This window comes from Moschus berezovskii, chromosome Y, assembly GCF_049115385.1.
Source record: "Moschus berezovskii isolate FMDL1 chromosome Y, NW_MosBer_1.0, whole genome shotgun sequence".
In the NCBI taxonomy this organism is placed as follows: Eukaryota; Metazoa; Chordata; class Mammalia; order Artiodactyla; family Moschidae; genus Moschus; species Moschus berezovskii.
In genome coordinates, this window is record NC_142489.1 from 82,836,736 (window position 1) to 82,901,062 (window position 64,327).

A 64,327-nucleotide genomic window follows, 5' to 3' on the forward strand; every position below is an offset into this window, starting at 1 on the left:
CACATGACTGGCAAAGAGGAAGGGTGACCGTGAGAATGCTTCTGTACAGCTTTCTTTTTGAGGGTGTGGAGGCGGGAGGAGAGTGTGAGAAAGCAAACCACACTGCTGAGAACTAGGAGTGAACCTGAGGGGCCCAGACTGGTCCTTGCATGTTCAAATAAGGAGCTCCCACCAGCCAACCTGAGCTGGAGCCCCTCAAGCCACTGTCCCATCACTTCTGGGTTGCAAGACCAGGTGACTGTGATAAACAAGGCCTCAGCCCCAGTGGGGACAGAGACTCACTCCAACTCCACCACCTCTGTCTCTGCATTCCCATCCCTGGGGCCCCCTCTCCAGTTCTCAGTTCCTCCCTCTGAAAATGGCATCACAGGACAAGATGAGCCCAGAGGGCACTGACCACCAGAGTCTGTGTCTTCAGGCTGGAAGATCACTCCACACTAGTGGCTTCCTGTCCCTCCATAAAACCTGGTATATTCAAAGGGCTCCGGATAGCACACCCCAAGTATTTCTTCTCTGCTTGTCTCCTGCTCCTTTCTCAGCCTCCTCTGCTCACTCTTCCTAATGCCTACATTCACAGTGGGCTTCCCTGATGGCAAAGAACCCGCCTGCCAAAGCAAGAGACACAGGTTCGATCCCTGGGTTGGGAAGGTCCCCTGGAGAAGGAAATGGCAACCCACTCCAGTATTCTTGCCTGGAAAGTCCCATGGACAGAGGAGCCTGGGGGCTACAGTCCATGGGGTTGCAAAGAGTCAGACAGGACTAAGCAACAACAACACGGGCAAGTGGATCAGGCCTCTCACTCTTTCTTTATGCTCCTGGCCAGGGTCTCTGAACGTTCGCACTACTGCCATCGCGGCTGCATAATTCTCTGTCGTGGGGATTGTTCTGTGCACTGCAGAAGATTTAGCAGCATCCCTGGTCAGCAATCACTTGCCAGCAGCTTCCCTCGTTCCCCACTTCGCCTAACTTATGAGACCTACTGCTTTGAATCCAATCCCATGAATACATCTATATTCTCAGAATTGCACGTTCTGCCCTGACCTGGCCTGATTCAAGCCTCCAACTACCCTCATGTTCTCTCCACCTAGGAATCTAGCAGGCATCTCAAACTTGCGAAATTGAGACCTGAACCCAGTGGCTCTTGTTTCTCCTGCTGTATCCAAACCTGTCAACCCAGGCAAGACCCAGCAAATCTCTGCTGCAGGGCCTGCTCCAGAGGAGCAGGCTGTAGCAACAGCCTCCTAACCAAGCTGCAACAATGACTCCAGCAATCATAAAGTGGCTGGACGAAAACAGAAATGAAGTTCAGCTAGGGATGTGTCTGGAGATGAAAGTAAAGATCTGATGCTGTAAAGAATGTCACTGCATAGGAACCTGGAATGCTATGTCCGTGAATCAAGGTAAGTTGGATGGGGTCAAGCAGGACAGAGCAAGAGTAAACCTCAGTGTCTTAGGATTCAGGGAACTAAAATGGAGTGGGATGAGCAAATTTAACTGGGATGGTCATTATATCTACTACAGTGGGAAAGAATCCCATAGGAGAAATGGAGGAGCCCTCGTAATCCACTAAAGAGTCCAAAATGCAGTACTTGGGTGCAACCTCCAAAATGACAGAATGAACTCAGTTCATTTCCAAGGCAAACCATTCACTTTACTGAAGTCTCTGCCCCAAATGCTGATGCTGAAGAAGCTGAAATTAATCAGTTCTATGAAGACCTACACGACCTTGTAGAACTAACACCAAATGAAAGATGTCCTTATCATCTCAGGGGACTGGAATGCAAAAGCAGGAAGTCAAGAGGTACCTGGAGCGACAGGCAAGTTGGACCTTGGAGTACAAAATGAAGCAGGGCCCAGACTAATCAAATTCTGCCAAGAGAATGCTCTGGTCATACCAAATATCCTTTTACAATAGCACGAGAGACGACTTTACAGGAGGATGTCACCAAATGGTCTATGCTGATGTCAGATTGATAATATTCTTGGGAGCAATCAAGGGGGAGAAGCTGTATACGGTCTGCAAAAACAAGACCCGGAGTTGACTGTGGATCATCATCAGATCATCAGCTTCTCATGGAAAAAATGCAGGCTTAAACTAAACGGGGCAGAGTGGGGTGTGGGTAGAGGGCAGAACCACTAGGCCAGCCAGGTACAACTTGAATCAAATCCCCTCTGAATATGCGGTGGAGGGGACAAATCGTTTCAAGGGTTTAGATCTAGTAAACAGAGTGCCTCAAGTACTGTGGAAGGAGATCCAAAATATTGTACAGCGAACAAACCCATCCCAAAGAAAAATAAAAGCACGAAGGCAAAGTGATTGAGGAGGGTTTACACATAGCTGTGGAAAGGAGAGAAGCAAAAAGCTTGACGAAAAGGCAAAGGTACCCCAACTAAGTGCAGAGTTCCAGAGAATAGCAAGGAGAGACAAGCAGGGCTTCTTCAATAAACAATGCAAAGGAATAGAAGAAAACAACAGAAGGGGAAAGACTAGAGCTCTCTTCAAGAAAACTGGAAATATCCAAAGAACATTTCATCCAAAGATATGCACAAAAAGGACAGAAACCGTAAAGGCCGAAAAGAAGCAGAAGAGATCAAGATGCGATGGAAAGAATATATAGAGGTGTAGAAAAAAAAAGGCCTAAACGACCCAGATAAGCACCCTTCACCTTCCCAGAGCCAGACATTCAGGAGTGTGAAATCAAGTAAGATGATGGAATTCCAGCAGATCTACTTAAAATCCTAAAAGACAATGGTATCAAGGTGCTGCATTCAAGACGTCAGCAAATATGGAAAACCTAATAACAGCCACGGGCCTGGAAAAGGTCAATCCTTTTCCCAATTTCCAAGAAGGGTAGGACGAAAGAACGTTCAAACCACGGCACAATTGTGCTCATCTCCCACGCTAATAAAGTTATGCTCAAAATCCTTCATGCTAGGCTTCAGCATTACATGAACTGAGAAATTCCAGATGTTCAAGGTGGGCTTAGGAACATCAGAGGAACCAGATCTCAAGTTGTCACCATTGGCTGGATCACAGAAATAGCAAGTTAACTCCAGAGAAACCTCTACCTCTTTTTCACTGACCACTCTATAAAGTCTTTGGTTGTGTTGATCATAACAGATTGTGGAAAACTCTTAAAGAGGTGGCAATACAGGACCATCTTTACCTGGATCCTGAGAGACCTGTAGGCAGGTTAGGAAGCAACAGTTAGAACCAGGTATGGAACAATTGCTTGGTTCAGGATTGAGAAAGGATGACAAGGCTGTTGATTGTCACCTTGCTTATTGAACTTAAGTGCATAGCACATCATGAGAAATGCCAGGCTGGATGAGTTGCAACCCCAAATCATGATTGCTGGGAGAAATGTCAACCACCTAAGATATGCATATGAATACCCCTCTAATGACAGAAAATGAACAGGGACTAAAGAACCTCTTCATGGGGGTGAAGGAGGACAGTTCAAACGCAGGCATAAAACTCATTATAAAAACTCAGATCACAGTATCCGATTCCATCACTTCATGGCAAATAGAAGGGGGAAAGGGGAAAGCTGTGCCAGATTTCCTCTTCTTGAGCTCTAAAATCACTGCAGATGGTGACTGAAGCCATGAAATTAGAAAACACGTATTGGCAGGAAAGCTATGACAAACCTAGACAGTGTGTAAAAAGGCAAAGCTATCATTTTTCTGACAAAGGTCCAAAGAGTCGAGGCTATGGTCTTTCTAGTACTCACATATGGTTTTCAGAGATGGACCAAAAAGGAGGCAGAACACCAAAGAACCGATGCTTTCTGAACTGTGGGCCTGGAGAACTCCTGACAGTCCCTTGGACAGCAAGGAGACCAAGCCAGTCAATGTTCAAGGAAATCAACCCTAAATACTAATCGGAAGGACTGCTGCTGAAGCTGAAGCTCTAATACTTTGGCCACCCGATGTGAAGAGCCAACTCACTGGAAAAGCCCCTGATGCTGGGAAAGACTGAAGGCAGAAGGTGAAGCCGGAGACAAGGATGAGATGGTTGGGTGGCATCACCGATGCAGTGGATATGAACCTGGACAAACTCCGGGAGATGGTGGAGGACAGGGAGACCTGGCGTGCTGCCATCCACAGCTTCACAAAGTGTCAGACACATCTTGGCCACTGAGCCACCACAAGGGTGTGTCCTAATTTCATTCTTTTACTTTTAGCTGTCAAGATTTTCCAGTATCACTTTTAAAAGAAATGATCTTTTCTCCCTTGCATATTGCTGCCTCCTTTGTTGTAGATTAGGGGACCATTTGGGCATGAGTCTATCTCCGGGTTTTCTATCGTGTTCCATTGGCCTATATTCCTGTTTCTGTCTCAGTTCCATGCCGCACTGATTACTATCAGTTCAGTTCAGTTTAGTCGCTCAGTCGTGTCCGACTCTCCGCGACTCCATGAATCACAGCAGGCCAGGCCTCCCTGTCCACCACCAACTCCCGGAGTTCACTCAAACTCACGTCCACAGAGTCGGTGATGCCATCCAGCTATCCCATTCTCTGTCGTCCGCTTTTCCTTCTGCTCCCACCCTTTCCCAGCCTGAGACTTTCCCAGTGAGTCAACCTGTCACATGAGGCGGCCAAAGTACTGCAGTTTCAGCTTTAGCATCAGTCCTTCCAATGAACACCCAGGATTGATCTCCTTTTGTAGTAAAGGCTGAAGTCAGGGAGTCTGAATCCTACAGCTCTTCTTTTTCTCTCTCAAGACAGCATGGCTCTTTAAGGGCTTCTCTATTTCCATACAAGTTTGAAAAAAATTTTTTTCTATTATCTGTGAAAAATGCCATTGGTAGTTTCATACGAATGGCACTGAATCTGTAAATTGCATTTTGCGGTGTAGCTCTTTTCACAATATCGATTCTTCCAGTACACGAGAATGGTATATCTCTCCATATCTTTGTGTCACCTTTGTTTCATCCATGCCTTATTATTTTCTGTGCACCAGTCTCTTCCCAGCCTAGGCAGGTTTATTCCCAGGAATTTTACTCTTCTTGTGGCCATGGTGAATGGGATTGCTTCCTTAGTTTCTATTTTTGATGTTTTGTTGTTATTGTATAGGAAAGCAAGAGTTTTCCGTGTGTTAATTTTGTATCCAGCAACTTCCCTAAAGTCCTTAATTAGTTCTAGTCATTTCCTGGTGGCATCTTTGGTTTCTCTGGGCATGGTATCACATCATGGGCAAACAGTGGCAGTTTCACCTCTTCTTTTTCAGTTTGTTTGGAAATGGTTTTCTTCTTTTCCTCTGATTGCTGTCACTCGGAGTCCCAAGACTATACTGAATAACAATGGTGGGAGTGGGCATCTTTGTCTTATTCTAAACCTTAGGGGACATGCTTTTACCATTGGGGATCATGTTTGCAGTGGATTTATCCATATGTGGTAGCCGTTATTAGCATGAAGAAGATTCCCTCTGATCCCACTGCCTGAACAGGTTTTCCCGTACACCCATCATAAATGGGTGTTGGATTTTGTCAAAAGTGTTTTTTGCGTTTTTATCCTAAATAGTTTCAAGAGCTCTCCTTGGAAAACTCAGTTATCTTTCAGTGTTCTTTCTTCCTTTTGCCCCCTGATGCAAACAGCTGACTCATTAGGAAATGCCCTGATGCTGGGAAAGATTGAAGGTAAAAGGAGAAGTGGTCAGCAGATGATGAGATGGTTCAGTAACATCACCAAACCCAAGGACATGAATCTGAACAAATTCTGGGAGACAGGGAAGGGAAGTCTGGCAGGCTAGAGTCCATGGGGTTCCAAAGAGTTGGGTATGGCTTACTGACTGAACAACAACACAAAGTCTCTCCTTCTGTGATTCACTCTTGACTACTTCCTTTCCTAACGCACTTCACCCTATCCATATCTCAGTTATGCTAATTTCACTCCTTATCATGCTTTAGATTCAGCCACATATCACTGTCTTTTTTGCCACCCACCTGGCACCAAATGTGGGATTTCTCAACTTCAGATGACTCAGTGGTCTCCTATCCATCCTCTCAGTTCAGTTCAGTTCAGTTCAGTCGCTCAGTCGTGTCCGACTCTCCGCGACCCCATGAATCACAGCACGCCAGGCCTCCCTGTCCATCACCAACTCCCGGAGTACACTCAAACTCATGTCCACAGAGTCGGTGATGCCATCCAGCCATCTCATTCTCCGTCGTCCCCTTCTCCTCCCGCCCCCAACCTTTCCCAGCATTAGAGTCTTTTCCAGTGAGTCAACTCGTCTCATGAGATGGCCAAAGTATTGGAGTTTCAGCTTTAGCATCAGTCCCTCCAATGAACATCCAGGATTGATCTCCTTTAGAATGGACTGGTTGGATCTCCTTGCAGTATAAGGGACTCTCAAGAGTCTTCTCCAACACCACAGTTCAAAAGCATCGATTCTTCGGCGATCAGCCTTCTTCACAGTCCAACTCTCACATCCATACATGACCACAGGAAAAACCATTGCCTTGACTAGACGGACCTTGGTCGGCAAAGTAATGTCTCTGCTTTTTACTATACTATCAAGGTTGGTCATAACTTTCCTTCCAAGGAGCAAGCGTCTTTTAATTTCATGGCTGCAATCAGCATCTGCAGTGATTTTGGAGCCCAAAAAAACAAAGTCTGACACTGTTTCCATTGTTTTTCCATCTATTTCCCATGAAGTGATGGGACCAGATGCCATGATCTTTGTTTTCTGAATGTTGAGCTTCAAGCCAACCTTTTCACTCTCCTCTTTCACTTTCATCAAGAGGCTTTTGAGTTCCTCTTCACTTTCTGCCATAAGGGTAGTGTCATCTGCATATCTGAGGTTATTGATATTTCTCCCAGCAATCTTGATTCCAGCTTGTGCTTCTTCCAGCCCAGCGTTCCTCATGATGTACACTGCATATAAGTTAAATAAGCAAGGTGACAATATACAACCTTGACGTACACCTTTTCCTATTTGGAACCAGTCTGTTGTTCCATGACCGGTTCTAACTGTTGCTTCCTGACCTGCATACAGGTTTCTCAAGAGGCAGGTCAGGTGGTCTGGGATTCCCATCTCTTTCAGAATGTTCCACAGTTTATTGTGATCCACACAGTCAAAGGCTTTGGCATAGTCAATGAAGCAGAAATAGATGGTTTTCTGAAACTCTCTTGCTTTCTCCATGATCCAGCGGATGTTGGCAATTTGATCTCTGGTGCCTCTGCCTTTTCTAAAACCTGCTTGAACATCTGGGAGTTCACGGTTTACATACTGCTGAAGCCTGGCTTGGAGAATTTTGAGCATGACTTTACTAGCGTGTGAGATGAGTGCAATTGTGCGGTAGTTTGAGCAAAGAAATAGAGGAAAACAACAGAATAGGAAAAACAAGAGACCTCTTCAAGAAAATTAGAGATTCCAAGGGATCTTTTCACGCAAAGATGGGCTCGATAAAGGACAGAAATGGTATGGACCTAACAGAAGCTGAAGATATTAAGAAGAGGTGGCAGGAATACACAGAAGAACTGTACAAAAAAGATCTTCACGACCAAGATAGTCACGATAATGTGATCACTGACCTAGAGCCAGACATCTTGGAATGTGAAGTCAAGTGGGCCTTAGAAAGCATCACTACGAACAAAGCTAGTGGAGGTGATGGAATTCCAGTTGAGCTATTTCAAGTCTTGAAAGATGATGCTGTGAAAGTGCTGCACTCAATATGCCAGCAGATTTGGAAAACTCAGCAGTGGCCACAGGACTGGAAGAGGTCAGTCTTCATTCCAATCCATCCTCTAGCATGCACATATTTCAATCGGACACTGTCTACCTTGCTACAGTCAGAGAAAATTGTCACTCACCAGCTAAGCCAAGTGACAGGAAGCAAGATATTGAGAAGAGCCTACGAGGACTCTGGATTCTAACTTATTCTCGATCTTCACGTTGTTCCTTTAACTCTATTCCTCAGTCACACTGAACTTTCAGTCTGTGCTCAGTTCTCCTCGGTCTCACCGTCTGTGCCTATGCCATTCCTTCTGCATCCATTGCTTTTTCCTTGTTGTTAATGCCTATGAGACCTTATTTTAACTTCCTCACGCAGCTGTTTCTGACTTTACAGATTGTTAAATAGATCACTACTTCAGATTGACCTGCTCGATGTGCTTTGATAGTCTTCGCTGACTGGAACAGACGGTCATCTCCCAAGTCTATTTCGCTTGGGATTTTATTCGATTCTCTTCTGGAGTAGAGGCCTGTTTTTGAAACATATAACCTAAATAATGGAATCGATAAGAAACATGGTTTTTTTAAACTTACTAATCTTAATAAACTTAATAAACTCTGGACTCAAAGACAGATTATTGAGATCCTGTCCCTCCAAAAAAGAAGTATATTGTTTACAAGTTAAAACCAACACCTTTGGGAGGATAGAAGATGGCGGAGGAATCGGACGGGGCGACCACTTTCTCCCCCACAAATTCAGCGAAAGAACATTCGAACGCTGAGTAGATCCCACAAAACAACTTCTGAATGTCCGCAGAGGACATCAGGCACCCAGAAAAGCAGCCCATTGTCTTCTAAAGGAGGTAGGAAAGAGTATAAAAGAAATAAAGAGAGCAAAAGAGGGAGGGATGGAACTCCATTCCAGGAAGGGAGGCTAAAAAAAAAGAGAGAGAGAGACAGAGAGACAGAGAAGTTTCCAAACACCTGGAAACACTCATGGGCGAGTCTGTGGCGAGCCTTGGAACCTCAGAGGGCCACATAACCAGGAGAAAAAAAAAATAAAAAATTAAAACCCACAGACTAAATGCCCAGAGGAAACTCTCAGCGGAGAAGCGGCGCACCTGCCCCGCAACTCCCACTAGCAAGCGGGGGCTGGGCAGAAGGCAGCGCTTAGAGAGAGGACCGAACCTAAACGCCCCGAGGGCAATCTGAGGGCATTAATGGGGAGATAGCTAAGCAGACTGTGGGATAGTGACCCTGCGGAAAGGCGAAAAGCCTGTGAAAAGGTGAAAAGCCTGTGAAAAGGCGAAAAGTCCCAACCTAAGACTCTGCCAGCCCCGCTCACAGAACAAAGGACTGAGCAGAGTGAGCCAGTTGCGGCTGACCCATCCCCCATCCCCCGCCGACACAGGCAGGGAATGCAGCCAGCGCCAGAAGGGGCAAATGCGGCCCCAGGGAGGCCTCCAATACCAAGTGGCAGGCAGGCTTCGTCGCTGACCAAGACTTCTTGGTTTCGGGCTGGTCAATATCCGACTGAGAAGGTGCACCCGTTGTACACCCAGAAAACCGAGCGGCAGGGAGCAGGGAGGCAATAAGTCGCAGTGACTGCACTTGGCAAACGCCTGGTCACCTGAGCTGCTCGGACCGGGGAAGGTACAAAATGCAGGCCCAGCCAAGTCGCGCCTTTGTGGAGTTCCTGAGGACCTGAACCTGAGCCACTCAAACCTGGGAGGTGCATACACCAGCGCCAGCCACAGACAGTGCCCGGCAGAGCAACCTAGAGCCTGAGCAGCATAAACAGGGAGAGCACACATGCCACCAGCGGGGGCAATCCCAGTGTAGCCGAGACACTGCACGAACTCCCCACAGACGCCAGGGATATTTGCTAGCAGCCTCCCTCACTCCCCACAGCAGAGAGAAGAAATCCAGCCCCACACACAGAGAGGAGACTACATAATTAAGAAAACTCCACAAACTGTCAGAAGACGGAAAGGCCACCCCAAGCACAGCAGTGTAAGTAAGATGAAGTGGCAGAATAATACCCAGCAAGCAAAGGAACAGGATAAATGCCCACCAACACAAACAAAAGAGGAAGATATAGGGAACCTACCTGATAAAGAATTTCGAATTTTAATAGTGAAAATGATTCAAAATCTGGAAAGCAAAACGGAGATACAGATTAATAACTTGGAGAAAAGGATTGAGAAGATGCGAGAAAGTTTTAATAAGGATTTAGAGGAAATAAAAAAGAGTCAGTATACAATGAATAATGCAATAGATGAGATCAGAAACACTCTGGAGGGAACAAACAGTAGAAAAATGGAGGCAGAAGACACGATAAGTGAGCTAGAAGACAGAATTGTAGAAATTAATAAAACAGAGAGGGGAAAAAGAAAAACGAATTAAAAGACATGAGGACAATATTAGAGACCTCTGGGACAATGTTAAACGCCCCAACATTCGAATCATAGGAGTCCCAGAAGAAGAAAACAAAAAGAAGGTCCATGAGAGAATACTTGAGGAGATAATAGTTGAAAACTTCCCTAAAATGGGGAAGGAAATAGTCACTCAAGTCCAAGAAACACAGAGAGTCCCTAACAGGATAAACCCAAGGAGAAATACTCCAAGGCACATATTAATCAAATTAACAAAGATCAAACACAAACAACAAATATTAAAAGCAGCAAGGGAAAAGCAACAAAAAACACACAAGGGGATTCCCATAAGGATAACAGCTGATCTTTCAACAGAAACCCTTCAGGCCAGGAGGGAATGTCAGGACATACTTAAAGTGATGAAAGAAAGTAACCTACAGCCCAGATTATCATACCCAGCAAAGATCTCGTTCAAATATGAAGGAGAAGTCAAAAGCTTTACAGCCAAGCAAAAGCTGAGAGAATTCAGCATCAACAAACCAGTTCTCCAACAAATACTAAAGGATCGTCTCTAGACAGGAAACACAGAAAGGGTGTATAAACTCGAACACAGAGCAATAAAGAAAATGGCTACAGGATCATACTTATCAATAATCACCTTAAATGTAAACGTGTTGAATGCCCCAACCAAAAGACAAAGGCTGGCTGAATGGATACAAAAACAAGACCCCCAAATATGTTGTCTACAGGAGACCCACCTCAAAACGAGGGACACATACAGGCTGAAAATGAAGGACTGGAAAAAGGTATTCCACGCAAATAGAGACCAAAAGAAAGCAGGAGCAGCAATACTCATATCAGATAAAATAGATTTTAAAACAAAGGCTGTGGAAAGAGACAAAGATGGAAACTACATAATGATCAAAGGCTCAATGCAGGAAGAAGATATAACAATTCTAAATATTCATGCACCCAACATAGGAGCACCGCAATATGTAAGACAATTACTAACAAGTATGAAAGGGGAAATTAACAACAACACAATAATAGTGGGAGACTTCAATACCCACTCACACCTATGAATAGATCAACTAAACAGAAAATTGACAAGGAAACACAAACTTTAATAGATACAATAGACCAGCTAGACCTAATAGATCTCTATAGGACATTTCAGCCAAAAACAATGAATTTCATCGTTTTATCAAGCGCACGCAGAACCTTTTCCAGGATAGATCACATCCTGGGCCATAAATCTAGCCTTGGTAAATTCAAAAAAAATTGAAATCATTCCAAGCATCTTTTCTGACCACAATGCAGTAAGATTAGATCTCAATTACAGGAGAAAAACTATTAAAAATGCCAACATATGGAGGCTGAACAACACTCTGCTGAATAACCAACAAATCATAGAAGAAATCAAAAGAGAAATAAAAATAGGCATAGAAATGAATGAAAATGAAAACACAACAACCCAAAACCTCTGGGACACTGTAAAAGCAGTGCTAAGGGGAAGGTTCATGGCAATACAGGCACACCTCAAGAAACAAGAAAAAAGTCAATTAATTAACCTAACTCTACATCTAAAAAAAAATAGAAAAGGAAGAAATGAAGAACCCCAGGGTAAGTAGAAGGAAAGAAATCTTAAAAATTAGGGCAGAAATAAATGCAAAAGAAACAAAAGAGACCATAGCAAAAATCAACAAAGCCAAAAGCTGGTTCTTTGAGGAGGTAAATAAAACTGACAAAACACTAGTCAAGAAACAAAGGGAGAAAAAACAAATCAATAAAATTAGAAATGATAATAGAGAGATCACAACCGACAACACAGAAATACAAAGGATTATTAGAGAATACTATCAGCAATTATATGGCAATAAAATGGATAACTTGGAAGAATAGAAAATTTTAACAGACCCATCACAAGCATGGAAATTGAAACTGTAATCAGAAGTCTTCCAGCAAACAAAAGCCCAGGACCAGACGGCATCACAGCCGAATTCTTCCAAAAATTTAGAGAAGAACTAACACCTATTCTACTCAAACTCTTCCAGAAAATTTCTGAGGAAGGGAAACTTCCAAACTCATTCTATGAGGCCATCATCACCCTAATCCCAAAACCTGGTGAAGATACCACAAAAAAAGAAAACTACAGGCCAGTATCAATGATGAACATAGATACAAAAATCCTTAACAAAACTCTAGCAATCACAATCCAACAACACATTAAGAAGATCACACATCATTACCAAGTGGGCTTTGCCCCAGGAATGCAAGGATTCTTCAATATCTGCAAATCAATCAATGTAATACACCATATTAACAAACTGATAAATAAAAATTATATGATTATCTCAATAGATGAAGAGAAAGCCTTCAACAAAATCCAACATCCATTTATTATAAAGCCCTCCAGAAGATGGGAATAGAAGGGACAAACCTCAACATAATAAAAGCTATATATGACAAATCCACAGCAAACATTATCGTCAATGGTGAAAAACTGAAAGCATTTCCCCTAAAGTCAGGAACAAGACAAGGGTGCCCACTCTCACCACTACTGTTCAACATAGTTCTGGAAGTTTTGGCCACAGCAATCAGAGCAGAAAAAGACATAAAAGAATCCATATTGGAGAAGAAGAAGTACAACTTTCACTGTTCACTGAGGACATGATCCTATACACAGAAAACCCTAAAGACTATACCAGAAAACTACTAGAGCTAATCAATGAACAGAGTAAAGTTGCAGGATATAAAATCAACACACAGAAATCCCTTGCATTCCTACACACTAATAATGAGAAAATAGAGAAATTAAGGAAATGATACCATTCACTGTTGCAATGAAAAGGATTAAATACTTAGGAATATATCTACCTAAGGAAACAAAAGACCTGTACATAGAAAACTATAAAACACTGCTGAAAGTAGTCAAAGAGGACACTGATAGATGGAGAAATATACCATGTTCGTGGATTGGGAGGATAAATATTGTGAAAATGAGTATACTACCCATAGTAATTTATACATTGAATGCAATCCCTATCAAGCTACCAATGGTATTTTCACAGAGCTAGAACAAATAATCTCACAATTTGTATGGAAATACAAAAAACCTCGAATAGCCAAAGCAATCTTGAGGAAGAAGAACGGAACTGGGGGAATCAACCCTTCAGACCTCAGGCTCTACTACAAAGCCACAGTCATCAAGACGGTATGGTACTGGCATAAAGACAGAAATATAGATCAATGGAACAAAATAGAAAGCCCAGAGATAAATCCACGCATCTATGGACACCTTATCTTCGACAAAGGAGGCAAAAATATAAAACGGAGAAAAGACAGTCTCTTTAAAAAGTGGTGCTGGGAAAACTGGTCAGTCACTTGTAAAAGAATGAAAATAGATCACTTCCTAACACCATACACAAAAATAAACTCAAAATGGATTAGAGAGCTAAATGGAAGACCAGAAACTATTAAACTCCTACAGGAGAACATAGGCACAACACTCTCTGACATAAATCACATCTGAATCCTCCATGACCCACCTCGCATTATACTGGAAATAAAAGCAGAAATTAAAAAAAAAAAAATGGGACGTAATTAAAAATAAAAGCTTCTGCACAGCAAAGGAAACTATAAGCAAGGTGAAAAGACAGTCTGCAGAAAGGGAGAAAATAATAGCAAATGAAGAAACTGACAAAGAAAGAAACTCCAAAATATACAAGCAGCTCCTAGAGCTCATTTCCACAAAAATAAACAACGCAATCAAAAAATGGGCCAAAGATAAACAGACATTTCTCCAAAGAAGACCTACAGATGGCTAACAAACACATGAAAAAATGCTCAACATCCCTCATAATCAGAGAAATGCAAATCAAAACCACAATGAGATACCATTTCACACCAGTCAGAATGGCTGCTATCCAACAGTCTACACGCAATAAATGCTGGAGAGGGTGTGGAGGAAAGGGAACCCTCTTACACTGTTGGTGGGAATGCAAACTAGTACAGCCACTATGGAGAACAGTGTGGAGGTTCCTTGAAAAACTGGATATAGTACTGCAATATGATCCAGCAATCGCACTCCTGGGCATACACACCGGGGATACCAGAATTGAAAGAGACACATGTACTCCAATGTTCATTGCAGCACTGTTTAGATTAGCAAGGAAATGGAAGCAACCTAGATGTCCATCTGCCGATGAATGGATAAGAAAGCTTTGGTAGATATATACAATGGAGTATTATTCAGCCATTAAAAAGAATATATTTGAATCAGTTCTAATGAGGTTAATGAAACTGGAGCCTATTATACAGAGTGAAGTAAGCCAGAAAGAAAAACAACAATACAGTATACTAACGCATAGAGACGCCGGCCCTGGCAGCGCAGATGCGATGCGAGAGACGCCAGCCCCGGCGGCGCAGACGCGATGCGAGAGACGCCGGCCCCGGTGCAACGAACCACGCAAAGAGGTGCGGCCGTGAGGAGCTACCCTACACCTGGGGCCAGGGCCGGCAGCCGAGAGGAGCTAACCCACGTCCAACAGGCGGTGGCTGAGCGGGCCAGGAGGGCCGAGAGGAGCTACTCCGTGTTCAAGGTCAGGAGGGGCGGCCTTGAAGAGATATCCCTCGTCCAAGGTAAGGTACAGCGGCTGCACTTTGCTGGAGCGCCTGTGAAGAGATTTTCCACGACCAAGGTAAGAGAAACCCAAATAAGATGGTAGGTATTGCTAGGGGGCACCAGAGGGCAGACACACTGAATTCATAATCACAGCAAACTAGCCGATCTGATCACATGGACCACAGCCGAATGAGGTCCACTGGAGAAGGGAATGGCAAACCACTTCAGTATACTTGCCTTGAGAACCCCATGAACAGTAACAAAGGGAAAAATGATAGGAAAATGAATGAGGAATTCCCCAGGTCGGTAGGTGCCCAGTATGCTACTGGAGCTCAGTGGAGAAATAACTATAGAAGGAATAAAGGGATGGAGAAAAGCAAGACCAGTACCCAGTTGTGGATGTGACCAGTGATAGAAGCAAGGTCTGGTGCTGTAAAGAGAAATATTGCATAGGAACCTGGAATGTTAGGCCCATGAATCAAGGCAAATTGGAAGTGGTCAAACAGGAGATGGCAAGAGTGAACGTCGACATTCTAGGAATCAGTGAATTAAAATGGACTGGAATGGGTGAATTTAACTCGGATGACCATTATATCTACTACTGTGGGCAGGAATCCCTTAGAAGAAATGGAGTAGCCATCATGGTCCACAAAAGAGTCCGAAATGCAGTACTTGGATGCAATCTTAAAAATGACAGAATGATTTCTGTTCGTTTCCAAGGCAAACCATTCAATATTACAGTAATCCAGGCCTATGCCCCAACCAGTAATGCTGAAGAAGCCGAAGTTAAACGGTTCTATGAAGACCTACAAGACCTTTTAGAACTAACACCCAAAAAAGATGTCCTTTTCATTATAGGGGACTGGAATGCAAAAGTAGGAAGTCAAGAAACACCTGGAGTAACTGGCAAATTTGGCCTTGGAGCACGGAATGAAGCAGGGCAAAGGCTAATAGAGTTTTGTCAAGAGAATGCACTGGTCATAGCAAACACCCTCTTGCAACAACACAAGAGAAGACTCTACACATGGACATCACCAGATGGTCAACACCGAAATCAGATTGATTATATTCTTTGCAACCAAAGATGGAGAAGCTGTATACAGTTAGCGAAAACAAGACCAGGAGCTGACTGTGGCTCAGATCATGAACTCCTTATTGCGAAATTCAGACTTACATTGAAGAAAGTAGGGGAAACCACTAGACCATTCAGATATGACCTCAATCAAATCCCTTATGATTATACAGTGGAAGTGAGAAATTAAGGGACTAGATCTGATAGATAGAGTGCCTGATGAACTCTGGACAGAGGTTCGTGACATTGTAAAGGAGACAGGGACCAAGACCATCCCCATGGAAAAGAAATACAAAAGAGTGAAATGGCTGTCTGAGGAGGCCTTACAAATAGCTGTGAAAAGAAGAGAGGCGAAAAGCAAAGGAGAAAAGGAAAGTTATAAGCATCTGAATGCAGAGTTCCAAAGAATAGCAATGAGAGATAAGAAAGACTTCCTCAGTGATCAATGCAAAGAAATAGAGGAAAACAACAGATTAGGAAAAACAAGAGACCTCAAGAAAATTAGAGATTCCAAGGGAATATTTCATGCAAAGATGGGCTCGATAAAGGACAGAAATGGTATGGACCTAACAGAAGCAGAAGATATTAAGAAGAGGTGGCAAGAATACACAGAAGAACTGTACAAAAAAGATCTTCACGACCAAGATAGTCATGATAACGTGATCACTGACCTAGAGCCAGACATCTTGGAATGTGAAGTCAAGTGGGCCTTAGAAAGCATCACTACTAACAAAGCTAGTGGAGGTGATGGAATTCCAGTGGAGCTATTTCAAGTCTTGAAAGATGATGCTGTGAAAGTGCTGCACTCAATATGCCAGCAGATTTGGAAAACTAAGCAGTGGCCACAGGACTGGAAGAGGTCAGTCTTCATTCCAATCCCAAAGAAATGCAATGCCAAAGAATGCTCAAACTACCGCACAATTCCACTCATCTCACACGCTAGTAAAGTTATGCTCAAGATTCTCCAAGCCAGGCTTCAGCAGTATGTAAACCGTGAACTCCCAGATATTCAAGCAGGTTTTAGAAAAGGCAGAGGCACCAGAGATCAAATTGCCAACATCCGCTGGATCATGGAGAAAGCAAGAGAGTTCCAGAAAAACATCTATTTCTGCTTCATTGACTATGCCAAAGCCTTTGACTGTGTGGATCACAATAAACTGTGGAACATTCTGAAAGAGATGGGGATCCCAGACCACCTGACCTGCCTCTTGAGAAACCTGTATGCAGGTCAGGAAGTAACAGTTAGAACTGGATATGGAACAACAGACTGGTTCCAAATAGGAAAAGGTGTACGTCAAGGTTGTATATTGTCACCTTGCTTATTTAACTTATATGCAGAGTACATCATGAGGAACGCTGGGCTGGAAGAAGCACAAGCTGGAATCAAGATTGCTGGGAGAAATATCAATAACCTCAGATATGCAGATGACACTACCCTTATGGCAGAAAGTGAAGAGGAACTCGAAAGCCTCTTGATGAAAGTGAAAGAGGAGAGTGAAAAGGTTGGCTTGAAGCTCAACATTCAGAAAACAAAGATCATGGCATCTGGTCCCATCACTTCATGGGAAATAGATGGAAAAACAGTGGAAACAGTGTCAGACTTTATTTTTGGGGGCCCCAAAATCACTGCAGATGCTGATTGCAGCCATGAAATTAAAAGACGCTTGCTCCTTGGAAGGAAAGTTATGACCAACCTTGATAGTATATTAAAAAGCAGAGCTATGACTTTGCCAACCAAGGTCTGTCTAGTCAAGGCTATGGGTTTTCCTTTGACCATGTATGGATGTGAGAGTTGGACTCTGAAGAAAGCTGATCACCGAAGAATCATGCGTTTGAACTGTGGTGTTGGAGAAGATTCTTGAGAGTCCCTTGGACTGAAAGGAGATCCAAACAGTCCATTCGAAAGGAGATCAGTCCTGGGTATTCATTGGAAAGACAGACGCTAAACCTGAAGCTCCAATACTTTGGCCAACTCATGCGGCGGGTTGACACACTGGAAACGACTCTGATGCTGGGAGGGATTGCGGGCAAGCGGAGAAGGGGACGACAGAGAATGAGATGGTTGGATGGCATCACCGACTCGATGGACATGAGTTTGAGTGAACTCCGGGAGTTGGTGATGGACAGGGAGGCCTGGCGTATTGTGATTCATGGGTTTGTAAAGAGTCGGATATGACTGAGAGACTGAACTGAACTGAACTGATGAATAAATGTGCTCAAGTGCTGTTCACACTGTTTTACACCTTAGTCTAAATAGAAGTGATAGTGAAAACCGATTGTAATGGGCATATGTACTACATATTAATGTATGCACAGACACCAGCCAGACTACAGGTCCTGATACTTTTGTTGAAGCTTCTAGATGTTTCTGGAAGCTTCTGAAGATGAAATGACATGTGATTTAGACCTGTAAATATGATCAGGACTTGGTAGCCGAGACCGGAAAAGAAGGGAAGGGAAATTCAGCCACAAGGAAGAACAATGATGAGGCACACAATGCTGCTGCTGCTGCTGCTAAGTCGCTTCAGTCGTGTCCGACTCTGTGCGACCCCATAGACGGCAGCCCACCAGGTTCCCCCGTCCCTGGGATTCTCCAGGCAAGAACACTGGAGTGGGTTGCCATTTCCTTCTCCAATGCGTGAAAGTGAAAAGTGAAAGTGAGGTCTCTCAGTCGTGTCCGACTGAGTGACCCCATGGACTCAGCCTACCAGGCTCCTCTATCCATGGGATTTTCTAGGCAAGAGTACTGGAGTGGCTTGCCATTGCCTTCTCCGTGTGGCACACAATAGGGAACGAATAAACAATGGAGTCTAAGGGCACCTGAAGGACAGGTTACGTGTGGACATGTGCCGTGGGCAGAGATGACAGAAAAGATTAAGAAACATCATCATATGTAGGTAGTGAAACTCATCAGATATGCCTAAGTGGAGGAGTGATAGGTTCTGAGGTCTCTTCTGTATCGATAATAATAAACAGACTTTTGAGGACCTTCTGCCCTTTAGTCTCAGAATGCTGTACCTTCAACTTGCCTGAATTTAGCAGTACGAATGGAAGAGACTGATGTTTGGCCTAGTCCCGACTCCAGGACATAAGCATAGCTCCAGCTTCAGGGCAGCAGACTAGTGGTATTTTCTCCTCCCGGAACATTTCTTGAAGGGATAGGATACGAGATGGAATAGGTGTTAGGACCTAGTGAGGGAACATGTTGCAGCCATCCTTGAAATTCAGCATCAGCAGCCATAATTCCGCATAGTTCCAGCAGCATGATTAAAACCCCGTTTATTTTCCTCAGCTCTTCATTACTGGAATTTGACATCAACCAGCCCCAGTAAGACTTCCTCATGGGCACCGGGGCTTCTAGATACACACCAGCATCTCTTCAACACAGCACCAAGCTGTACTTCTTATTTTAACTGTAGGTACAAAGACGACCACTGTGCCTCATACCTATTGACTGTTGCAGACCATCTCCAGGAGGGATAAATTGTAAGAACTTCTTAATCTGCAATTGGTTCTGCATGCCTACAGGTTCTGTGTCCACTTGGGACTTGCCAATACCTGGGCTCTAGAATCTTTTACAAAGAACATAAACACTAAACGTATTGACTTATTCCTGGAGCCCTAAGGGAAGATCAGTGCCACTCGCTCATGGGCCCATTACAACCATCCCCAAGGCAACACGAGATCTGAAGCATCATTACCATTATGAGGAAGTTCTGGGAGACGAGGTCTAGAAAAAAGAAACGGGAAAACCTAAAAGTTGAATTATGTTGGACACAGAGATTCACATTCCTCTTCTCTGCACTCTACTCCATCTATCTGCCTATTTCTCCTGCTTCAGGTATTGAATGGCAGTAAAGAATGGATCTTTGTTTTTTTTTTTATTTATTATTTATTTTAATTTTATTTTGTTTTAATTTTTGTGGTTTAGATAAATGGGACTCAATGAATTGTGATTTAGGCCAGATTTCCAGAGTATAAGCTTTTTTTTTTTTTTTTCAATCTGTTCCTCTATGCCTTGACTCACCCCAGTCCACAATATCACAAACCTGTCTCATTCACCAGTGTACGTGTGGAATTTCAGAAAGACTCTCTGGAGCAAAGAGCTTGTACAGGTTGCTTAGTCTTGAAAGAAATGCAGGATAATACATGGTTAATTGTTTTCTTCAGCTTTAAGTATCTAACTTAATGGAGTAGGAAATAGTAACCCACTCCTGTTTTCTTGCCTGGAAAATCGCACGGACAGAGGAGCCAAGCAGCCTACATTCCATGGGGCTGCAGAGTCAGACATGACTGAGCAAACACACACACACGCACACACACGCATACACATCTAACTTACATTCAGATACAAATTTGTTCTCCCTCTTTTTTTGATAGTGTTACATTCAGTTCACACTGAAGGATGAAGCCTTCATTCTAAATTATCTCTCTGCCTTTTTTTGAACTGCTGGCTGTTTCTTTTCCTTAACAAGAAAGAAAAACAAAACAAACAAAAAAAAAAAAATCCAGCTTCCTCCTATGTGGAGAGAGTTTTGCTTCCTTTCCTCCATCAGTACTTTGGAATTTCTCTCCTGTTACCTGAAACAAGGATTTCCATCTTGTCTTGGCTTTAGGGGTCTGGTCCATTGGTATATTTCTTTTCCAATCTGGGAATCATAACCTCTAATTTAATGTTTCCCTTGTCTAGAACAATAGGGCGTGCAATGGAAGGCTCTGGGACTGAGACGCAATGATAAACTTGAGAACCCCATACATCTCTTCCTTATCTAGGAGCTGCATGCTACTTTACAACTTGAGCAGATTTCTCAAAGCTCTAGAGAGCCACAAGAACTCATCTCCCAAGTGTATGTCACTCTGCTTCCTGTGTCTGCCATGCTGTCATGCCTAATTTTATGTTAAAAGTCAAAGAAGTTTTCGATTCCACTGTATTCCACAATTATTTCCATAGCAAGAATGTGATCTCCCACATATTCAATTCTCCAAGCTAACAGACCCTGTCCAAGAGTGTATCAAGAGGTCTGAAAGTCCATTTTCTGAAGAAGTTCTCGGGTATTAGTGAAGTTTTCACAGGCTTTTCACATATTTGCCTATTTCATACTGTAATAAGATTGATAAGAGGTTGGTCACAACTGTCTCCATGAGAAACACATACGAAGTACTGATAGAGGTAGCTGGGTGCTCAGCGGAAGATGATGTTAGGAAGATAAAAGGATGGGCTCCACAGTGACATATTTGAAGGTGTCAGAAGCAATGGGTTAGACTGATTGATTGTTACACTAAAACAGAAAGGAATGGCCAGTAAGGTCATAAGTGATCCTGTCATGAGTCTACGCAAGAGGTTGAAATCTGGGGTTTACCTTCAAGAGCAAGCAGGACCGTCATATGCAGGCAGTGTATGTGGTGAGGGGAAAGACTTAATGAGAACTACCTGGGAGAAATAGGGACTTATCGATATCTATGACAAATGAACTACTCACAACGGTTGCTGATTTCTCCTCAGAGCTTCCCCGACACTGTTATGTCAGTCAGCCAACTCACAGCCCACTTTCCCATGGCCTTTCTTTATTTCCAACAGTCCTCAGAAGCTTGGCATGTCTGGGCTTCTGCATTTTATCTCCCTTACATTCACTTGCGCACGTCTGGTATGGTATGAGGAGTTACTATAAAATGGGCCATATTTAGTGGCAGGAAGTCATTCAGCACAATCGGCACAACTGGAGAAGTGAGAGAAATGTCCTAAGACAAAAATGTGGCTTCCAAGTTAGTGCTATCTTTCTTTTGTGTACGCAGAGATGTACTCAAAGATAAAGACAGAGAAATTCCAGATATGTGGTTATATGATCTCGTAAATGAAATACTGTAAGGACGCTCCCACAAACCTCTCATCCTTACCCACTGGGAAACAGATGGAATGGAAGCCACAGTTACAGAAAACTAACCATACTGAGCACTTGGAACATAGCCTCTTCTAACTCAGTGAAACTATGAGCCAGGCCGTGTAGAACCATTCAAGAGGGGCTGGTCGTCGTGGAGAGTTCTGACAAAATGTGGTCCACTGGAGAAGGGAATGGCAAACCACTTCAGTATTCTTGCCTTGAGAACCCCCTGAATAGTATGAAGAGGCAAAAAGATAGGACACTGAAAGATGAACTCCCCAGGTCAGTAGGTGCCAAATATGCTTGGAACTACGGACAGAGGTTCGTAACATGGTACAGGAAGCCATGATGAAAACCATCCCCAAGAAGAACTACATAAAGGCAAATGGTTGTCTGAGAAGACCTTTCAAAAAGCTGAGTAAAGAAGAGAAGTGAAAAGCAATGGAGAAAAGGAAAGATATATCCACCTGAATGCAGAGTTCCGAAGCATAGCAAGGAGAGAGATGATAGCCTTCCTAAGCATTCAATGCAAAGAAATAGTGGGAAACAATAGACTGAGAAAGACTAGAGATCTCTTCAAGAAAATTAGACATACCAACGGAACATTTCATGCAAAGAGGGTCACAATAAAGGACAGAGACGGTACGGACCTAATGGAAGCAGAAGACATTAAGAAGAGGGAGTAAGAATACACAGAAGAACTATTGTTCATTAGACCAAGATGACCACGATGGTGTGTCCACTCACCTAGAGCCAGACTTCCTGGAGTGAGAAGTCAACTGGGCCTGAGGAACCACCACTATGAACAAAACTAATGGAGGTGATGGAATTCCGGCCAAACTATTTCAGATCCTAAATGGTGAGGCTGTGAAAGTGCTGTACTCAATATGCCAGCAAACTTGGAAAACTCAGCAGTGGCCACAGTACTGGAAAAGGTCAGTTTTCATTCCTATCCCAAATAAACAGCATGTCAAAGAATGTTCAAACTACCAACAATTGCACTCATCTCACACACTAGGCAAAGGAATGCTCAAAGTCTCCAAGACTTCAAAAGTAAGTGAACCTAGAACTTCTAGATGCCCAAGTGGGATCTAGAAAAGGCAGAAGAACCAACGAGCAAATTGCCAACATCTGCTGGATTACAGAAAAAAACAAGATGATTCAAGAAAAACATGCATTTCTGCTTCACTGAGTATGCTAGAGCCTTGGACTGTGTGGATCACAACAAACTGGAAAATTCTTAAGGAAATGCCAACACCAGAACACCTTACCTACTGCCTGAGAATCCTGTATGCAGGTCAAGAAGCAACAGTTAGAATCAGACGTGGAACAACAGGCTGGCCCCAAGTTGGGGGAAAGGAGTACGTCAAGGCTGTATATTGCCACTTGGCTTATTAACTTATATGCAGAATATATCATACGAAAGGCTGGATTCGATGAACCACAACCTGGAATCAAGATAGCCGGGAGAAATATCAACCTCAGATACAGCAGATAACCTCAGATAGGCAGATGACACCACCCTTTGTCAGAAAGCAAGGCGGAACTGAAGAGTCTGTACTGATGAAAGTGAAAGTGGACAGTGAAAAAGCTGGCTTAGAACTCAACATTCAAAAAAATGAGATCATGACATCCGGTCCCATCACTTCATGGTGAATAGAAAGGCAAATGGTGGAAACATTTTCCTCAACTCCAAAATCACTCCAGATGCTGAATGCAGACATGGAATTCAAACACGCTTGCTTCTTGGAAGAAAAGCTATGACAAACCTAGACAGCATATTAAAAATCAGAGACATTAATCTACCGACAAAGGTCTGTCCAGTCAAAGCTATGGCTTTTCCTGTAGTCATGGATGGATGTGAGAAGTGGACCACAAAGAAAGCTGAATGCCAAAGAATTGATGCCTTTGAACTGCGGTGTTGGAGAAGACTCTTGAGAGTCCCCTGGACTGAAAGAAGATCAGCCAGTCAATCCTAAAGAAAATCAGTCCTGAATATTCGTTGGAAGGACTCATGTTGAAGCTCCAACAGTGTGGCTACCTGATGCGAAGAACGGACTCACTGGAAAAGACGCTAAGCCTGGGAAAGACTGAAAGCAGGAGGAGAAGGGGATGACAGAGGATGAGATGGTTGGATGGCATCATTGACTCAATGCACCCAAGTCTGAGCAAGCTAGGGGGAGTTGGTGATGAATTAGGGAAGCTTGGTGTGCTGTAATCCATGGGGTCACAAAGAGTCGGACCCAACTGAGGGACTCAACTGAACTGAACAGTCCACTACAGCTGAGTCCTGGCTCCAGCTCTATGAAATATTCGAAGAACAAGTCTGACACAGCAAGTCTCCCTCAAGTTCCACACAATCCCCCAAATATCTCCTGAATTTAGAAGTGGTGACACTGCACTTGGTCTAGTCTAGTATGCTGAGGCATAAGGACTGTAAAAGCTCGGAGGCCAGCGGCCACGTTTCCTTATTATATTTGGAAATATGTCCCCAAGGCCCGCAGGCATGTCTGAAGCAGCTCCCACCACCTCAGAAAGCCAGATCGTAGCTCAGAAACCTCCCCTTCATCTTCTTTCTGACTCCCTTCATCATATCACCAACCTGTAGCATTCTCTGTCCCTGGCCCCGGAAAGATTCTCTGTTCTTGCAGTCTTCACTGAATTCCATGAGTGCCCATCCATTGTCCATACTTTGAGCTGCATGCTGACTAACTGGAAACACTTGAGGAAGGGAAATGAGAGGCTGAAGACAGGCCTGTACTGAAATGTATTAAGTTCCATAGAGGGAACCTGCACATCCTTTTAGCTAAGCTAAGTGTTATTAGTGATTTGAATCCTATTGACCTGATCATCTGGGAGATGAGTGTTTTCTCTCCCAAACTGGCACTAAAGGCTTCTATATGGCTTCACTTTGGGTGCCCATCTTCTCCAAGGCCTACTGTACCTGCGCTGTTACCTCCAAACATTCTCAGTTGAGCATGCCTTGGGTCTGACATGCCGCAGTAGAGTCTTCTAGGCATGGCTAAGATGGACAGCGGAGAGGTCTTGCTAGCACAGTTTCTTGAGCTGGTAGAGGACTTGAAGTCTATACTCCCTATCAATACTGGGGATGTGTCCCTGGCATGGCTAAAGGTGTAAATGATGAGCTTGCCTGGAGCTGTGGTTTTGCTGCTCATAGCAGCCCTTGCTTGGGTTGAGGACCATGTACCTCTCCATGGGTTGGGGCCCTTCAGTCTGGACTGTATTGTATTCCTGTTTTGTTTTGCTTTTTTCTTTCAGATATGTAGTTAGGAAGCTAGAACGGTGGCCTCTTTGGGGTCTCAGGAATCCAGAGGACTGGAGACAAGAGTGGCGGTCACAGACAACAAACTCTGACATGCAGAAGGTGACACCAACATGCCCACCTGGCCAACTGTGTGGGGGGTAGGCCCAGTGGCCCCAACGGTTTGAGAGGCCTTGTGATCCTCCAGGCTGCCTCATGGCTACTGAAGCCTAGCGTCTTGGTGAGAAGAGGTTTAGGGAGGCATGGGGACTATGACATCACAACTTTGGGATTTCACTAAAGCGATAGGCAGCAATGCCTTGGTCACTACCATTTGCCTCCTAGTATTTAGAAATCGATGTACGGGAAGGATAAAAGGAGAGGACTGTATCTTTTTCACGAGGTCAGACTGCCTTCCTCCTGTGCTTCTTTTCTTCTACCACTTCCTGTGTATTATGCTCATTCTAATATTTCCGAGGTTAACTTGACCCGTGAAATAGGATTACGTTCTAGCCCAGCTGAATCTCTATAGAGATAGTGAAAGCTATTAGGGAGCATTAGCAATCTGTGAGGATTATCAGTTAATGGGAAAGACAGCTCTTTGCCATTTTCCATTCCCTGAAAATACATGTAAGAAAAGGACGCCTCTTTTGGAGCTGACAGCTTCTTTTCAAGAGAAAGGGCGTGTACCGGTTTGCAAGGGTTGCCATTACAAAGTGCCCCATGCCAGGTAGCTTCAATAAATTTTTCCTCAAACTCCTGGGAATCAAGTCAATAATCAAAGGGTCAGCAGATATGGCTTCTTCTGGTGACTCTTTTGGATTGTGCCTGGCCATTGTTTGCCTTTATCTTCACATAGTAATGTCTGTGTTGTTTGTGACTGATCTCCTGTTCCTGTAAAGTGCCAGTCGTATTAACCCAACTACCTATGCTGCTGCTGCTGCTGCTAAGTCACTTCAGTCGTGTCCGACTCTGTGTGACCCCACAGATGTAAGCCTACCAGGCTCCCCCGTCCCTGGGATTCTCCAGGTAAGAACACTGGCATGGGTTGCCATTTCCTTCTCCAATGTGTGAAAGTGAAAAGTGAAAGTGACGCCGCTCAGTTGTGTCTGACCCTTAGCGACCCCACGGAATGCAGCCTACCAGGATCCTCCAACCATGGGAGTTTCTAGGCAAGAGTACCACCTATATAGAGGCCCAATTTCCAAAAAGGGTCAGAAAGAAATTATAACTTATGCAGTTTGACTACATATAAAGTACAGAGAGTTAGAGTGTCAACATCCACATGTTGAGAGAATACGGTTTATTCCATAATATCGATTTTCGTCTTTCCACTTGGTCCAGCTGTATCTGTCTGCCAGAATTCACCCTCCGAAGTAGGTCTCCACGACACAGAAAACAAATGTTTAAGAAAAACGGATTGTCCAGGGGTAACAGAGATGAAGACAATATTCAGAATTTATAACCTATGTAGAAATCCTATCCTCAAAGACATAAGGGAAGGAAAGCATTTCTAATTTTTAGTAAGTAGTAAGCCATGTGACGGCACATGATAAGCAAACTACTAAAAAAGATTGACAAGACAAAAGATATACTCTATATATGTATTCCAGCAAATCAGTTCATTACAAAATTATAAAAATACTAAGTAGTCCTCAAGTAAAACCTGATGACAAACTTTGTTGCACTTTGTCCTAAATTCACCTGGTAATTGGGGGAGCTATCAGTGTTGCTGATTTGCTTTACACAGAAAGAAAAACTGTTCATACTTTTCTGAGTGTATGTGACTTTGAAATGAGGCATTCTCTCAGAGTCTGTTACCCTCCATAGACTTGCAAGATAAGGTGCTACTGTAACCAAATAGACATTTACCCAACATCCTTAGGCCAAGCAATACTGAAACATTGGAGATTAAAGCAGAGATATGCTTAATGCAGAGCCATGCAAGGAGATGGGTGGCTTATGCCTTTAAAAATCGCAATCTACCTACAGAAACAAAAGACCTACATATAGAAAATTATCAAACACCGATGAATGACAAAAAGAGATGGAGAAATATACTGTGTTCATGGACCGGAAGGATCAATATAGTGAAAATGAGTATACTCCCCAAAGTAATCTATAGTCAATGCAATCCCTATTAAGCTACCAACGGTATTTTTCAGAGAACTAGAACAAATGATTTCACCATTAGTATGCAAATACAAGAAAAAACCTTGAATAGCCAAAGCAATCTTGAGAAAGAAGCACGGAACTGGAGAAATCATCCTGCCTCACGTCAGGCTATACTACAAAGCAGCAGTCATCAAGACAGTATGGTCCTGGCACAAAGACAGAAACATAGATCAGTGGAACAAAACAGAAAGCCCAGAGATAAATCCACGAACCTCTGGACAACTTTTCTTTGACAAAGGAGGCAAGAATGTACAATGGAGAAAAGACAATCTCTTCAACAAGTGGTGCTGGGAAAACTGGTCAGCCACTCATAAAAGAATGACACTAGAACACTTTCTAACACCATACACACACAAAAGAATACTCAAAATGGATTGAAGTTCCAAACGTAAGACCACACACGATAACACTTCTAGAGGAAAACATAGGCAAAACATCATCTGATGTAAATCACAGCAGGATCTTCTATGGCCCACCTCCCAAAATAATGGGAATAAAAGCAAAAATAAAACACAATGGGACCTAATTAAACTTAAAAGCTTTTGCACAATGAAGGAAACTATCAGCAAGGTGAAAAGACAGCATTCAGAATGGGAGAGCATAATAGCAAATGAAGCAACTGACAAAGACTTAATCTCCAAAATATATAAGCAACTCCTGCGGCTCAATTCCAGAAAAACAAGTAAACCAATCAAAATATGGGCCAAAGAACTAAACAGACATTTCTCCAAAGAAGACATACAAATGGCTAACAGACACATGAAAAGATGCTCAACATCACTTATTATCAGAGAAATGCAAATCAAAACCAAAACGAGGTACCACCTCACTTCGCCGGTCAGAACAGCCGCTATCCAAAAGTCTACAAACAATAAATGCTGGAGAGGGTGTGGAGAAAAAGGAACCCTCTCACACAGTCAGTGTGAATGCAAACTAGTACAGCCACTATGGAGATCAACATAAAGATTCCTTACAAACCTGGAAATAGGACTGCCATACGACCCAGCAATCCCTCTGCTGGGCATACACACCGAGAAAACCCGTAGTAAAAGACACGTGTATCCCAACGTTCATCGCAGCACTGTTTACAATAGCTAGGACATGGAAGCAACCTAGATGTCCATCGGCAGATGAATGGAGAAGAAATTTGTGGTACATATACACAATGGAATATTACTCAGCTATTAAAACGAATGCATTTGTATCAGTTCTAATGAGGTGGATGAAACTGGAGGCTATTATACTGAGCAAAGTAAGTCAGAAAGAAAAACTAACGCATATATATGGAATTTAGAAAGATAGTAACAATGACCCTGTATGCGAGACAGCAAAAGAGACACCGATGTAAAGAACAGACTTTGGGACTCTGTGGGAGAAGGCAAGGGTTCCATACTTTGAGAGAATAGCATTGAAACATGTATCTTATGATATATGAAACAGATCGCCAGTCCAGATTCCATGCATGAGACAGGGTGCTCAGGGCTGGGGCACTGGGATGACCCTGTCGGATGGAATGGGGACGGAGGTAGGAGGGAGGGTCAGGATGGGGAGCGCATGTACACCCATGGCTGATTCATGTGAATGTATGGCAAAAATCACCACAATACTGTAAATTAATTAGCCTCCAATTTAAACAAAATTTTTTAAAAGGAGGTACAAAATTAAAAGATTAGACAATATTTTACCTGAGTGATAATAAAAACACAGCATGTCAGAATTCATGAGATGCATGTCTAGAAGTGCTTATAATTTTAAATGCTTGTATTAAAGAAGAATAAACGCCTAAGCCGATGGGAAAAAAAAAATCGCAAACTCCCTCAAAGCTTTCAGCAAAGGCCACATATAGGAAACATGAGGGAGGGGTGTGATTAGCTGTTGCAAACTTCTTGCTGTCAGATCTCGTGTTTTTGAGCTAAGGTGGTGGTCAGCTAACTGTGTTCTTGTAATCATCGAGGGAAAGAAAGATTATTCCCTAGTCCCTGAAAGGAAAGGTCCCAAGCTTGACTTTCACCTTCCAAGGTCCTGATTGCAAGGAGCGGGTCCCTGTGTAGGCCAGTTATCCTGTCTGGGAGCATTCATCTAGCACCCAGTCTTGGCACTTCCAGCAGTGCCCAGTCCCAGTTGGAAGAGGCAGTTCTCAGTTCTCTGTGCCCTCCTCTTACCAAGGCCCCATACCCTGCCCAGCAGCCTTCAATGAGTGAGCCAGGTACCCAGCATGCAGCTGGCCCTCAGCCTCCTCAGTCTACCCAAATGGGGAGCAGGGTCCTGTAGACTGTGACCCACGGAGATTGCCACAACCATTCGGACATCGAGGTGGGGATGGGACACGTTGGCCATTGCTTTGAAACCTGGGCCAGGTCAGTGAGTGGCTCCAGCAAGGGCCCTGGGACTCTGTAAGACACAGCCTGTCCCCAAGCTCCACAGTTCATTACCCAGCCCAAGGCCCAAGGGCCTGGAGGGCCCTGTGGGAAGGCTGTAATGTATCTTTCACTACATTATGCTGAGAGGCATTCTGTTGGTGGTGTTTGGTTTTCTAACTTCACTAATGGTCTTGGGCTGAGGCCTGCAGCTCCGTTTTCCATCCTGCCTCTATTACAGTGTCTTCCTTGATAAGCTTATTCAACCTGTGACCAAAAGTTGGTAACTTGGACCATCATGGGCCATTTCCACTAGCCCGATGACCACATTCTACTCTGTTTCTATAACATAGGGATTTCAACTTAACAATGCCATGTGATATAAAAGCTTTCGTCTTCTTCTAACTGAAGTAATTAACTTAGCATAATGACCCCGAAGACATATATTGCAAAGGGGGCTACCATTTATTTATTCACTGCTGGAGTTATAGTTCCAGCATGTAATATATTTCCAGAAACTATTTTTGGACTATTGTCGCATTACAGTGTTGCTCTAGCTTCTGCTATATGTATGTCAAAGTGAATCAATTTTAGGTGTACATACATCCCATCATTTTTGGATTTCCTTCCCATTTAGGTCACCAGAGAGCAGAGTCGGATCGCCTTGTTCTTTTACTTTTCTCAAAACATAGTAGTATTTTTTTAATTAAGTTAACTGGGGGTTAATTACTGTACAATATTGTGATGGTTTCTGCCACGCATCAACATTAATAAGCCATAAATATACAGGTGTCCCACCCACCCTGGAGCCGCTCCCACATGCCCTCCTATGCTATTCTTCTGGGTTGTTCCAGAGTACTTGCTTTGCATCCCCTGCTGCATGCAGATGAAAACACAAAGATGATTTTTCTGCATGAAATATGTACTTATCTCTATTTCACATGTGAGAACATGGGTGCAGATGTTTCACGTGAAATAGGAAATCTGTATTTCATGTTTGAAAATCTACTTGTATCGTTTTCTTCATCATACATGGAACCTTGTCTGTTTCACACATAGATATCTGTGCACACATTTTCTATATGAGTGGGGAATTCTATATATTTCAGATATGAAAAGTTGGGCATATACTTCCCTGCTTGAATTGTGAAATTGTATACATTTCCTATACGAAAATCTCAAGGAACTTTTACTGACATGAAGTATGTAATTAAGATCTGGGGAGCCAATATGGAATTGGAATTATCCCTATTTCACGAATGAAATTCTGGGCACCACTGTTTCTTGGTGAAATACTTAATTCTTTGTATTTCTCATAGATAAAACAATGACTGTCGACCATGAAGTATGGAGTTCTCTGTAATGCCTGTATCAAAAAGTAGGCTTTCATTCTGTTTCAGGAAAGTTGGACTTCTCTACATTTCACATCTCAAGATCAGAATGAACATTTTCCTGGGAGAAATAAGGAAATCTATGCATTTCACACGAACCACTGGTTCTTCAGTCTCTGAAACACCTGTTTGCATTAGTGTCCCTGTGCATTGCACATGTGTGTGTACATGTGTGTGCTTGGGTCACCTGATTGTGTGTGTGTGCGTCCTAAGGTAGGTGCTCAGTGTGAAAGAGCAGACATCCTAGGCGACAGAGCGTGAGCAGCTCTGTTCCTCTGGGAAGTGCATCCGCAGGCGCCCATCCTTAGCCACCCGGGTGCCTGCTCTAAGCCAGGGGCTGGCGGAAAGGGCAAGAGCTGACAGACCATAGGCCAGGGGCTCCACGGTGGTTTGGCCTGGGGCTGCGTTGTGGGGCCCAAACAGCGAGCCGAGGAAAGTGCTCTGCTTCTTCCTCAGATGACGGCTGCATTCCTAACACTGCTCAAGCCTAAGACCCAAGTTTAGGGATGGACTCTGCAGCAGGTGCACCACGGTGAGGTCTGTGTGAGCCCACCGCATCCCCGCCACCCAACTCGCCCCCACCCCACGCCCTGCCATGGCTTGCAGTATGGATTCGAGGCGAGCACCTCTGTCCCTGAGGTACCCAGGAACCCTGTCTCACCTCTGTGGATCTCTGAGCATATGGAGTCGCCCGCTGCTCCAGAGGCAATTTCAAGCTCGAGGATGGTCGCGGCGTCAGGTTCAGGGTCCCTTCCTTCGCCTCCAACTGGCCTGGCTCTCCCAGTCTCTGGTCAGGCACATCTGCACTGTTGAGCAGGCAAAAGGCTTGCGTGGACCGGTGCACAGAGCGCTGGGCTGACTTTGGCCCAGGGGTCACCTGGGGCCAGAGTGGCCAGAATTCCAAGGGGCGTGGCCCAGGAGCCAACGCCTTTAGACTCCATTTGATTGGTTCTGTCGTGAGGTCTGGAGGTCAGGGTGTAGAGTTCAGCCCCTTCCCACTGCCATACTACGCGTGCGTGGTGGCTCACGGTTCTGCGCATGCGTGTCTCCCTTTCCCTGCTCATTGGCTGCGCACGAGTATCCTGTTGGTGGTACCGCGTTGAGTGCGGCTGCCCGGTGGGCGCGCTGTGCCGGCGTCTGCTGTGCTCTGGTGGCTACCTTCTTCGCAGCTCCGGGCTCCGGCCAGAACACCATGGCGAGTGAGACGGGGCCAGAGGAAGGCGGCAGCACCCCCGGATCCTGGATCTTGGTTGTGAGTCCGGGTCTTCAGGAGGGAGGGGCCCTGGGGCCTGTCAGCCCAGTGGGGGCGGCAGAGGCCTTGCAGGCCCCAGGTGGTGCGCCAGGCGAGGAGGTCGCCCTCTTCTGGGTGGAGGCAGCGGAGGAAGGTGCGGTCCTGGAGGAGGGAGAGCTGGCGGGAATCGGGCAGGAGTTGCAGCTGCTGGTGTTAGACGTCATGGAGGAGGTGGAGGTGGTGGCGTACGAGGAGCAGGAGCAGGTGTCCTCGGAGGAGCAGGGCCAGAAACATCCACGGCCTGGAGGCCCGAGCGACCAGCCTGCACTGGAGGCGCTGGCGGCCCTGCAGGTGGAGCTGGAGCCGGTGAATAAGAGAGCGCAAAGGGCGCACGCTCGCCTGAAACATAAGAACTGTCAGAGGCGAAAGCTGCATCTAGAACACAGAAGCACCATCATCCAGGGAATCTGTGGCTTCTGGGTCGAAGTTGTATCCCTTGGTGTGGTGGTTGTGAATTTTTTTTTTCTTTTTTTGTTTTCTTTAAACCTGGGATATTGCAGGAGCAGTTTTACAGATCTGGCAGTTCTGGTAGAAAGTTGTTTTTTTTTTTTTGGATGATGGGTATTGGTTACCGTCCTGCATATCTGTTCCTGATATTAGATGTGATGTTCTTGCTGTCCTGACTAGCACAAATTGATACTTGGGCTTTACTTGCAGAGGTCCCAGTCAGAATCGTCATTAGCATTAGGGACTCCTCAGAGAAAAAGCTTGTCTGGAATCCAGGTCTTCTCCAAAATGTTGAGTGAATTTGGGAGTGGGTTTGGGATGTGTAAGTGCTCATACTGGTTGTAGCTAGGAATGCTTGTTTTCCAGAAGTAAGCTACCTTGAAGGAGGCTGAGATGGAGCTTAGGGCCTTCCTGTTAGGAACAGAAGCTCCTTCTGGTAGTGCACTCATAGGCACAGCCTTGGGCCTTGTTCCGGGTTCATACAGTCTGCATCCACGGAAATGTGGCGAGTTCACTAGTAGCACGTTGAAGTCAGACAATGCCATTCTACTCTTTAGGCTAGCTTTGTTCTTCCAGCACATTTACCTCTAGCATCTAGAGGCTCCTTGACCTAAAGCAGTTTATGAACCACCCCCAGATGTCAGTTATGATGAGCAACCAGGATGAAGAGATGCTTCACTACATGACCAACTTGGAGGTCAGGCAGGGGACCCCGCTAACTGTGGAGGGGAGATGACTGTGGAGGGGAGAGGGCATGGTTTATCCCTGAATACGGGAAAGGACAGCTCTTCTGTAAAGAGGTTTCATACCCACTCCCCCTACCCCCAACACTTTGTCCTGGCAGGTGGAGGAATTCAGGCATCCCACTCATCACTGCAAGATCACATTGTCCTTTCGGAGGAATAGGTATTTCCAGAATGAAGTGATTGTTAAGGAGTATCTCATTAACGTTCCTGGTAAGAGGCAGCTCCCTGGATTTGGGGAGTGGGGGCAGAAGAGTGTAGGTTGAGTGGGAAAGTGAGCTAGGTCTTTCTCCCATACTCCTTTTCCTGCAGGATACCAAGCCTCTCATTCCACTCCGATTCAGTGGTCCCAGGGGTTTGAACGTAAGGCATACAGCCTCAGGCACCACGACAGCAGCATTAACTTCTTCAATTGGTTCTTTGACCACAACTTCACAGGATCTGGCCGGATTGCTGAGGTGGGGTCCCACGTGGCCACTGGGCCGAAATTGGTGATTTATGTTGGAGTTCTTGGCGGTGCACAGGAATGCTCAGTGTCTGGCCAGCCCTGTGCCGACCTTGCTCATTTCCCTGGCAGATCATCATAAAGGATCTATGGCCCAATCCTTTGCAGTACTGTGTGAGGAGGAAGGCTCCACCGCGAGAGGTAGCGGGAGGACGAGAGGTGAGGCGCCCAGGGGCTGAGCACTGGCATAAGGGTTGTCCAGGAACTTGGGTCGTTTATTTCACTTGTGGAGAAAGTGAGACTCTGTGGAATCCAGCGTGACACCGTGCACGGGGAAATCAGCAAGAGACAGCAAGTGTGGAGAACTGTAGTGAAAGACAGGTTCTAACCAGAGAAGCCTGAGGTAGATGAAGTGGCCTGGTCAGGCCAAAGTCACTCTAATTTATATCTGAGTCAGCTGCACACATCTCTGAACTGTCATTCCTTGGCCAACAAGTCCAGCCTCAGGCTTCTCTTAAATTGGGGTCCACCTACTATTCCTCATGAAGTCCCCTTTCCATCAGGTCTGTGAGTCTCCTTTGTACAAGGCTATTCCCCCACTGACCCATCACTTGATTCCATTTTGGTCATCACGGTTTTTTTTTTTTTTTTTTTCCGTTGCATCTTTTTCACCTGCCACCCTCACTGTGAGAAACTGACCACTGTGAAGGATTATGGAGAATAGTTTTTTATTTATTTTAACTGGAGCATAATTACTTTATAATGCGGTGACCGGTTTGGCCGTACATTGGCCAACATGAATTACCCAGAGGTATACACGTGTCCCCCGAATGGTGAACCCACCACTCACCGCCATCCCCTCCCTGTCTTTCTGGGTTGTCCCACAACATGACTTTAGTTGCCTTGCTTCACGCATCAAACTCACACTGGTCATCTATTGTTCAGAAGGTAATGTACATGTCTCAGGGCTGTTTTCTCACATTAACCCACCCTCCCCTTCTCCCACTGAGTCCCATGTCTGTTCTTTATATGTCTGTGTCTTATTTGATGCCCTGCGTGTTGCATGTTCAGTATCACCTACATGGTGCTCAAATCCAGATATTTGTGTTAACATACAGTGTTTGTTTTTCTCTTTCTGACCCACTTCACTCCCTGTAATAGGCTCCACGTGCATTGCATCTCACTAGAACTGACTTTGATGCATTCCTTTTTAGAGCTGAGTCACAACACCATTGTGTATCGGTACCCCAACTTCCCTATCCCTTCATCTGCCGATGGGTCATATAGGTTGCTTCCATGTCCTAGGTATTGTAATAGTTCTACGGGGAAGAATGGGGTACATGTCTTTTAGTATGTGCTTAGAGGACATGTAAAAATTCACAGACTCTGTCTCCTGGGAACTGACTTGAAAGAGTAAAGTTGTCTTTAGTGTTCTCAGAGAGGGTAGGTTTTCATATCTGTGTCTCTGTCTTTTTTGAAAGGAACCGCCGCTGCTCGACTTTGAGACGTTTATGAGGCAGTGTCCCCCTTTCCCTAAAATAGAAAACCTAAGAAGCTGCTTCATGTGAAGATCAATGGCCAGCAGAGTTCTCTTGGACGGGAAAGTAGTGAAGAGTGGTCTGGTGGTGAAACGGATCGAGAGGGAGACACAAGTAAACCTGAAATAATGCCGAAGGACAAATAAAAAGCGTCAGCTGTATGCGTCTGCGTATTGTTTGGGGAGGGCCTCAGGACAAAAACTTCAGCGGCATGTAGGATTCTCAGTTTACCGTGTGGGAAGTACCAGTCCATGGAGAGTTGTAGAGGTGGTTAAGTCGTATGTGGGGGTTGTGTCAGGAGACACAGTTCTTCCTGTGGGGTGGGGCTTGGGGAGGATGGAGAAAGAAGATGAGGGGCCCATTAACTGTGGGTCTGGCAGTTTTACAAGGGAAATGTGGATGTCCACGCACAGGGTCTGGTGAACAAGGGCCAGAGAGTGAAAAGCTGGAACGCAATTTTGTTGGAAGGTGGTGCCCCAGGTATCTTCTCTGTTGCACAGCATCAGACATTTTAAGAGTACAGAACAAGGAAAAAGCCTTAACATTCGACTCACTATGAAGCAAGAAGGCATTGCAAAGAACTTACAGACAAGAAAAGTTTAGGACAGGGTCCCCCAGTGCCTAATATTTCCTGCCAGTGCTTCAGTACCAGGGGTGGCTTTAGCTCTAACTTGTGCTGGAGTGAAGAGTGCAGAGATAGTCACAGGTCGGTGAGTAAAAGTGAACTGTGGATGGTTGACTTGCTGGTCAGTCTCTGGAAACTTGCCATGACTTGTGTCCCAGTCTCTTCAGGGCTTTCACTTAGGCCCTAGGGTCTAGGTGCTATTAGATTTGACTGCACACTTGGATGTGTTGTGTAAGGTTTTCTTCCACTGAATATCAATGTGTGTGAGACTTGGCGGGTTTCTGATGAATTCATGAGCATTCTGTCTCAGTCACCCTGAGCTGCATTTGCTTCCTGTTCCCTGGATGTGTTCATGTTTTCCTCTGTTTAGAATGAAGACCGGGCGTCTCCATTGTGTCTGCCCATGAATGTGAGTTGATGTTCCTTCCTGCGGGTCTGCCTTTGCCTCCTTCTTCTTTCGTGATGCACCCATGCTTGTGCTGTTAGGCACAGCTCTGCTGCCATAGCTCTCTGAGTTCTTACACTGCCCTGTTCAACACTCCTGCATTGTGTTGCTCGTATGCCCTCTTTTTTTAAATTTTTTAAATTTGTGTATCTTGTTAGATTGCATGTGAATTTGACCCTTTCTTTCACTCCTGGATCAAATGCTTCCAGCATCTTGAATTGTGACTTTTTTAAAGAGTTCCGTGATATCTGTGCTCAACAAGAAATGCGTTATCGCAGGAATAGTTAACAGTGACCCACATTTGGAAACAAGAATGCCTACACACTTAGAGTTATGCCCAACGGGCAAGAATATCACTCGCTGAAGTGAGAGTATTAGTTAGGATCACAGAGGGCAAAGATGTTGCAGGAATGCCTCTGTCAGGTAAGATTTAGGGTTGACTGGTTAAGTGTTCTAAAAAACACTAGTGCAGGATTGAAATACGTTGACTTTTACCCCCATCCATGTATTCTGGCGTTGACCATTACAGTTATGATGAAACTGACATTACCCATGCAGAATTTCTTCATGACTTTAAGTGAATTATCACCCAGGTGATAAGAATTGAGGCTTGCCTTTCTGTAAAGAGAAAGTTGTTAAAGAATTGTTGTCCTCAGTGACCCAGGGAAAAGGGGTGCATGATCAATTTCCAGTTCAAAACCCGTTGCTATTTCTGTGTTGTTTCTGGAAGTAAAGCACAGGGAATGGAATCACGCCAACCTGATTGGCACTGTGAGCCGGTCCAAGGCGATAGGATTAGGGAACGCAGGCACACGTCACTCAACTGTCCACAGTGAGGACTTCCAACCCTGCCAGCCTCTTTGCATGTCAGTCCCCCTCATGAGCAAATCCCATTCACCTTCCAGGATATACCGTGGAAGCAGACGAGGACACTGACTTGATCAACTAGCGAGTGAAGCAGATAACTGGGACTAAAAAAGAGGGGTGCTTACCAAAGTCCATTATACTGCACAAGTAAGCCAAGAGTCGCACATGTGTGCAAGTTTCTTTTCAGACTTAGGAGTGTGTGTGTATGTGTGCGTGCACACGCATGTGCGCTGGCAAAAATGGGTGTGTGAGCTCTCTGAACTGGCCTGGCTGGGGGATGGAAGAATGGACACTGGAAGCGTGAAAGAGCTTGTGTAAGGTACAAAGACCTTCGGGCATCAGAAGCACTGACGTGATGGAAAAAAGCCCAGGGATCTCTCCGACAGAGCAAGATGTAAGTGTAAACGTGGATCCCTGAGCAGAAAGGAGCGGCAGGAAAAACACACCCGGGGGCAGTCAGGGAGGATGTGAAGGGGCAGAGAACGAGAGTGGGCCAGATTTCCAGGCACAGAAGAGGGGCTACGCACAGCCCCTAGGACACCCGGCTACAGAGGGTTTTCTGTCCTCAAGTGCAGGAGCATTCTTTCCCTGACATGACCAGCCACGTGAACCCAGCTTGCCCTCTTCTGTAAGGCTTGCAAGACGGATGGCACTGTACCATCAGCAGCTGCTACGTGCAGAGTTTGCCAGTTTGAAACATCACTCCATAAAAGGGTGTCTTAGGTTGATCCTCTCACCCCCTCCCAGTCCCACAGGCCTGGGCTGATGGGGTTAGCTGGCGTGTGTTCTCTCACCTGGAGGCTGGATGAGAACAGAACTAGTTTGAAAGGACCTCTGCACAATGAATGTTCAGACTTCAATTCCTCTGGCACTGGTGAGTCATGGCTCTTAGCAGGACACTGTCCTTAGCATCTCTGTATTAAGAGATGCTTCATCTCTAAATCTCTCTACAGAGAGAATTCCATGTTTGTGTCACATTTTGACATGTGGGCAAAAGTGTTCTACGTGCAGCACGGAACTCGGTATTTCACATATGAATCCATGCATGAAGTTTTCATGAATGACATATGCAGTTCTCTACATTTCACCTGTGAAAATCTCACCACAAACGTTCCAAAATGAAAATGGAATTCTCTACATTTTATATGAAAATATACGCACATACTATTTTCCTACGTGAAATTTGGAATTCTGCGTATTTCACATACGAAAAACTGGGTGCTGAGTTTTCCACATGAAATCCGGAGTTTTGTCTATTTCACTTATGAACATCAGGCCACTGATTTTAATACACAAAATGTGGAATTTTGATGATTTCATATATGTAATTCGGGGCACTGATTTTCCTCTGTTGAGGACGGATTTCCCTGTATTTCACATAAGAAAATCTTGGCAGAGACTTACTCCATGAGATACTGAACTTTTTATATTTCATTTAGGAAACTAGGAGCCATGATTTTCCTACATGAAATACAGATTTCTCCGCTTTCGCATTTGAAACTCTAGGCACAGATCTTTCCCCCATGAAATATGAAATTCTTGTATTGCACACTGAATTGGGAATAAACAAGGTAACATGAAATATGGAATTTTTCATATTTCTTATTTGAAAATCTGTGTGCTGACTTTCCTTCACGAAGTACAGAATGCCGTATATTTAACAATTGAAAGACTTGGCATCAATTTTCCTACAAGAAATATGGAATTTTCTATTTCCTACATAAAGTGATTTTCATGCTAGAGGTGTGAAAGTCTCTATACTGCACCCAAGAAAATTTGTTAGAAGAAAAGTTGTTAACTCTTGGGTGGGAGCAGGACTCATGGACACCCTGCTCTGGCATGCCCTCCACCCCTTGGCAGAATATCCAGCCATCGCCCCAGAAACTCAGTCCTCTGAGTTTCAAGTCAGTGTTTTTCAAGAATAAATAGTCGAGCCTTTCTGCACTCCCCAGGGAGAGGCTACAGGTGGCTACTGATCCCAGAGCTGATTCCTTCATCTCCCAGAGGCTCTGGGATAAACCCGCCCACCCCTGCTCTGTGTAGCACAGTCTCTCCTTTGTGCCGTCCCTGCAATACCAAGGGAACTTGCCCAGCGGGTCCGATGTGGTAGATCAGGAAGTCCTACAGGTGCGTGGGGAGGTCGTGCCTGATCGCTCCTTCTCCAGAGATCCAGACGAGTTTGAAAATGAAGAGCAAGTCACTTTCGAAAAGGAGGAATGTTATGGTGAATCGATGCTCCAGCACCCAAGTTCACTGCCACTCAACCAAGGTCACAGCCTGGTCTAAAGGCACACAGATGCCCTCTGTGCCTGCCCAGCGCCTCCCTCCCGGAGACTTCAGTGCTCAGACCGCTGGATAGGAAGTGGTCTGAAGCTGCTTTTCCACAGACACTTAAAGGTAAGCGGAAAAGTGGTTGATAGAAATTAAAGTGAAAACGTCATCTAGCAAGATGAGAACCTTGACAGGAGAGAGGAAGGAGCATGTGGCAAACAGCTTCGGTTCTTGGGGCATATGATTCTCCTTAGTAAAAACATTTGCATTGCAAAACTTATGAACATTCCCTCTTATAATCTGTCTTCCCAGGGACATGGTCATTGTATTGTAGTCTGTCAAAATCCACTGAGTTTCATTAGAAATATGAATTTTTGCAACATATGCAAAAGAATTCTAGCCTAATGAGGCTAGAAATAGGCTAGTCATAACAGTGGTTTGAAATACTACTTCAAGATATAAAACTTAAATTTCAGGACAAAGTGTTCTATTATTTTTTTATAAAGCATCATGAAATATCCAAAATATCTTCCCTTACTGTGTTGATTGAAAAAAAAAAAAAAAAAACTCCTCTAAAATTTCGGTTACTTGATAAAATAATGAATTAAATATGGAAAAAAAAAAACAAAAAACCCAGAGTAAGAGGCCTTGCATACAGCAAGCTATGTAATCATTTCCGTTTGACATTAGTCATAGTGGTGGTCGCTCAAATAAGAAATACCTTTTATTTATCCAAACACCCAATAAAGCAAAATTCTCAGGTGGAAAAAAAATAAAAACATGGGTTCTGGGAAAGAGGAGCCCTGATGAGAAAAGCTGCATTGCCCCATTCTGGTCAGGTTAAGAATATGCTCAAACAGTGACCAGCACAGTGAGTAATCCTTACTAAATGGCTCTCTGTCCTTTTGATTAGATGCTGTCTGCTCCCTTTCACTAGTTGGGGGTATTTTATTTCTCTTTAGCCCCGATCACCACCACAAGGGAGGGGCTGAGGAAAAAGCGACAGCAACATCTCTGAGTAATAAACCCGCTGGCATCTCTCATGGGAAAGAAGAAGGATTCCATAATTTCACTTTCCAGTACTCAGGGCGAGATGGTCCCAGCATATGCAGGTCTTCCTGGCCAGCATCCACTGCATCAGATCCCCTGGGAGGCTCCCTTGTGGTGCAGGGGTGGTGGGGAGGAGAGTCTGTGCACACAGAACAGCAGTGGGCAGGTTAACCTAAGTGCCTCTGGGAGACACAGGTGGTCAGCTCTGGGAACAGAGTCATGCAAGCAGGTTATTAGAAGAGCCACATCTTATTCTGAACCCAGAAAACATTTTTTTAGTAACCTTCTCAAGATCTCAGAAGTTAGGATATTAAATACCATGATATCAAGCTAGTGGGCGAACAAGTTAATTACACACAATCTGTATGTTTATTGTGTTTATTCATTTTCTTGGTCATGCTGCACACCTTAGGGGATCTTAATTTCCCAGCCAAGAGACTGAACCCACACCCTCAGCAGCGGAAGCACGGACTCCTAGCCACCACTGGACTAACAGGGAATTCCTCATCTTCTTAAATCTGAGTCATTTGGTAAAGAACAGAGCAGAGACTGTGATCACCCCTATTCCCACCACCTCCAACTCACCACTTTCTGATATTACGACTTACTTGCTTCCAATCTTGTACACACTCACAAATGTCTCTGACAAATGACCCAGGTGAAGGTGTGTGTCTGTGTGTGTGGGTGTGGGTGTGTGGGGTTGTGTGTGTTTATGGGCACATTGACAAGAGCTTGAAGATATCTGATGAAGAGCTTCTGTCAGCTGGTTGGTGTCTCTGTGATTGTCCATCCAACCTCCTCTGGAGGGAATGCCAGAATTTGCAGCTGAGCCCTTTCAGATTAAGTCACCCCAGTCAGTTTCCTTCTGGGCTGCCTGCCCCAGTGGTGACATTTGCTTTCGGATGTGAGGCATCACTCAAGGCATCTGTGTGGATCCTGCAGGGATTTTGTTGTCCCCAGTTTGATATTCAAGCTGAGCCTGAAGCACAGGAGAGAATGACCCAGTGCTTCCCATTTCCAAATTCTCTCTTCTCTGTCGCAGCCCTGGTGTTAAACTGGGGATACCGAAGGTACAGTTCCAAGTGTTGTTTCATTCCTAGTGCATCATATCTCTACCCTTAAACTCATCGCAGAAAATCCAGAAACAACAAAATAATAGAAAAAGAAGAAATGTCAGCCAAACCCACCCATTGAGAGGCCCTGGTACCATGCTGAGCTGCTCCCCACCCAGGTTTTTCCTCTCTGAAAAGACCTTCACTTTTGAAGTTTTGGGTCTACACATTTCCTTGTGATGTTGAGTGATTTTGCAGAGCTATACCAGGGGCTTCCCCGGGGCTTCCCCAGTGGCTCAGAGGTTAAAGCGTCTGCCTCCATTGCGGTAGACCCGGGTTCAATCCCTGGGTCGGGAAGATCCCCTGGCGAAGGAAATGGTAACCCACTCCAGTATTCTTGCCTGGAGAATCCCATGGACAGAGAAGCCTGGTAGGCTACATTCCACGGGGTTGCATAGAGTCGGACACGACTGAGCGACGGAATGGAATGGATACCAGGCTTCTGGTGGAGGGAGAGAAAATGGTGTTCCAGGAAAGCTGGGGTTTTCATTCTCATGCTCCAGCTGCGATCAATGACAAATTCCCCACTATTCCCCCTTCAGGTTCCCAGCTGCCGCTCATGTCATTAACTTCCCATGACACTGACGTGTTCCCAGGCCATGCTTCACGCTGATAGAGGGTGATATATGCAAAATACTCTGTACATATGCAATCGACTCGGCCTGATTAGTAGTAGTAGTAGTATTTATTCTTTTGCTTCAGTACTGTGAACAGACTTTCTCTCGTTGGGGCAAGCAGGGGCTACTCCTCATTGCCGAGTGTAGCCTTCTCATTGAGACAGCTTCTCCTGTTGCAGTGCAAGGGCTCTAAAGTATGGTCCGGTAGTTGTGTCCTGGGGCCTTAGCTACTCTATAGCATGTGAAATCCTCTTGGGCCAGGGATTGAACCCGTGTTCCCCCTGCATTGCCAAGTGGATTCTCAACCACTGGACCCCCAGAGAAGTCTGACTGCCTAATTTAAACGACAAAATTAACATGGGGAATGCCTATGGAAAGACACAGAGGTGCTCACAGCATAGGAAGAAAGGCTTAGCAGCCAGGCCGTTTCAGGCATATGACGCAGGCAAATCTAGGGAATAAAGTACCAAAAGCCCACGGTATTTTCTTCCAGAATCTTCTCTTGGGATGAACCAAAGGCAACCACTTTTTGGAATTGCCTTCCAGCTTCAAAGTCCAAAGTGGGAAGCAGAGAGGCTTCCCTTGGCTTGGCCACTCACTGCATGCAGGGAACAGGATGACTGCCCCTCAAAAATCTAGACATGTTCTTTGATACCAGAAGCAAGAGGATGGAGCCTGACTGGGCACGAGCACAGGAAGCCACCGTTGATCAGGAAGTGAATGAAAGCCCTGATCCTGCTACCCCCAGAATGCAGATTCAGCACCATCACGCATTCAGACACATAGTGAAACACAGCCCTAAGCCCACCCATGGTCTCCTGGTGAAAAGTGCCCTCCTCCCCACAGTAAGAAAGTCTCTTCTCCATCCCACAGCCATCTTCCTCCTCCCCAGCGCCTACAACTTCTCCCCTATGGCTTCCACAGTTCCGCCCCAGGAGGCAGCCTATGCCGTGATTTCGGTGTGCACAGCGGCTGTGGACTGGATGAGCAAGCTGGCCCTCCGCTACCACTGGGTGAATGGGATCACAACACCTACAAGAACAATGTTGGCAGTGAGTGGGCCGGGGAGAGGGCCACCCATGGTGGTTGAAGGGTCTGCCTGCCTGGACTCCACGCGCACCCTGGACCGAGGGAAAGTCATCAAGAATGGATGCTGTCACTCATATCCCAGCGGCTCGGTGCCAGGTTCCAAGAGGCTTACAAATCCTAGCTCACTCAGTGCCGCCCTCATTGACACTCTGGGAGAGGATCTCATCATCTCCACTTTGGTTCTGGGGAAGCTGAGGGACAGATGACTTGTCTTGCCCATCCACGATTTATGCCTCCAACCCCACCGAGGTGTTCCACATGTGGTCCTCGGGCCACCAGCATCAGGGTCACCTGCAGGCTCGTTGGAAATGCAGAGTCTCTGGTCCCCACCTCAGACCTGTCAGATCCACAGCTCTGGGGTGGGCCTGGCCCTCTGCATCTTAACTGGCCCTCCAGGTGATTCTGATGCTTGTTGAACATTTGAGGACCACAGGCTTCAGCCCTGACTACTCCGACTGTGTTCCCTGGTACAGCCACATGAGCATCACCTGGGAGCTTGTTAGAAATGGGACTCCAGGCCCCTGCCAAGGCAATGGAGTCAGGTCTGTGTCTTTAACAAGATTCCCAGGTGATTTCTGAAAACACTGGTTCACAAGCTTGGCTCGTATTGGAGTCCCCTGAGGATCTGCTCTTTGTGGCTTAGCTGCTGCTTGGCATTGGGACTTACTGAGTTCCCTGGGTGATTCTACTGTGCAGTCAAATCATGAAAGCCACCAGCTTCATTGTCAGGACAGCATTGGTTTATCACACTGAGCAAGAAACCTGGAAGGTGCTGGAGGCTGGGTTGATTCACCAATGGCCAGGCCCTTGATCACTATTTCTGGAATTCTCTAGGCCTTTGCCTCTTTTCAGGTGAGGCTGCTTCTACCCCACGAGGCACGTGGGGATGTTTCTGATTATCACTATGTCTCTTAACAGCTACTGGCTGGTAAAGGAATAACCATTTCTTTTCATGGTGCCTCAAATCACTCCTAGGAATCGCTGTTCACCTCTTAGCATTCAAGACCACCTCCCTAAACTCCGAAACAACATTATGGGATCCAGACTCGGTTCAGAAGATCTGTGACTAAATGTAGAAGACTGAGCATCATATAGGACACCCATGTTCTGCTTCTGGGGATTCTAGGCCCACATCCGCGGTCTACAGGGCTACTGTTAAGAACAAGAACTTGTGTTAGGGAACCAGTTTATTTCCAGACATCTCAAGGAACACGTCAGGGATCTCAGACCCTCAGTGGCCAGGTGAGAAGATTCCAGAAGCAATTTACCATTTTCCAGATCCACTTCAGAGAAGCATAAACCCACTTCAGGGGAATCAAACACCTCTCCAGTAACCTCCAAGTTACCTCGTGGTACACTGGACAGTCTACTGGTTCTAGAATCCTATATAACTTCTGACGATATCATCCCGATTTAGGAACCCTGTGCTTTGTGCTCTGTTTCTCAGTTGTGTTTGACTCTTTTTGATACCATGAACTGTAGCCCATCAGGCTTCTCTGTCCTTGGAATTTCCCAGAGAAGAATATTTGGGTGGGTTTTCACTTCCTGCTTCAAGGGAATCTTCCCAACCCAAGAATCAAACCTGCATCCCATGTCTCCTTTATTGCAAGCAGTCTTTACCTGTGAAGCCATGGGTGGAGCCCTTTAACTCTGAACTGACTTTCGTTGAAACCCACTTCAGTTCAGCCCTACATGCTTAGTTGCTCAGTTGTGTCTGACTCTTCACGACCCCATGGACTGTAGTCCACCAGACTTCTCTGTCCATAGAGATTCTCCAGGCAAGAATACTGCAGTGTGTTGCCATGCCCTCTTCCAGGGGATCTTACCAACACAGGAATCAAACTCGGTCTCCCACATTGCAGGTGGATTCTTTACAATCTGAGCCTCCAGGAAAGCCAAAGAATGCCAGAGTGGGTATCCTATCTCTTCTCCAAGGGATTTTCCCAACCCAGGAATTGAGCCAGGGCTTCCAGCATTGCAAGTGAATTCTTTACCGGCTGAGCTACTAGGGCAACCCTATTTAAGAGACCATGAGCCCACTGCAATGAACCCAGATTCAACCTGAGATTCCTAGACTCACTTTAGGAAAATGTGAATCATCATCATATTATCGTCCTCAAAATAGTAGCTGTATCATCGGTTGAGCATGTTTTGGACTAATAACTGTTGATGAAAAGTCTTCTTAGGAATGAAATTAAAAGGACAATTACTTAAGGTCAAAAAGTAATATATAACCAACAACTGAGCTTAAAGTGAAACTTATACACGGTTGTCATAAATATGACTCATTAGGAATTACCTAGGGTTCATTAAAATGGTTGTCCAAAGGATTCATATTTTAGAGTTCATATGACCTGTTGAGATGGAAGTAGTATGCCATCCATTTTGGAAGATGAAAGTTCCCAGGTTTTTGACTGCATGACAATCAGAAGTTCCAAGTAAAGTTTGCATTATAGTTAGGACCATCTCAGTATACTATATTCACACAACAAGACAAGGAACATGTGGTTTTGTGGCAGAGTGAGCTCCGGGAGTTGGTGATGGACAGGGAGGCCTGGCGTGCTGTGATTCATGGGGTCACAAAGAGTCGGACACGACTGAGCGACTGAACTGAACTCAACTGAGTATAACTGAAAACAGTAAGATGCCTGAAAAACCTTTTGGTTATGTTACAATGGAAGTATACATTACTCATTCTGAAAATCACTGAGGTTCATGGAGGTTCCTTTTGATATCCAGAGAGGAATTTAAAGCTAGCCCATACTAAGTTTCAAGACAAATGATGCCCTTTATTCAGTATAGGAATTTCAAGAAACTGCAGTTTTCCAAAGGAAAGTGAATAGAAAAATCAAATGAAGGAGTCAGGTACATTTGGACAATTCCTCTGTCCTTGGAGGGACAGAGGAATTCTTACAGGGGAAATGGTTCATGTGTAGAGGAAGACAAAGAGGTAACATACCAAGAGGGAATGAAAGAAAGGAAGAGGGATAAATTTAGAGACTGGGACTGACATATAAACACTACTCTCTCTCTCTATATATATATATATATATATATACACACACACACATACATACATATATATATATATAAAACTCATAAGGACTTACTAGTATCTGTTACAAGGAACTCTGTTCAATACTCTGTCATGGCTTATATGGGAAAATGATCTAATGAAGAGCAGATAGGTGTATATGTGTAACAGATTCACATTGCTGTACACCTGAAGTTAACATAACATTGTTATCAAATATACTTCGATAAAAATAAGTTTTTAAACAGCTAATATAACGTAAGGCTTGCAGTAGAGAGCTACTGTTGTAATGGTGAAAGTTTTAAGGACAGCAGAAGTGATGGTGGAGTGGATAGAGATGAAAATTCAGCAAAGAAAGACCAAATAAATGGCAAGGACAGAAAGACAAGGAATTTCTCAGACTGGGGGTCTTGTTCTGATATCTTAGGTAGAAGCTGACCATCTCTCCTGATGTCGTCTGCTCAGGCCCAAGTTCCTGGGAAATAGGAACAGCCTATAAAGAACTATCGATCTCATAGTCCTGTCTGCCCTTGGGCACTGAAGAGAGTACCTCAGTTTAACTCCCCAAGTAGGGTGAAGGAGTTGTATTCAAGAGTAGTATGTATACCCTTTCAATTGAGAGATGCAAATCCTGGGTTAGAACCCTTAGCTTTTCTCAGCATTTCTAGGAGGATAAAGATTTGTATTTGCTGTTGATGAATGAAAATTTGAACACACTTAATGTTTAATGATATTTAGAAATTATTATTAATATACTCGTATGTCTGTTTTCTAGTAATGTGATGGCCTACTCTTTCTTGTCCATTGTCCACTGGAAGAGGACAAAGGATGTCAAAACTCATTTGTGTCATAGCACTCAAAAGTGGAAAAACAAACTGAGACATTGGTAAGAAGTTTATTTAAAAAGAGAATTAAATAGAAGAACATTTCCATCTCAGAATCTGCAAATATTTTAAAATAAAAAAGAATTCTTAAAGTAAGTTGTTTTTTTTTTTTTAAGACTATGGAATGAGCATAATCATTCCATAATGATTATGGAATGATTTTCCTAGCCTAGGAGAAACTAGGCAGAAGCTTATGGGGGCACAAGCAAATGGGTGAGCAGGAAGTAAAATATCATCTTTCTAAGAGAAAATTTCTCTTTCTGCCAACTTATTCTCAGTATAAGCTGTTAGGAAGTATGTTCTACCTTAGTATGTTACTGCTTGCTACAAGTTGAGAACAGGTCAAAATTTAGGGCATTCCCATCCCTTTTAGAATTTTCCAGAGTTTGTTGTGGTCCATACTGTTGAAGGCTTTGGCATAGTCAATAAAGCAGAACTAGATGTTTTTCTGGAACTCTCTTGTTTTTTCTATGATTTTGGTAATTTGACCTCCTGTTCTACTGCCTTTTCTAAATCCAGCTTGGACATCTGGAAATGCATGGTTCATGTACTGTTGAAGCCTGGCTTGAAGGATTTTGAGCATTACTTTACTAGTGTACCTTTCTTTGGATTGGAATGAAAACCGGACCTCTTTCAATCCTGTGGCCAATGCTGAGTTTTCAAAATTTGCTGCAATATGTGTGATTCACAGGAAAACAGCAATAACAAAATGAAACAGCTAGCATCACAAATATCCATTCATCCAAGAGTGGTAGAAGGAAGGAAGGGGACGAGGGAGAGGGGAATGACACAGGGAGAAAGAGGATTCAGATCAGTGCCTGCCGAGGGCTGGCAAATGCTAGAAAAGAGTTGAGAAAAATCAGTGGTCCTTCCAGACCCTCAAGTGTTTAAGGTCCATGCTGGTGTCAGGAAGATTCTGCCTTACATGCACCTAACACAGAAATCTGGATTCCTCACATTTCTCAGAGAGAATGGAACATGGCTAGAGCCCTCAAAGGGGAGAACCAGCCAACACTATATTACTTGCTTATAACAGCTTACTAAGAAATTCTAAGTATTTTTGTAAATGGGGAAGTATTATAAAGATTAGTAGACATCAGTATTAAAATAAGACATAAACACTGAAAATGGAGCTACAGTATTGCTTTTCTAAAAGTAGTAAAATCTAGTATACTTCCAAATATAAATATACAAGTATATTACAATTTATATATGTATGAATATATACATATGTAAATATTTATGTATCTATGAGCGTGTATGTATGTATATTATATATGGGTATATAAACTATGTGGATAAATTCTAGGGAAAGCCTTGGAAAATAAGTTTTAGTTCTGTCTTGCATTAAGTGTATTTTCTTCTATTACATATGATTTTGCATGTTAATTCCTAGAAAGAAGAATTTTATATTAGGGAAAATAATTTACAATTTATAAACTTTATAATTTTATAAATTTTATAATTTATAAAATAATTTATCAATTTTAAAAGGTTACAATTTTTCCAGTTTTTTCGGGTATAGACATGCATTAGCTGAAAGCGTATTTATTACACAGAAGCTGAGGTGACAGAAATTGCAGAAATTTTCCTTAGTCGATCTCTTCATTTTGTTAATTTTTGAATTTTCAGTGAAAAGCATTACCTGTATTTGCTTACTGAGAAAATTCCAAATGTGTTTACTTCAAAGACACTAAGATTTTGACTCCTAAATGTTTTGAGTATTTTCCTTATGTTTTCTTAATTTTATTATTACTTTTGTTTTGTATGAAGAAAAAAGAAAATCACACGCAACTGAAGAATATGCCAGGCAAGCGTGATCATATTGGCGACATTTGAGACGGCAATAAATTACGAAAAACATGTGATGGTGAAAGTTCTCTTCTGTATTTTATAGTAATTAAGTTAAGGCGAGTGGTAAATCTATTCCTTAAAAAAGAAACGTAGAACACTTGGCTCTTCTTCTTTTATTATTATTTTTTAGACTTTCCCTCAAAGGTCTCCATTTACCCCTCCCCCGCCTCTGTATTCTCTTCCTGTCCTACTTTCCCTGAGGCTCAGCTCGCTATACATCGGGTTTCTTACGCTCGTCTCCTGGCGCCATACATCCGGTTCCTTATGCTCTTGACGGAAGAGGCACGGCCGCCTTCAACGGTAGTTTAGCTAGCGGTCAGCTGGGGAAGGTTGGTGTTGCGTGTTGGCAAGAACGAGGCGAAAAAAGGTACGGAGTTGCACATTTTAAGATTGGAAAACAGATTTAGACCCTACGAGAACATGTTTATAGTTATAGCGTCCGTGTTTACTGGAGAAAAATGGTAACTCAGACTGATTTTTTCCTGTCAGGCCTTTTCCTGTAAGAACTAATAACTGAGTGAAATGTGTGAGAGTGTGTGTGTGTGTGTGTGTACCTTCTCCTGAAAAGTCTTATCAGTTTAATTCTTGAAAAGTATCTTTAATTTTTATTCCTTGGAGAATCAGTGCCTGAAGTAGCCATGGAAAGCCAGTGAAGGTGGAGAGTCCTTTTGTCTGAATGGAGGGCTGGGGGATGGACGGGAGGGTGGGGGTGGGCAAAGAAGGGGGTTTGAAACGTCTGGATGTTGGCCGTGGGAAGATATACTGGGCATATACTCCTTCCCTGGGACTGAGAAAGCTGCTTTTGCTTTCTTTAATTTGGTATATAACGCTGGGCTTTTCTCCATCCGCTTATGGCTACTAGTGCGGAATCTTGACTGCTTTTGGTGTGTAATTCGTTTTTTTTCCGTTGGTTTGGGCCTGCTAGTCACGTGGAATGTTGCTTTCGTTTCTCGTGCAATGTTGCTTTGGTTTGCAGTTCGGCTTTTTTCCGTTGGTTTCGGGCTGCTAAGCGCGTGGAATATTACTTTCGTTTCTCGCCTAGTGTTACTTTGGTGTGTTCTTGTTTTTTCTCGCGTAGTGTTCCTTTGGTGTGTTATGCGGCTCTTGTTTTTACTCGCATAGTGTTTCTTTGGTGTGTGATGCGGCTTTTTTCCGTTGGTTTGGGACTACTGCTGCTGCTGCTAAGTCACTTCGGTCGTGTCCGACTCTGTGTGACCCCACAGACAGAAGCCCACCAGGGAAGTCCCGCGTCCCTGGGATTCTCCAGGCAGGAACACTGAAAGTGAAAAGTAGAAATGAACTCGCTAGAAGGCAATGGCAAGCCACTCCAGTACCCTTGCCTAGAAAATCCCATGGATGGAGGAGCCTGGTAGGCTGCAGTCCGTGGGGTCGCTAAGGGTCGGACACGACTGAGCGACTTCACTTTCACTTTTCACTTTCACACATTGGAGAAGGAAATGGCAACCCCCTCCAGTGTTCTTGCCTGGAGAATCCCAGGGACGGGGGAGCCTGGTGGGCTTCCGTCTGTGGGGTCACACAGAGTCGGACACGACTGAAGTGACTTAGCAGCAGCAGCAGCAGCAGCAGTCATGTGGAAGTTTGCTTTGGTTGCTCGCGAAATATTGCCTTGGTGCGGCTTTTTCTCTCTCCACTTGGGGCCGCTAGTCTTGCAGAATGTTGCTTTGGTGAATAATGCGGCTTTTTTTCGGTTGCCTTGGGCCTGTTGGGCGAATTGCCTCTTCGGTGTGTAATACGTGTTTTTTCTCTTCGCTGGGGTCTGCTAATCGTGCAGAAGGTTGCTCTGGTGTGTAATTCGGCTTTTTTACATTGGCTTGGGGCTGGTCGTTGTGCGAAATGCGGCTTTGGTGGGTAACGCGGCTTTTCTCCCTCTGCTTGGGGCTGCTGCTGCTGCTGCTAAGTCGCTTCAGTCATGTCCGACTCTGAACGACCTCATAGACGGCAGCCCACCAGACTCTGCCATCCCTGAGATTCTCCAGGCAAGAACAATGGAGTGGGTTGCCATTTCCTTCTACGGGCTGAATGTTGCACTGGTGTGTAATTCGGTCCGACCCCGCACCTCCCCACCCACGTTGGCTTGGGGCGGCTAGTGCGCTAGACTGTTGCTTCAGTGTGCAAACCGGCTTTTCTCCCTTGGCTTGGGGCTGCTAGTTGTGGGGCCTGTTGCTTTGGTGCGTAATCCAGCTTTTCTCTCTCGGCTTCCGGCTGCTAGTCGTGGGATATTGCTTTGGTGTATAACTTAGGTTTTCTCCCTTGCCTTGGGTGTGCAAATTGTGCATCGCGATGTAACAGCCGAGGCTCCGTTTGGTTTCACGTGCACTTCTTTAAACAGTTTTTCTCCGAGATAGTGACAGTAGTTGGAAAACTTAACCAATATACCTAACCATTTTACTTACATGACTTTAAAGTTTTCAGATGTCGAACTGTTGATTATTTTAACAAAAACGGTCAAATTTTAATGTTCGTAAAAGTTAACATTATTCAGTTTGGCGCCATGATTCTTACTCTACCACAAAAGCCCACAGGTTAAATTTCCCTCAACAAAGTATTTTATTCTTTTGTGGCTTTTATGACTTAGTATTGCAGAAGTTTTTGAATGTAAGTGTATTTTAAAGATTATTTGTAGGGTAATGAATATAAACGTGAGAAAATGGAGGAAATTTGAAAATCTGTTTAGTATATTTTATGCACATGTTATAAAACTTAGATACAGTATTTAGGTTTTAATGAGTGAAACCTTTAAATAATGCAGCTCAAAAGAGATTTACAGCAGCCGTCTAATGTAATTTAAACTTCCAGGCTTTTGTCATCTGTAAAAAACGTCATTCGTTAGTTCAGCGCTTGTTTTCCTTTTTGCGTTACAAGTTTCCTTGTCTTTTTAGTAAACATTTTTTAAAGTTAAGTTTTTTTTTTTTTTTTTTAATGACACTTGAACATTTTGGCTCATAATTAGTTTTTTGGCATATTTTTTGCCACCTAACAGTAAAACGATGGAAGCAGATAGGCCTGGAAAACTCTTCATAGGAGGCCTCAGTGCTGAAACAACGGAGAAGTCTCTTGAAGCTGATTTTGGGAAATACGGTCACATTATGGAAGGTAACTGTAGAATCAATATACATTAAGTCGTTAAAGCATATGTATACTTTGAGTAGTTTGAGATTTTTTTTTTAATTGATTAAGCACTTGGCAGTCAGTGAAAGGGTCTCCTCTTACTGAAAAGGGAAGAAAAGAGTGCTTTTAAAATGTACTAATGGTCCTGGGACATGAAATAGAATAAGATATGGTAATTGTAGAATTCTTGAGATTATTTACTGTTAGTTTTTAAAATACTAGAAGTTATACATAAAAATCAAATTGTGTGGTGTTTTTATATCATATATAAAATAATATATAGATTTTTGTTGCTTTTAAGTAACTTTCAAAAGTTTCTACTCTATTGATAACATTCAAGTATGTTAAAGGGGTCTTATGAGAAAGCGTCAAAGGAGTGATTATTTTGAAAACAATAAAGTTCAGTTTTATGTGACATTTTAAATTAAAAAGATTTATGTATATTACAGTTCTCTTGATAAGGGATCGGAACACAAACAAGTCGAGAGGCTTTGCTTTCATTACTTTTGAGAGCCCGGCAGATGCAAAGGATGCTGCCAAAGGAATGAATGGAAAGGTAAGTCTTAATAATGAATGTTCTTCATCTAGTACTCTTTATAGATTTCTTTATTGTTACAATAGTATAATGCTCTGTAAGGCTTCACTCTCCTTTTTGTCACATAAACACTGGATCCTCTGGTTGGGAAGAGATTGAAGTTAATACCCAGCAGTAACAAAATAGATTAAATCTGTCTTCTATTAGCATTCAAGTGTAAACACAAATAGGTTTTAACCTTCAGCACTCTACCGGTATTCCATTCTGTATTTTAAGTCTTGGCACTTTCTATTTAAGTCAGTCTTCACTGTTTCAGTGTTACGAATAAAAATTTGTCCCTTAGAGGCAGAACTGTTTTTAAACATTGGAGAATTGCTTTACAATATTGTGTTGGTTTCTTGCAGTCTATCAGCATGAATCAGCCATAAGCATCCCACTTCTTTAGCTAGTTACAGAGCACTGTGTTTGCTCCAGGATTTCCCCCTCTGTGGATTGTTATATTAAATAAAAAAAGTCTATTTCCCCCATTTTGTATTGTGGGTCATGGGCTTTTGTACTCATGATATCCTGTTAATTGTTAAATTATCTCTAAAGCTTCTACATTCCCTTAGTGTGACTACATTAATTCCCTATTATCTATAGTTATGGTTCTAGTATATTTCAGGCATGTGGCACAAGCTGACCCTTGTACTTTCATTTTTCAGATATGGTAATACCTAAAAGTTAAGTTTGACCCAGCTTTGGGTCACAGAGATAAAGTTTCCTTGAGACTACTTGATGGTAACTAATTGCTGTTTTTTAATTTGTTCGAGTTGTCTAGCCACAGGAACATGTAATCTGAAATTACACTTGAATTATTCTTTATTCAATAGGTGTTATATTGTAAGGCATTGATTGTATTTAGCAGCTGACTAATGGTTATGGATGAGACAAAGTATTTATTTTCTTGAGCACTGGTATTCTAGGGTGAAGGGAAAAGATGTACGAGAGGAAACATTAATTTCACATGCAGAAATGTTAAGGAAAATGAAGTAGTAATTTTGGTAGAGCTTATTGGGTTTTGGATACTATTTTTAGGTATATCTAGGAATGTAAGCTAAATCCTGCGTTGGGAAGGAGGCAGTGCATGAATTTGTGGAAAATATTTTGAACCAAAAAATAGAAAATAAGACCTAAGATGGGAAAACATGGCTTTTGAGGCTGATTATATTGAGCTAGAGCCCATTTCAGCCAGAAGTCCTGGTAGGAATTTAGGATTTAAAATTATTTTCCAAAAATAATATGAAATAACAAGAGTCTATATAGTATGATTCCTGCTGGGTTTTCAAAACTCCCTTTGGTCTCTGTAAAAGATTAAGGCAGATATTGGAAGATCAATTAAGTTTAAGCATTTCTGAAAAATATGAAGTAGCATTACGGTAACTATTTGGGAACACAAAATAAAACAGTTGTGTAAGGCAAGAAATGTTAAAGACCAAATAAGGACCCTAGTTTTAAAAAAGAAAAAGGAAGAAAATTAATAGAACTAGAGTAAATACAGAGCAGCACTTATATTGAGAAATTTTCTTTATGTTTTTGTCTAATAGAACAAATGCTAAAATGTAATTATGATAGGAACAATAGTTTTGAGTAAATACTGTAAGTAATATGCATGCTTTTACATACCCTTGGGAAACAAATTTTAAATGGAAAAATTACTAAAATGAAGCACGTTACAGAAAATAAAAATGTGTGCTTTTTCATGGTAATGGAGAGATACACATCTTTTAATACCAGAGAACCTTTCAGGAAATTCTGATAGTAAATGCATATGCTTTGTGGTGGATGACTTACGAAAGGCAATTGCCAATTAAGTCATGTTCATCATGTGGAAGGACACAGTCATTTCAGGAAAAAAATGTTTGCTTTTGGGGAAAAAATACTGATTTAACTCATTACAACAATAAGTTAAATTTTATGTAACATTAGTGATGCTGTACTTAATCTTTTAGTTTTTGGATGGAAAAACAATTAAAGTAGAACAAGCCAATAAGCCATCATTTGAAAGTGGTGGTAAACTGAGATCTCAACCTCCTGCAAGAAAAAGGGGCCATCCGAGAAATCTGAGATGTGAAAAAGGAGGAGGAGCAACAGGTCGTGTGTCTCAAGGAGGACACTTTGGTAATGTATTAAAATATAAGGATGCCATAGCACTGAAAACCTGTTAAGTTTGAACATCTAGTAAGCCTTAATTTTTATTGCATTGGTAATGAGCAGAATAATCGATAAGAATATATTAGGTGAGAAATTACCATTCTTGATAATCAAAATTATTTCTAAGTTGTAAAGAATTGTCGTAGTTTTAAAATTACGTATGTGCAAAAAATGTTTATCGTCTTACAGGGAAATCACTTAAATTTTGTTAAGTTTTTTTTAACCATTGTTATTGATGCCTCTTTAAGAGTTTTTCTACAGAATTCATTTCTGTTGATCATACATTAGAATTTTCCAGCTTACAGCAAATAACTTTATTTAAAGAATTAAAACTACGTTGATATACTTTCAGAGTAGTCCTACTGTATTGTAAAAAGTACTGGATAATTTTCAAGATTACATAACAGATAACCACAGTTCAGGGGTGAAAATTCCATATTTTTGGACTGACCTTATAGTGTTTGTCTTGAGCATAAATGTGCAGACAAATCTGTGCAAATATCCACTGTCATTTTGATACGGTGCTTTTGTTCCTGGGTTCTGTTGTAGTATAATTTGCAGTTTGGAAAAGTTGTCTTTGATGCAGATGTAAAAGCATCTGTTTTGTATGTATATTTACATACAAAACATATATATTTACATGTTTGTGTGTGTTAGAGAACAGTGAGTTATTGAAAATGGTAATATGAGATTTTCAAAGAAGTTTTTACTTGGTAAGACAGAAGAAGGGAGTCACTTTCCATTCATAAACTTCCATATATTTAACGAACTTTGTCTCTTCTAGTAACAGTAGCAAATCTTTAAAAAATTTCACTTCTGGTTTTGACAACCAGATGTGCCATTTTTAGAAAATCTTAAGTTCAGTTACAGCGTGTGTTCATTATAAGATCACACAGTTCTGTTGTTTTCTCAAGAGATGAGGGGAAAAGTTTACTAGCTTATACTCTGCCAAGTGTAATTGGAATATATCTGTCAACATTTTTCTAGTTAGATAAAAAGATAATTTTTCATTGCATACCATGCATTTTTAACGTCTGTTAAACTTGAACAGAACATAGCCTTTTACTCAAAATTAACACTAAAGGTTATGCTTGAACAAAACAGAATTGATCTGTGTGAATTCAATTATAAGCAGGATTTTTTGTTTTTTATCGAATTATATATGTATCCATGGTTGTTTGAAAAGTTGCATATTTTCCTATAAAAGGTGTTGTTTGTATTTTTAGGTGCATATTTTTATTGTTTTGACTTAATTATTGTTACATTTTATTTATTTGAAGTATAGTTTATTTAAAAGAATGGATTAGTTTCACTTGTGCAACATTGGGACTTAATATTTGGATAGATTCAAATCAATGTATATTTCATGTAAAATATTCTCTCTTTCTCTATGAGGTACAAATAGCTTTGTGACATGTTTTTTTTTTTTTAATTTACATTATTGTATTGGTTGTCCCATACTTGGCATGAATCCACCCTGGGAGTACATGTGTTCCCAATCTTGAATGCCCCTCCCACTTCCCTCCCCATATCATTCCTCTGGGTCATCCCAGAGCACCAACCCCGAGCTTCCTGTATCTTGCATCGAACCTAGACTGGCAATTCATTTTACATATGATAATATACATGTTTCAGTGCCAATCTCCCCATTCATCCCAACCAGCCCCGTGTCTCTATTGCTGTCTCTCACACAGGGTTATCGTTATTGTCTTTCTAAATTCCCTATGTATGTGTTAGTATCCTGTATTGGTGTTTTTCTTTCTGGCTTACTTCACTCTGTATAATAGGCTCCAGTTTCATCCACCGATTAGAACTGATTCAGATGCATTCTTTTTTTATTATGTTAATTTTAATTGGAGGCCAATTACACTATTGTTTTGGTTTTGCCATACATTGACATGAAACTACCGGGGTGTACATGTGTTCCCCATCTTGAACCCCCGTCCCACTTCCCTACGCATATCATTCCTCTGGAGCATCCCAGTGCACCAGCCCCGAATATCCTGTATCATGCATGGAACCTAGACTGCCGATTAGTTTCACCTATGATGATATACATGTTTCAGTGCCGTTCTCCCAAGTATCCCACCCTCACCCACGGGGTCCGTAACTGGTGTATATATCTGTGTCTCTTTTGCTCTCTCGTATACAGGGTTATTGTTACCATCTTTCTACATTCCATATATATGTGTTGGTATACTGTACTGGAGTTTTTCTTTCTGGCTTACTTCACTCTGTATAATAGGCTCCAGTTTCATCCGCCTCATAGAACTGATTCAATTGTAATTTTTTTCCCTTTTTTAATATTTTTAAAAAATTTTATTTGGAGGCTAATTATTTTACTATATTGTATTGGTTTTGCTATACATTGACATGCATCTGCCCTGGGTGTTCATGTCTTTCCCAACTTGAACCCCTCTCCCATCTCCAACCTATATCATTCCTCTGGGTCATCCCAGTGCATAAGCTCCGAGCATCCCGTATCATGCATCGAACCTGGACTGGAGATTCATATCACATATGATAATACACATGTTTTAATGCCATTCTCCCAAGTCATCCCACCCTCTCCCTCTCCCTCAGAGTCCATAAAACTGTTCTGTATATCTGTGTCTCTTTTGCTGTCTCACATACAGGATTATTGTTACTATCTTTCTAAATTCCATATATATGGACTAGTATACTGTATTGGTGTTTTTCTTTCTGGCTTACTTCACTCTGTGGAATAGGCTCCAGTTTCATCCACCTCATTAGAACTGATTCAAATGTATTCTTATATATATATTGTTTTAACTGGAGGCTAATGACTTTTGAATATTGTATATGTTTTGCCATATGTTGACATGCATCTGTCCCGGGTGTACATAAGTTCCCCATCTTGAAACCCCTTCCACCTCTGTCCCCATATCATCCCTCTGGGTTATCCCAGAGCACCTGTCCCGAGCATCCTGTACCATGCATTGAACCTGGATGGCCGATTCATTTTCACATATATTAATATACATGTTTCAATGCCATTCTCCTACATCATCCCCCCTTGCCGTTTCCTACAGAGTCCATAAGATTGTTGTATATATCTGTGTCTCTTTTGCTGTCTCGCATACAAGAGTTTCATTAAAATCTTTCTAAATTTCATATATATGTGTTAGTATACTGTATTGGTGTTTTACATTCTGGCTTACTTCACTCTGTATAATATGCTCCATATTCATCAACGTCTTTAGAACAGTTACAAATTGCTTCTTTTTTTTATTTTTTAAAACAATTTAATTGGAGGCTAATTTACAATATTGTATTGGTTTTGCCTTTCATTGATATGAATCTGCTCCAGACATACATGTCTTCCCGATCTTGAACACACCCTCCCTCCTCCATCCTTATATCATCCCTCTGGGTCATCCCTGTGCCCCAGCCCAGAGAATCCTGTTTCATGCATCGAACCTGGACTGGAAATTCATTTCACATATGATAATATACATGTTTCAGTGCCATCCATCCATATCATCCCAACTTCGCCCTCTCCCACAGAGTCCATAAGACTGTTCTATATATGTGTTTCTTTTGCTATCTCGCATAAAGGGATATTGTTACTATCTTTTTTAAATTCCATATAAATGTGTTAGTAAACTGTGTTGGTGTTTTTCCTTCTGGCTTACTTCACTCTGTATAATAGGCTCCAGTTTCATCCACCTCATTAGAACTGATTCAATGTTATATATATTTATATATATATATATTTATATTTAATTTTAATTGGAGGCTAATTATTTAAAATATTGTATTGGTTTTGCCTTACATTGCCATGAATCTTCCCTGGGTGTACTTGTGTATCCCATCTTAAACCCCTCTCCCACTTCCATCCACATGTCATTCCTCTGGGTCATCCCAGAGGACCAGCCCCAAGCATCCTGTATCATGCATCGAACCTGGACTAGCTATTCGTTTCTCATATGATAATATACATGTTTCAATACCATTCTGTGAAATCATCCCACCCTCTCCCTCACCCACTGAGTCCATAAGATTGTTGTATATATTTGTCTCTCTTTTGATGTCACGCATACAGGGCTGTTTTTACCATCTTTCTAAATTCCATAGATATGCGTTAGTATACTGTATTGGTGTTTTTCTTTCTGGGTTACTTCCCTCTGTATAATCGGCCCCAGTTTCATCCACCTCATTTAGACTGATTCAAATGTATTCTCTTTTTTTTAATCTTAAAAAGAAAAAAAACAAACTTTACTTAGAAGCTAATTAAAATATTGTATTTGTTTTGCCATACTTTGACATGAATCTGCCCTGGCTGAACATGCATTCCCCATCTTGAATCCCCCTCCCGCCTCCCTCCCCATATCATTCCTCTGGGTCATTCCAGAGCACCAACCCCGAGTTTCCTATAAGATGTTTCGAACCTGGACTGGCAGTTCGTTTCACATATGATAATATACATGTTTCTATGCCATTCTTCCAAATCACCCCACCATTTCCCTCTCCCACAGAGTCCATAAGACTGTTGTATAGTAACAGTAACAGATATCTGTATCTCTTTTGATGTCACGCAGACAGGGTTATTGTTACTATCTTTCTAAATTCCATATATATGCTTTAATACACTGTATCGGTGTATTTCTTTCTGGCTTACATCACTATGTATAATAGGTTCCAGTTTCGTCCACCTCATTAGAACTGATTCAAATGTGTTACTTTTTTTTATCTTTTCTGAAAAATTTTAATTGGAGGCTAATTAGTCTACAATATTGTGTTGTATTTGTCTTACATTGACATGAATCCGCCCCGGATGTACATGTGTTCCCCATCTTGAACCCCCCTCCGACCTCCCTCCCCATATCATCCCTTGGGGTCATCGCAGTGCAATAGCCCCGGGCATCCTGTTTCATTCATCAAACCTGGGCTGGGGATTTATTTCACATATGATAATGTACATGTTTCAATGCCATTCTCCCAAATCATCCCAAATTTGCCCTTCCTTCAGAGTCCATAAGACTCTACTATACATCTGTGTCTCTTTTACTGTCTCGCATACAGGGTTATGGTAACCATCTTTCTAAATTCCATATATATGTGTTAGTGTACTGTTTTGGTGTATTTCTTTCTGGCTTAATTCACTGTGTAAAATATGCTGAAGTTTCATCCACCTCAGTAGAAGTGATTTAAATGTATTCTTTTTTTTTTAATCTTTTCAAAAAATTTTAATTGGAGGCTGATTACTTTACAATATTGTATTGGTTTTGCCATACTTTGCCATGAATCTGCCCTGGGTGTACCTGTATTTCCCATCTTGAACCCATCTCCCTCCTGATAATATCCCTTTGAATCATCCCAGTGCACCAGCCCTGAGGAATCTGTATCATGCATCAAACCTGAGTGGAGGAGATTCATTTCACCTGTGATAATATACATGTTTCAATGCCATTCTCCCAAATCATCCCTCCCTTGCCCTCTTCCTCAGAGTCCATAAGACTGTTGTATATATCTGAGTCTCTTTTGTTGTCTTACATATAGGGTATCGTTACCATCTTTCTCAATTCCATATATATGATTAGTAAACTATATTGGTGTTTTTCTTTCTGGGTTACTTCACACTATAATTGGCTCCAGTTTCAACCACCTCATTAGAACTGATTCAGTGTAGTCATTTTCTAAATTTTAACTGGAGGCTATTTATTTTACAATATTGTAGTGGTTTTGCCATACATTGACATGAATATGCCCCAGTGTACATGTGTTCCCCATCTTGAACCCCCTTCCTCTTCGCAGTATCATTCCTCTGGGTTTTCCCAGTGCACCAGTCCCGAGCATCTTGTATCATTCATTGAACCTGGACTGGCAATTCGTTTCACATATGATAATATACATGTTTCTGTGCCATTCTCCCAAATCATCCCACCCGTGACTTCTCCCACAGATTCCATAAGACTGTTCTATATATCTGTGACTCTTGCTGACTCGCGTACAGGGTCATCATTACCATCTTTATAAATTCCGTATAAATGTGTTAGTATACCGTATTGGTGTTTTTCTTTCTGGCTTACTTCTCACTGTATAATAAGCTCCAGTTTCAACCACCTCATTCCGTCCGTTCCGTTCAGTCACTCAGTCGTGTCCAACGCTTTTACGACCCGTGGACTGTAGCCTACCAGGCTTCTCCGTCCATGGGATTCTCCAGGCAAGAATACTGGAGTGGGCTACCCTTTCCTTCTCCACTGATGCAAATGTATACTTTTTCTAAAAAAATATTTTTATTGGAGGCGAATTACTTCACAATATTTTATTGGTGTTGCTGTACATTGACATGATTCTGCCCCGAGTGCACAGGTGTTCCACATCTTGAACCCCCCGCCCCGCGCCGAACTTCCCTCCCCATATCATCCATCTGGGTCAACCCAGTGCACCAGTCCCGAGCATCCTGTGTGATGCATCGAACCTCTACTGACGATTCATTTCCCATGTGATAATATACATGTTTCAGTGCCATTCTCTTAAGTATCCCACCCTCGCCCTCTCCCATAGAGTCCATAGACTGTTGTATATATCTGTGTCTCTTTTTCTGTCTCACATACAGGGTAATCGTTCCCATCTTACTAATTTCCATATGTGTGTGTTAGTATATTGTATTGGTGTTTTCATTTCAGGCTTACTTTAATCTGTATAATAAACTCCAGTTTCATCCGCCTCATTAGAAATGATTCAAATATATTCTTTTTTAAAATTTAAATTATAAGCTGATACTTTACAATATTGAATTCGTTTTCCCACACATTGACATGAATCGGCCCTGGGTGTACATGTGTTCCCCATCTTGAACCCTCCTCCGACCTCCCTCCCCATATCATCCCTCTGAGTCATCCCAGTGCACCAGCCCCGAGCATCCTGTATCATGCATCAAACCTGACTGATGATTCATTTCACGTATGTCGGCATACTTGTTTCAGTGCCATTCTCCTAAATCATCCCTTGCTTGTCTCTCCCTCTGAGTCCATAAGACTGTTCTCTATATCTATGTCTCTATTGCTGTCTCACATAAAGCGATATTGTTACCATCTTTCTAAATTCCATATAAATGTGTTAGTATACTGTGTTGGTTTTTCTTTCTAGCTTACTTCACTCTGTATAGTAGGCTTAGGTTTCATCCACCTTATTAAAACTGATTCAAATGTATTCATGTTTTATCGTTTATAAAAAATTTCAATTAGAGGCTAATTAGTTTCCAATACTCTATATTGGTTTTTCCATACACTGCCACGAATCCACCCGGTTGTACATGTGTCCCCATCTTGAAATCCCCTCACGCCTCCCTCCTCATATCATTCCTCAGGGTCATCCCAGTGCACCAGCCTGTGTCATGGATCGAACTTGGACTGGTGATTCTTTTCCCATATCATGACATACATGTCTCAATGCCATTCTCCAAATCATGCAACCCTTGGCTTCTCCCACAGACTTCATAAGACTGTTCTACATCTCTGTTTCTCTTTTGCTGTCTCGAATACAGGGTTCTCATTACCATCATTTTGAATTCCAATATATGTGTTGTATACTGTATTGGTGTTAATCTTTCTGGCTTACTTCACTCTGTATAATAGGCTCCAGTTTCATCCACCTCATTAGAACTGATTCAAATGTATTCTTTATATATATATGTATGTATGTATGTATTTAATTTTAATTGCACGCTAATTGCTTTACCTGAATTGCTTTACAATATTGTATTGGTTTTGCCTTACATTGCCATGAATCTTCCCCGGGTGTACATGTGTTCCCTATCATGAACCCTGCTTCCACCTCCCTCCCCACATCATTCATCTGGGTGATCTCAGAGCAGCAGCCCCGATCATCCTGTATAATGCATTGAACCTGGACTGGTGACTCATTTCCCATATGGTTATATACACATGCCATTCTCCCAAATCATCGCACCCTCTCCCTCACCCACAGAGTCCAAAAGACTGTTCTATATATCTGTGTTTCTTTTGCTGTCTCGCATACAGGGTTATCGTTACCATGTTTCTAAATTCTATATATTTGTGTTCGTATACTGCATTGGTTTTTTTCTTTCTGGCTTACTTCACTCTGTATAATAGCTCCATTTTCATCCACCTCATTGGAATTGATTCAAATGTATCCTTTTTTTATCTGTTATAAACAGTTTTAATTAAGAGGCTAATTACTTTCCAATACTATATTGGTTTTGCCATACACTGACATGAATCCACCGGTTGTACATGTGTTTCCCATCTTGAACTCCCCTCCCACCTCCCTCCCCATATCATTCCTCAGAGTCATCCCAGTGCATCAGCCCCGAGCATCCTGTATCATGGATCGAAGCTGGACTGGTGATGCATTACACATATGATGATATACATGTTTCATTGCCATTCTCCCAAATCATCCCTCCCTCACCCTCTCCCACAGAGTCCATAAGACTGTTCTATATGCCTGTGTCTCTTTTGTGTCGCATACCATGTTATTGTTTCCATCTTTCTCAATTCCATATATTTGTGTTAGTATACCGTGTTGGTGTTTTTATTTCTGGCTCAGTTCACTCTGTATAATAGGCTCCAGTTTAATCCACCTTATTAGAACTGGTTAAAGTGTATTCTTTTAATTGCTGAGTAATACGGCATTGTGTATATGTAACACAGCGTTATTATCCATTTGTCTGCAGATGGACATCTAGGTTGCCTCCATGTCCTGGCTGTTAAAAACAGTGCTGCATTGAACATTGGAGTACATTTGTTGCTTCCAATTCTTGTTTCCTCGGTGTGTATGCCCAGGAGTCAGATTGGTGGGTCGTATGGCAGGTCTATTTCCAGATTTTTAAGGAATCTCCCCCACTTTTCTCCATAGTGGCTGCACTAGTTTGCATTCCCATCAACAGTGCAGGAGGGTTCCCTTTTCTCCACATCCTCTCCAGCTTTTTTGCTTGTAGAATTTTGGATAGCAGCCATTCTGACCGGGGTGAAATGGCACCTCATTGTGGTTTTGATTTTCAGTTCTCTGATTAGAAGTGACATTGAGCATCTTTTCATATGTTTGTTAGCCTTCTGTTTGTCTTCTTTGGAGAAATGTCTGTTTAGTTCTTTGGCCCATTTTTTGATTGGGTCGTTTATTTTTTCTGGATTTGAGCTACAGGTGTTGCTTGTGTATTTTGGAGATTAATTATTTGTCAGTTGCTTCATTTGCTATTATTTTCTCGCATTCTGAAAGCTGTATTTTCACCTTGTTCATCGTTTCCTTTGCTGTGCAGAAGGTTTTAATTTTAATTAGGTCCTCTTAGTTTATTTTTACTTTTATTTCCAATATTCTGTGAGGTGGTTCATGGAGG

At 42.9% G+C, this 64,327-nt stretch overlaps 1 protein-coding gene across 1 annotated transcript; it reads left to right on the plus strand.

Annotated features, from left to right (window-relative positions):
• Nucleotides 1–32,004: 32,004 nt before the first annotated feature.
• On the plus strand, nucleotides 32,005–39,499 carry LOC148773185 (testis-specific Y-encoded protein 3-like). Its single transcript, XM_088834539.1, has 6 exons — nucleotides 32,005–32,532; nucleotides 33,170–33,247; nucleotides 33,395–33,506; nucleotides 33,606–33,751; nucleotides 33,871–33,957; nucleotides 39,257–39,499. Exons 1-6 carry the CDS (start codon nucleotides 32,005–32,007, stop codon nucleotides 39,497–39,499), a joined length of 1,194 nt encoding a protein of 397 aa, XP_088690665.1.
• The last annotated feature ends 24,828 nt before the right edge of the window (nucleotides 39,500–64,327 follow it).

Coding starts and splice junctions, on each gene's coding strand:
- LOC148773185 (XM_088834539.1), top strand. CDS start 32,005: ATGGCGAGTGAGACGGGGCCAGAGGAAGGCGGCAGCACCCCCGGATCC. Junction 33,752..33,870: donor GATCTGGCCGGATTGCTGAG/GTGGGGTCCCAC, acceptor TTTCCCTGGCAG/ATCATCATAAAGGATCTATG. Junction 33,958..39,256: donor AGGTAGCGGGAGGACGAGAG/GTGAGGCGCCCA, acceptor TGCTCTGTGTAG/CACAGTCTCTCCTTTGTGCC.